General features: G+C 32.3%; 2 protein-coding genes and 1 long non-coding RNA gene across 3 annotated transcripts; all 3 read right to left on the bottom strand.

Moving 5' to 3' along the window:
• Positions 1–18,790: 18,790 nt before the first annotated feature.
• Positions 18,791–25,559, bottom strand: LOC7473170 (succinate dehydrogenase [ubiquinone] flavoprotein subunit 1, mitochondrial). The gene is made up of 16 exons (XM_024605615.2): positions 25,302–25,559; positions 24,749–24,916; positions 23,967–24,054; positions 23,446–23,592; positions 23,238–23,378; positions 22,436–22,521; positions 22,252–22,344; positions 22,100–22,163; positions 21,792–21,935; positions 21,172–21,359; positions 20,624–20,798; positions 20,333–20,503; positions 19,806–19,875; positions 19,601–19,721; positions 19,478–19,515; positions 18,791–19,274 (listed from the first exon to the last, which is right to left on the bottom strand). The coding sequence occupies exons 1-16, from the start codon at positions 25,404–25,406 to the stop codon at positions 19,172–19,174; spliced, it is 1,902 nt and encodes a 633-aa protein (XP_024461383.1). The 5' UTR covers positions 25,407–25,559; the 3' UTR covers positions 18,791–19,171.
• Positions 25,560–33,085: 7,526 nt separating this feature from the next.
• LOC18101214 (cholesterol 22-monohydroxylase CYP90B51) lies at positions 33,086–38,816 on the bottom strand. The gene is made up of 8 exons (XM_006380695.3): positions 38,406–38,816; positions 37,984–38,308; positions 37,739–37,891; positions 37,383–37,634; positions 37,170–37,262; positions 36,982–37,060; positions 36,752–36,858; positions 33,086–33,744 (listed from the first exon to the last, which is right to left on the bottom strand). The coding sequence occupies exons 1-8, from the start codon at positions 38,606–38,608 to the stop codon at positions 33,490–33,492; spliced, it is 1,467 nt and encodes a 488-aa protein (XP_006380757.2). The 5' UTR covers positions 38,609–38,816; the 3' UTR covers positions 33,086–33,489.
• Positions 38,817–55,317: 16,501 nt separating this feature from the next.
• On the bottom strand, positions 55,318–57,778 carry LOC112328193 (uncharacterized). The gene is made up of 3 exons (XR_002982855.2): positions 57,374–57,778; positions 56,125–56,288; positions 55,318–55,912 (listed from the first exon to the last, which is right to left on the bottom strand). It is a non-coding gene; the product is annotated as an uncharacterized LOC112328193 (long non-coding RNA).
• Positions 57,779–58,814: the final 1,036 nt, after the last annotated feature.

Here is a 58,814-nt window from a genome sequence, read left to right on the forward strand (position 1 = left end):
CTATTCTGGAAATTCTTCTTGGAACGTTCTAGTTTCATTTTGGCCAAATATTTTTTTTTATTTTTTTTAATTCATGTTTCTTCTTTAATTTCATCTTCAAAAACTTGGTTTATTGCTTATTGTGGTTTACTTCTTTTTTTTTTGTAGTTATTCCAGTCTCATGATCCATGTCATAGGTTTGAAGAGTTGACTTGATTTTTTTTTTCAATTAACTTTTTTTCTCCACTTTCATAATTCAACATTTGTTGATTATGAGTTAAGCTTTGTCATTTTTCTCAGTTTTTTTCTACAAACTTATCTTAGTCTCATGACCCAAGTCAGAGGTTTCACCAGTTAACCTAAGTATACTTAATTTATTTTATTGTGTCCTATTTTTTAGTTTGATTCTTTCTCAATCTCATCATTCAACAATGAGTTTATTGAGAATTGAGTTTCATAATTTATTTTGATTTGCTTTATTTTGGGTTATTACGGTTTAATGACTCAGATTATGAATTTGAAAGGTTGACCCTAATTAATCCAATATGTTATCGTCCCAATATTTTTTTCTAAAAAATATGTTGTCTTAAATTTTTCCTAGTCAAACTATATTTTTATCAGTCATCCCGGTTGTCTTTGGACCCATCGAGTCGTTCAAATCATATCAGTTTAACTCCCACTTTTTTACTTGTGTTTGAAACTTGATTTTCATAGTTTCAAGTTGATTTGTCTTTGGAGTTTAATTGAAATTATGTTTGTTGAATTAATATTTTGAATTATATGTGTGTGTTAATATTATATGAATAGTACAACTCCAAAAAGACAAACTGAAACACTTTGAAACCAAAACTTACCGTTTCAATTGAAAAAACATAACACCAACCAAAACAATATTAAAAACCTTGAAATAAACTGATGCGAACTTCTTGATCACATGGTCAAATAACCCACAATGAAGATGATACAACTCTCGGAAAGTCAAGAAATTAGGTTTAATAGAAGTGTAACACAATGAAAACTTGTCTTAAGGCACCAACATTAGTGGAATAAGAAACCCCTGCCCAACTAATATCATTTTGCGAACAAGAAGTATAAGGAAAATGCCACAAGATCAATTATATCTTGATAAGTCAAATTTGTTCTTTATCACATCAAAGAAAACGTGTTGCATCACGCAAAACGCAAGTTTATTTAATAGATCTATCATTCTTAAGAATTTCAGCTTACAAAACCTTATATAATAGTTCAACTAATAACCCTAATGAACCTAAAACTTGTGGGCTAATATATACCCACTTATAATGAACTCAAGGCATGTTAATTAAGTCCAAACATAAAAAAATATAATAAATATAACACATAAACTAAAGTTGGTGCACCTGATTAAACAAAATAACTCGAACAAAATTTAAACAATGTCATGAACAAAATTCTCATCCTAAAAATACTAGGATCTTTATTGCCACCTTTAGATATTCAAAATAAGCTAGGAAATTGATTGGTAAAGTTGCCTTCCTTTTAGTTTCCTTGTTTGTCTAGGATAATTAATTGTAACTTTAAAGAATCCTCTTAAAGTATGAAAGCCCTTGCCGCATTCCTTTAACCTTTATTGTATAGTTATGAAACTCCCAAACTAAGCGGTCAAATCCTTATAGAAAAAAGATCATTGCCAAATAGAAATTTTAAAAGTCAAAAGGAAGTAAATAATAAAATTTATACAGCTTATTCTGACCTATATCGCAATGTCTTCCCGAATTCTCACTAACTTGAGATTTAACCCCAATATAAAACAATATTTTAGGAAACTATAGGTAAAGTTTTAGCTCACCCAACGGTCGGATTGAAAATTATGATTGTTACTATAAAACTAGACAGTAGACACAATTACGCTAGAATTCGAATTTTATTGTCCAACCCTTTCTTGGATAATATCATCAACAATAATAAAACACATTGTTTTCTCCTAACTAGTGTCATCATTTGACTTCTCATAATCAACAATAGTAAAACACATTGTTTTCTCCTAATAGAGGTGGGTTATTTTCTTAGCTGGGTCTAAGAGAAGTTGAGTTTTATGAAGGGTTTTTTGGACCCTTAAATTTGGGTTTATAAAAAAAAATCTCATCTCAACAAATCACTTTTAAAAGATACCTACCAAGTTTACAAGTTGAGTACCTATCTTATAAAAACACAGTGGTTTTGTCTTTCTTTTCAATCGAGGGATTATAAATACTCGAAACCTGATCGAGTTGGATATGAATAAAAATTTTATATTAAAGTTCGAGTATAAATAATGTCAAACCTGGATACCTAAAATATAATCAAGTCGAGTATGATTAACAATTTTATATTCAAATTTTGAGTATGAATAATATTAAACTTGGATATCCAAAACTTGATTAGATCGGGTATGAATAACAATCTTAGATTCAGGTTCAAGTATGAATAATGTCAAACTCCATCATTAATATATATTGTCATCCCATACAAAATCCATGTATATACATTTAAAAGGTTATTAAATGCCATAAACTAGAATTGTAATAACTTCTGAGTTTGGGGTGACTTTGTACAAGACTTGATCATTGATATCAAGTTAACTATACCGTACCTTTTTTTTTACTTTTAAGAATAAAAATTCAAAATTTTATTTAAAAAATAAAATATATATTTTTCATGATATAATTTGGCCAAATTCCGAATCAACAAATCATTTAGTGTATGTTTGTTGTTGCTATTGCGTTTGCTTTTAATGGTAGAGCCATGTTGAGAAAATTAGTTACTTCCATGTTTGGGTTGTCCTAGACTTTAAGAGTGTCAATAAGTTTGTTTTCTGTTTACCTAGTCAATAAGAGTTTGTTTTGAACGTTGGATAGTGTGCCTATTTTCATGTTGCTTTCAGTATGTATTAGTCTATTTATAGGCTGATTGTTTATCAATAAAATGAACAAGTTTATCCTCTGCTTTCTTTATATCCTCTGCGTCTTATTGTTACGTGTAAAAACATCCTAGAGGTACTTTGTTTGTATCAGTGGTATCAGAGCAGGGTTAAGTTCCTCAAAAAAAAGTGAAATTGATAGCTTCTGAAAGTTTTGTACAACCTGTCATTCCACGCTTTGATGATCACTATGACCATTGGAGCATGCTCATGGAGAACTTCTTGAGGTCCAAAGAATATTAGACGGTTGTTGTTTCTGGAGTAGCAGAACCAGCAACAGATGTTGTGCTGACCGTGCGCAACAGACAGAGCTTGAAGGGTTGAAGTTAAAGGATCTCAAAGCAAAGAATTATCTCTTCCAAGCTATTGATCGCTCAATTTTGGAAACCATTCTTTGCAAAGACACAACCAAGCATATTTAGGATTCTATGAAAAAGAAGTACCAAGGTACAACAAGGGCTAAGAGGCAGCAGCTTCAAGCACTTTGTTCAGAGTTCAAATTGCTTCGAATGAAGTCAGGAGAATCAATTACAGACTATTTTTCAAGAACGATGGCAATCGTTAACAAGATGCGGATCCATGGTGACAAGACAGAGGATGTTCTCATTGTTGAGAATATTCTTCGATCCGTGACACCAAAATTTAATTTTGTTGTCTGTGCTATAGAAGAAGCTAATGATGTTTGTTTACTGTCAATTGATGAATTACAAAGTTCTTTGTTGATTCATGAACAAAAAATTAACCAGCAGGAAAAAAAAAAGAACAAGCATTGAAGGCCTTATCAGAAAATCACTCTACACCCAGTAGAACTTATAGAGGTCGAGGTAGAGGAAGCAGAAACAACAATGATCGTTGGAACCAACAACAAAATCATCATCATCAGAAGAGTCAATTTCAAGGAAGAGGCAGAGGACGTGGAGGCCATCACCCAACAACTCATAGTTCAAAGTCAGCAAACAAGTCCAATGTTGAGTGTTTCAGATGTCATAGGTATGGCCATTATAAATCAGAATGTCAAACTGATTTGAATAAACACAGTGGAGATCAAACTAACTTTGCAGAAAAGGAAGAAGAGGTGTCTCTTTTGATGGTGTGTCACGTGAAGGAAGAAACTTAACAAAATATGTGGTATTTAGACACTGGTTGCAGCAACCACATGTGTGGAGAGAAGGAGACATTTTCTTCCTTGGATGAATCCTTTCGCAGCTCTGTTAAATTTGGTGACAACTCCAAAATATCTGTTATGGGCAAAGGAAAGGTAACAATTCAAACCAAAGGAAATTCTACCCACATTATCGCTAATGTTCTTTTTGTGCCAAATTTAAAGACCAACTTGCTTAGTGTGGGTCAGTTACAAGAAAAAGGATATGAGATTTTTTATCAAAGATGGAGTATGTCAGATTCAAGATGCAAAGTTGGGCTTAATTGCTCAAGTTAACATGACGGCGAATCATATGTTCCCACTTTATCTCCACAACACAGCTCATTTGTGTTTCTCAGCAAAATTAACAGATGAGTCATGGCTATGGCATTTTCGTTATGGGCATTTGAATTTTGGCGGATTGAAAACACTACAACAAAAGAACATGGTGACAGGGCTTCCTCAAATTACAGCTTCTTCTCAAGTTTGTGAAGAATGTGTTATTAGCAAACAACATCGTAATCAATTCCCACAAGGAAAATCCTGGAGAGCGAAGAAAGCATTGGAACTTGTTCATTCCGATATTTGTGGGCCAATTACACCACATTCCAATGGAGGTAAAAGATATTTAATTACCTTCATTGATGATTATAGTCGGAAGTTATGGGTTTATTTTTTGCAAGAAAAATCTGAAACTTTTGTAGCTTTTAAAAGCTATAAAGCGCTTGTTGAGAAAGAAGTTGGCCACCCAATAAAAGTTCTTCGCACAGATCGCGGTGGAGAATATAACTCACATGAATTTGTAATTTTTTGTGAGAACCATGGAATCAAGAGACAACTTACAGCAGCTTATACGCCCTAACAGAATGGTGTATGCGAGAGGAAGAACCGCACTATTCTGAATATGGTGCGAAGCCTTTTGATAACAAGTGGCATTCAAAAAAGTTTCTGGCCTGAAGCAGTTAATTGGAGCGTCCATATATTGAATAGAAGTCCCACACTTGCTGTCAAAAATATGACACCAGAGGAAGCATGGAGCGGAAGGAAACCTGATGTAAATCATTTTTGGGTTTTTGGGTGTATTGTCTATACCCATATTCCAGATGAGAAGAGGAGGAAGCTAGATAACAAAGGAGAAAAATGCATTTTTCTTGGTGTTAGTGATAAGTCAAAAGCTTATAAATTATACAATCCTAACACCATGAAAATTGTCATCAATCGTGATGTAGTATTTGATGAAAAAGAAACCTGGTCATGGAATCAAAATGTTGTTAAAGAAAGTATTCCAGCAGATTTTGATGATCATGAGAAAGGGCAGCAGCCTATGGAGAATGAGCAAGAAGTGGAAGTCACTCAAAATGTTCCAATTGATCAAAGCCCACTTAGAGCTGATTCACAAAGATCTCAACGTGTTCAAAGAAAAGCCGCATGGATGACTGATTATGTGATAACTGGAGTTGATCAAAGTGATGACCCACTTACACATTTTGCTCTGTTTTCATATTGTGATCCTACCATTTTTGAAGTAGCTGTCAAAGAACCAAAATGGAGAAAGGCTATGGATGCTGAGATTATAGCTATTGAAAGAAATGATACATGGGAGCTGTGTCATCTTCCAAAAGGGCAAAAGACAATTGGTGTAAAATGGGTTTACAAGACAAAGCTGAAAGAGAATGGTGAGGTTGATAAGCACAAGGCATACTTGGTGGCTAAGGGCTATAAGCAAGAGTTTGGTGTTGATTATAAAGAAGTATTTGCTCCGGTTGCAAGGCATGATACAATCAGATTGGTGATTGCTATGGCAGCTCAAAACTCATGGCCTATCTTTCAGTTGGACGTGAAATCAGCTTTCCTCTATGGAGATTTGAAAGAAGAGGTATTTATCGACCAACCTCCTGGTTATGTAAAACTTGGCAATGAGCATAAAGTGTATAAGTTAAAGAAAGCTCTATATGGATTAAAACAAGCTCCAAGAGCTTGGTATAATCGTATAGAAACTTATTTTTTGAAAGAAGGATTTCAAAAATGTCTTTATGAACATACACTTTTTATAAAGATTGAAGATGAAGGAAAAATGCTCATTGTTTGCTTATACGTAGATGATTTAATCTACACTGGAAACAATACAGCCATGTTTGGAAGTTTTAAGAAATCCATGATGGCTGAATTTGAGATGTCTGATCTTGGCATGATGCATTATTTTTTTGGCATTGAAGTGGTGCAGTCTTCTATTGGCATTTTTATTTCCCAAAAGAAGTATGTGCAAAAAATCTTGGATAGGTTTCAGATGACGGATTGTAATCCTGTAAATACTCCATCTGAGTTTGGTATGAAGCTGCACAAAGATAATGGAGGAAAGAAAGTTGATGACACTCTTTACAAACAAATAGTGGGGAGTTTAATGTATTTGACAGCAACAAGACCTGATATAATGCATGTTGTAAGTGTGATTAGCAGGTACATGAAATGTCCTACAGAGATTCATCTCTTGGCTGCAAAAAGAATTTTTCGTTACTTGCAAGGTACTAAGGAGTTTGGGCTGTTCTACAAGAATGGAGAAAAATCAAAGTTGCTTGGCTTTACATATAGTGATTATACATGAGATTCAGATGATCGAAAAAGCACATCTGGGTATATTTTCATGATGGGGACAAGAGTTGTTTCATGGTCATCAAAAAAGCAACCTATTGTGACATTATCATCCACCGAAGCTGAATTTGTTGCCGCAACAACTTGTGCTTGTCAAGCTATTTGGCTAATGAAAATCCTCAAAGAGCTGCATTTCAAGGAGGATGAACCTACTCAGATTTATTGTGACAACAGTTCAACAATAAAGCTTTCAAAAAATCCAGTTTTACATGGTCGAAGCAAACATATAGATGTGAAGTATCATTTCTTGAGGGATCTCACGAATGATGGAGTCATTAATCTTATTTACTGCAGAAGTGAAGACTAGATCACTAATATTCTAACCAAGCCTCTCAAGTTTCCTACATTTCAGAAGCTCAGGAAGTTACGTGGTGTTTGCACTTCAAATGATTCAATTTGAGGGATGGTGCTTCAAATTTTGACTCTTATTAAACTGAATGTTATGTTTGGAACATCAGTTTAAGGGAGGGATTGTTGAGAAAATTAGTAACTTCCATGTTTGGGTTATCCTAGTCTTTAGGAGTGTCAGTAAGTTTGTTTTCTGTTTACCTAGTCAATAGGAGTTTGTTTTGAACGTTGGATAGTGTGCCTATTTTCATGTTGCTTTCAGTTATGTATTAGTCTATTTATAGGCTGATTGTTTATCAATAAAATGAACAAGTTTATCCTTTGCTTTCTCTATATCCTCTACGTCCTACTGTTACGTGTAAAAATATCCTAGAGATACTTTATTTGTATCAAGCCATTATTAAAAAAAAACCGCTGAAAAAACATGAATTTAAATATGAATTTACTGTTTTTTAAAGAATTGTGCCATACAACAAACTCAAAAACAAAAACAAAAACAAAAAACCATAAGCTTAATTAAAAAGAATTTAATCTTAAAAAAAACTAATCTGACAAAAATGTATCTCAAAATTAATTTTTGTACTTCCGCAACCTCAGTTTTTGATGGCATTTGCGCAACTTCTTTCTGTTTACTGGGACTTGGGAATCGCGGTTGTTGTGCTCGTAGGACACTTCCTTCTCGACATGACAACATCAGGTCATCAACGTCCACGTGTACCACTTTTTTTTTTTTCTTCTTAAAAATATTTTCTCTCTCCTTTTCACTCCCGCTCTATTCGGGTACCTTGACTTGGGGCCCACAGCCCACTTGACACGTCGATCGTTATACGGCGGGTCGGTGTCGCCGTCTTAATGACGTCATCTGTTGTGATCTTCTTGGGGAATGTAAAGTATATCTTTGCCGTCCATTTTGGACATCTAGCGTCCTCATTTACCAAAATGGAACCGCGCCACTTACTGTAGCTGAAAACGACGTTACGAGTACAGTACCTTGGCAGGATAATTTAGATAAAGCATCCATCACCTGCATCATTATGCTAACACGTATGCACTTTCTTTGTTTGTTTTAGCTATGATTAATAGTAATTTTTTTAGTTAATTAAAAACAATATCTTATGCCTATAATATTATAGATATCAAATAGTTATTTAATTAATTAATATTAGCCATCTTCAATTTATCAACTTTTAATTTTAAAAATGCCTTCTTTTTTACCAATTTTCTCCATCTTACCGTTTTCTCAATAGTAGCATTCTTTTTTACCAATTTTCTCCATATTATCAGTTTAAATCCCAATTTATTCTATAATTTAGTATATTTTATACTCACTGAAAATACAAATTGTAATTTAAAAAAAAAATCAATAACAAAGTATAATTTCAATCAAATCATAAAATATTAAGAGTAATTATATCAATTTTATTTTTATTACTCTACTTAACCCATGATCTAGAAACTTCCGGCCCAAGTTTCAAGAACTAATGGTTTTAACAGGTAGATAATTATACCGTTGAGGACAATTGCCCGTTTCTTTTTGCGTAGATCGACAGGTGTATCAAGTGGGGTCCCTTTAAGGGTTGTTAAAAGCCTTTCGTTTGGAAGTGGTGAAGAGGTGGATAAGTAAAAGTAGAGATAAAAGATAAAAAGAGAATAGAAAGGGGAAGAAAACTGATCCACGGTGAAGAAAGAGGAGGACTCTCTATTGATAAAAGTGCGCAGAGCTTGCCAATTAAGGACCGTTCTTTCTAGGGCGGTTAGGGGGCCCACGTGGACCCACTGTGGGGCCCTGGTGCCGATGACTAATTAGGAAAAAGCAGCACAAGACAGGGGTCCACCCAAAGGAGGAGCCATCGATCTTGAACCAATGGAAATGATCATAAAAAGCAACGGTGGAGGATACTTTGAGGGAGGGTTGCAAGATGGAAAAAAGTGAAAGCAACCCTAGATGGGTTATGGTTTGGCATGGATCTGTGGTGTATCCACGTCAGGAAGACCCCCGGTCAACTTGCAACGTCTATATTTTATATTTTTACACACACACACGCACCCCGATTCAAGGATGCAACTTTTGAAGTGTGATAAATAACAAAACGTCTTGAATCTTTGAGTGTTCGGTGTTTATTATGATTGGTGATTTTCAAAATTATTTTTTAATTAAAAATATAATTTTTTTTTTCAATGTTTTCATATCATTAACAATATTTTAAAAAATATTAATTTAATATTTTTTTAAGTAAAAATTACTCTGAAAAGCAGAAGTTATCACAGTATCAAACCGGCTAAAAGTTTATTTGTTATTGCGGCGTTAGTGCACTTTTCAAAAAAATTTATTTTCTTGCTTCAAATTAATTTAATTTTCTTGCTTCAAATTAATTTATTGATGTTTTTTTTTTCATTTTGAAGTGTCATGTTAAAAATAAATTTTAAAAATAAAAACAATATTATTTTGATAAATTTCCAAACAAAAAACACTCTAAAAAAATCACTACCATAAAATCAAACACTAAAAGTATTTTTCAAAAATAGTTTTCACTTGAAAATATATAAAAATAATTTTTTTTTTATTTTTTATATTAAAATATTAAAATCATAGGAAAATACTAAAAAAAAAATTAATTTAATATTTTTTTAAAATTAAATATTAAAAAAAAAACATACAGGTACAATTTCAAACACAAGGGTAGGTTTGTTTCTATTGTTAGCAGCCGTGAAGGAAAATGAAAATGAACATGTTGTTTTAACTTCTTTGAAATAGTTAGCCATCCTAAAAGGATTGGCCTTGTATATTTGTCAAACATGACTCTAATTGGCTCAGGCCAGTCATGGAGATAAGGTATCCATCCGATCAAGTTTGACAGTGATGGAATGGAACTATCTTCGATGATAAGCACGTGGCACTCTCGAATTTTCAAAGATCTTAGATTTAAGAATTCTTTTTAATTATATCCTTCGAATCAAGATTTATTTCATGGAAAAAACATGTTTGTCACCCCAAAAAAAATATGTATTAACTATATGGCTTTTATTTTATTTTATTTCATGCTCAACCTAATATTTTATATTGGCTCTACATTTACTACTATCTTGGTTGTTGAATTTTGAACCAAGTAACCCTAAATCTTGACCGATTTGAATCCAAAACGGTGTTTGACAACCATGTTGTGTCTGTTTTCAACTATAATGCATGCAGAGATGCCTTTAATTTTACCTGACAGAAGTTAGTATAAGATATATATATTTTTAATTGCGGAGATTGGGATTTGTTTCATAAAACGTGGCTAACGGAAACATTTTATGCCAAATTCAACGTGCGGTGTATTCACTCTCAGGGTTAATATTTTATTGAAATTGTTCTTACAAAAAATATATAGAATAGAAATGAGATTTTATTTTAGTTTATACAGTGGAGAGTTGAATGATTATAAACTAGTCTAAGTTAAGTAGTATGAGTTTAAGTCATACATGTATGCTCGGCTTGGATCCTAGATCTAGATTTTAAATCCTCGTTTGAGTGTTTTTTTTTTTTTTTGCTGATTTATTTTAGATTTGGATTTCAAGTTTATTATAAAATAATTTCTTGATCCATAAAAAAATATTTTTTACCACTCTATATATGAATATTCAACCTGTGAATAAAAAGCTGAACAATTAATCTTTTTTATTTTTCTAAATAGTTTTTTCAAAGGATAAAAAATCTAGATTTAAAACTAAAAATTATTAAGTTTTTATTTATTTTTGATGATGGGTAATTAAGATAAAATATTAATTTTAATTTTAAAAATCAATATAAATCAGGGTTGAAGCCTCGAAGGGGAGATGTTTCACACTTTTTTTTATGCACAACTCCAATCTCCCTCCCATATGTTTTACCTTATTTTCTCTCATTTCTAAAGATTAAGTTCTTTTACTCCAGGAAAGCTTTTGAGTATATGGTACCTTGGTTCGATAACTTTTAAAATAAATTTACATTTTAAAAGTATAGTTGTTGGAATTCTAAGAATTTTATTGATTTTATTTTTTTATATTAAAAAATGAATAATAAAATTTTAAGGATAAAGAATCTATCATTAACAATTTATCATTAACAATAATATCTTGTTACCTTTTGTGCTTGTGAGTTCCATTGTCAAGTTCTCTACTTCTAGTTTTATATATATATATATATATATAGTCATATTTGTTTACATGAATGCATGGCTAAGTTTTATATATAAATTTGCAACTTTGACTTGTTTAGATACTTTTTTATAAAATATATAATATAAACAATTGTAATTTTTTGTTCAATCTATAGCTCACAACAACAACAATGTATAACGAAAAAAATGCACAATACACTTGTAAGTAATTTGAATAATGATGGTCAAATACTTACAAACAAGACAAGCAATTTACCCTAGGTGATCAAAGGGTAAACTAGTAAATAAAATAAACTAAAAATAATGAAATTAGAAAAAAAAAAACATAAAGTCTGAATTCCAAAAATAGAACAACTTAGGCTGATTTTATGGGTCCTATCACGAGAAAAAAAACCCGAAAATGGATATTCAAAGTGGATTTTAACCTTAAAATTGGACAAGAATCGTATATATATCCTTGCCCCTAATTAATTAGACAAGAGTCGTATATATATTCTCTTATAGTGACTGAAGCCTTCTTCCCAGATTAGACGTTGTTGAACAAAGTGAAGCTTAATTGGATTGTATCATAGCATTATTCAAGATCTTAGTGCAAGGTGTAGAAAAATTATATTTCCAACAAGTAGACAAAATTTCATGTCATAGTCCACCGCTGTTAGTTGTCTGATTAGACAACAAATTGTTGCAGAAGTCTAGTATTCGGCTCCCTTTTTAATTTTAATTTTAATTTTTTTGTGATGCATGTTTTTTAAATTATTTTTTATTTGAAAAAAAATATTAAATTAGTTTTTTATATGATATTAAAAAAAATCAGTTTATTTTTAAATTACAGTTTTCTATCTTTTTTTTTAGTTTAACGTGAGTGTCCGGGTCAGCTTGCGCGTACCTCGACTAATCCAACGGGTCCTGAAGTTAACGATCATGTAAGCCTCCAGTGGCTATCATATGAGCAACCACAGGGCTCGAACCTGAGACCACACAGGAAACAAACCTCTTGATCCCAAATTTTTACCACTAAACCACCACCTAGATAATTAACCGTTTTCCATCTTAATTAACATCTTAATTAATGGAAAGGATGTTGTAGGTTTTGCAAAAGCCTACTCTCTCTTTTGTTGTCAACGGTACTGTGATAATAGTTAAACTGACATTAATATTTCTTTTGCAATAAAATCAGTTTATTTTATTTTTATTCAATTCACTGCAGTTTTTATTCAATTCTTGGCTATTGCCTTAACCACAGGTCTGACTGGCAAAAAATATCATATTTTGCCAAGATTTCAGACTTCAAAAGCGAACGACGTGGCAGTCACAGTAGATATGTATTTGATATTAGGATGTAAATGTTTTTTAAAAATATATTTTTATATTAATTTATTAAAATTATTGAAAAATACTAAAAATAAATTGATTTAATATTTTTTTCAAAGTAAACTTTCATCTTGAAACACACTCCCGAACTTACATAATTAAAAGAAATTAACAATACCATACAAAAAATGGCAAAATTAAGCGCAGCAAGAACTTGAAGATTACTAAATCATCCATGAAAAACCACAAACAAAAACAGTCCCGATAACTACAAAGTCCACGACGTGCATTAGCTTCTTTCCTAGGCGAGTCGTAAGGATTTGGGTCCTCTAGCAATATTGTTAGCTTTAGAGGTGGGGTTTGCCGTGATAGCTTAATGGAAAGATAGGGTTTGGTTCTTATCGTCAAAAAACAAAAAACAAAAATAAAATCAGAAGCCCTATTTCATGAATCAAGCTATTATTGACCCGATCACACGCATGCAATAATTATGTATCATGATTATTTTGGTGACCATAATTAGTTTAATTATCAACTACATTAAAAAAATAAATTAAAAGATATCATGAAAATCCGTGGTTATAGACACGTCTCACTGTTTATTGGAATAGTAATTAAAAAAACTAAAAAGTATGGTAATCATAGACACATCTCATTGGAATAGTAAAATTATATTTTCACCGTTAATAAAAAAACTAACAAAATTTACAATTAGGGTTAGAATTATGTTTTAAAGAGAATACATTGGTTATTGCAAAGTCGATTGGGGATAAATTGGTCGGGACATCTTTTCTTGTTACAGTAAAATGACTATTTTGCTATTTAAAACAAAAAAAATGTTAACCTTTTAGTGAAGGGCTCTTTAGTCTTTTTATTTAAAAATTACACATTTAAATTATGGTCATACCTTCTAGGAGAAAAAAAATGAACATGCAAAAAAAGGCTTCTTCGTCCTTTCTATTTTTTTAAACAGTTAAATGGCAGAATAACTCTTGGAATAAAAAAAAAAGGGGTTGATTTCAAGGTTGTTTTATTCTTTTTATTCTAGTTTTTTTATTATTTTTGGATTTGGTCAGGGCTGTTTGGTAATTTTCAGTAATTAAATACTATTATAATTTTTTGCCACGTGTCAGCGCGTGATGCCCCCTGCGCCATTCGGGCGGCGCGTGCGGAGCCGTCCAGTTAACAAAATCCTCCATCCGTGATGGCTTTGGGAGCGACAAAACGTTCTATTCTTGGTGGTGTGTCGCATGCTCACGAAGGAGGTCCGGTTAGGATGAGGTGGAGTTTTTTCTTTCCCTTCTCTCTTCTTTATCATGCCCTTGAAAAATCTTGCCAACCCTTTTAAAAAAAAAGTACTTTAGATTGTAATTGTATCAATTTTAGCCCTCTTTCTTTAGATTATTATGTTTTTTTTGCTTTCGATGCTTTTTTAGGTTTAACTTTTTTTCAATTTCATCCATATGCATTTTATTTCATTTAATTTTTTTATCCAATTTAGTCTCTCTATTTTTATTGCTCTTTTCATGTGTTTTATATTTTTCTTGATTATTATATTTTTACAATTTTGTCCCATACCATTTTATTGCATTTGATTTTTTTATTCAATTTTGGTCCTCGTTATTTGGATAACTTTTTTTTTCTTATCCTTTTCTTAGTTTATTTTGTTTTTCACTTTAACCCCTAATTTGTTTTCTTTCATTAGTTTATATCATATTTAGTCTGCATTGTTTGGATTTTAAATTATTTTACAGTTTAATATTTTTACCTTGTTGTTTTTTCGTGATTGCCTTCCAACATGGCAATCTTGGCCTCATAACCGGGCTCAATTTAAGTTCAGCTTTTTTTAGGGGTCCTTTATTGAAAATTGATTTTTTTTTCAAATTCATTGTTTGACATTTAGTTATTAGGCCCTTGACTTCATTGTTTGTTCTACTTTTTTTTTTTTGTTGAGTTATTCCTGATCTTATATCTCGAGTAACAGGTTAGTCAAGTTAACCGTAGTTGACTTAAATTTTTTTCCTTAATATTTTTTTTATGAAATTCATTTTTTTTACAACTTCATCCTTTAATGTTAAGTTACTGACCTATGAGCTATGTGATTTTTTTGTTTTTCTTTATATTGGGTTATTTCAAAGTGCATGTTAGTCAAGTTTAACCCGGGTTAGTTTGCATTTTCTTTCTCAATGTTTTTTTTTTATTGAACTCCAGTCTTTTTTGCTAGGTCCTTCTCTTGAAAGTCTATTTCTTTACCGCAATCTCATGCCGTGAATGACGGGTTAGTCGAGTAAACCTAAGTTGACTAACAAAAAATTTCATTGGTTTTTTTATGATTTTTTTTTCAATTTTATCATTTTGTATTAAATTATTTGTCATTGAGCTTTGTTATTTTTTCACTTTTTTTTCTGTTTGGTTATTGTGAGGGCGAGTTGTCAAATTAACTCGAGTTAGCATGCATTTTATTTCTCAATGTATTTTTATTCAACTTTAATCTTTTTTGCTAGATCCTTCTTTTGAAAGTCTTTTTTTTTTTTTTTAATTCAGATCTAGTGCCATGAGTTGGAGGTTAGTCGAGTTAACCTAAATTGAATCATATTTTACTTTAATGCTCTTTAAGATTAAAAAAAACAAAAAAAAAAGAAGAAGAAGCAACTTTGGTTCATGATCATTTTTGTTTTTTCACATTGACTCTTTTTTTTTTGTTATTTTTAGGTGGAGTGAGGGGTTGATTTATCCTTTAACATTTAAATAATATTAAAAAAGTGGTTGAAGTGTGCATTGCACAAGTCAACGCACGGAGGAATGTCGCGGTCTTTAGGCGGGGTATGTAGCGGCGCTGCTGTCAAACGAATGCTTCCAAGGCGGCTTCCAAATCATCTCAGCAACTTCTCCATCCTTGGTCAGTGTATGTCTTGAACATACCTTTGATTTGGCGTTAACAACCCCTTTTTTTTCTTCCTCTCTGTTCTCCTTGTTTTGGCGCCTAGCCCTGCAAATTTTCAAAGCTACCCCTCAATTTGTCTTGCCTTCAGATTTGGTGCATGTTCTTTTGGTTTTTAATTTTTATCCTTAGCCCTTGGTTCTTTTGTAAAGTTTTGATTTTTTTTAATTTCATCTTTAAATCTCAATTTATTGTTTTTTTTTTCCACTTTGGTTCTCATTCTTCTGAATTTTTTTTCTTAACTCTTTTGTGTAATTGTTTTTGGTTTTCAATTTGATCCCTTAATACAAATTTATGGTATATTAATTTTTTCAATTTAGTCCTTATTATTTTGATTTTTTTTGTTCCTTTTGTTAAAATTATTTTTCTTCTCAATTTCAACTTTTAGTCGAAGATTGTGGTTGCCCTCTAATTTATTTTTTATTTTGATTTTATTTCTATTCTTCTAATTGCTATTTTTGGGTTTTTTTTTATGATTGTTTTATTTTTTTCAAATTCATCATTCAATATTTGATTTACCAAGGATTGGTTTTCACGGTTTTTCCATTTATGGTAGTTCCAGTCTAATAACCCATATCATGGGTCTGATAAGTTAACACGGGTCAACATCCTTTTTTTCTTGGTTATTTTCCTTTTGCTTTCATCGTTTGACATTATTTTTTTTAAAAAAAATTGACTCCGTAATTTTCTTCAATTTCTTTTATGTCAGATTATCTCAGTCTCATGACTTGAGCTATAAGTTTTTTATGTTAATCCGGGTTGGTTTGCTTCTTACCATCCAAGTTATATATCTATCATGCTATCTAGGGTTGATTCACGCTAATTTTTTATTTAGTTTTGTGCTTCCAAAAGTGTTTTTTTAAGTTATTATGATTTTTTTTAAAAAAAATTATTTATTTACTATCATTGTCAAAAAAATTATCCTGTAATTAAAATAAATCAACTTATTATACTGTTCAGAGCTATGTCATTGGTTTTTTATTTTTTTTTCAAAACGTACTTATGGTGTCTGGACATTGTTTTTACTATGGAAAAAATATGGACCGGCTACGTAATGCGGGCCCACACCTAGTATATAATATTATCAAATACCCTTTCCCTCGTGGAGGAACTTAAAAAAATGAAAATGCGGCTGAAAATGAAATCAAGACCATTCAAAATACAACAGGCACCATCTAATTCACTGGCACTTTCCTGGATGATATTTGTGTGTGTGTGTGTGTGTGTGTTTGTTTACATAAAATTTAATGATAAAGTTATAAAATCTTATTAACATCTTCTTGTTAGGATTTGTGAAGCTTTTGCTCAATTTGAATTTGGTATTTTGCAAGATAGCTAAATCTTTTTTTTATTATTATTAATGTAGATATTCAAGTCAGTTTATGTATATTTTGATTAATTTCACGGGTCTTGAAATTAACAATCATATAAATCTTTAATTATACTGAAATTTATAAAAGTAAAACTGATAAATTCTATAAACCAAACCTAAAAACTGATTAATTAAACGACAGCCCCTCGTAGTTTGATAGCTAAATCTTGTTCTTATAGTATGATGTCACCATGTGGAAGATAACGAGTTAACCCACTCATCAAGCTGTTACCTTCTTTAATTTGGTCCGTCATGAAAGGCCGGCTGACCTTTTAAGTTTTAACTCTACGTCCAACTTGGACTCCAATGCCTATAGAAAGTCTCTATCAAGGTTAAATTTGTAAGCTTAACACCTACCCTGCTGTTTATTTTTTGTGGTAGCTTCTCCTAATGACGTTATAAATGTCACGAACAGGGCTCACGGGTCCAGTCTTGTCTTTTTTTCTTTTTATTTTTTTTCGAGTAATTGAGGGATGAAGGATTTTGAAGTTTGAACAATAGAGCATGGCCATTGAAGTTTTAATGTTGGTGGTTGTATTTTGAGCAAACAAGAAAGCAAGTGAATTATAGGGGACCGATAATTTACTGTAAACCACTCTTTTTTTTTTTTTTTAGTTTTTGGTGCCGAGTATTGACTTTTAGCTGCTTCTACTACTTGGAAGACAGTAGACAAAGAACGCTAAATAAGATCAGAGGAAAGTGATGGCACAACGTGTACTAAGCAATTTCTCCATCATTTTGATTAGTCACACACTAGGATTTGTTTCTTCTTATTTGTTTTTGATTGCTAAGCTCTTGCAAAACTGTAATCCTTACTAGGATAGTGGGTGCATGTCTTCATTGCAAACAAGAACATGAAGTGACGATCATTTTTAAATAATTCTTTGTAAATGATGACAAATGGTTGTTTTTCAGTCAAATTTGCAATGGATTCATGTTTTGATCCGAAGACTGCTATGGTGGCTTTAATTGTCCTCACCTCAAGACAAGATGGAGAGAGACGTCTATTATTTATTTTTTTGTGGTGGGTGACATTGTTTCTTTGACAAATCAAATAAACTACTCATTACAGCAATTTCTTTACCTTACTTTCAAATTCCATGCTTTTGAAACTAAAAACACAGTCCACTGGTCATCACAACAATAGTCATAATTATTAAACAAGACAATGATGACTTAAATGTAGACCACCCAGTAGTTAGTTGTATACACGATCGGTCTTTACTTGCCCCTCTATCGTGATGTTCTTGTAACGAATTATGATATATCACCAAAAAAAAAAAAAAAAATTGCTATGATAGATTTCGACTTGGACGGTACCTGTTGAAGGCTCTCATTTAATCTTTCTGAAGAAAAAAACTTTACTCTTCTCCCTCTATTGTCTCCAATTCTTTCAAAACCAGCTCCCAGTGATCTATGCTGTTGTTGTAGTTTAGATTCAAAGATGACCACTCATTATTCATAATCCCACCTTGAATCAGAAAGGAGAAAAGGCAGAAGAGATGATTAGCCATGCCAAAAAGAATTTCCCACCGAACAAAGCATCTTCGACCTCAGGAGCCGAAAGCAATAAAAACCTCTAAAACCAGCAACGAACCCTCTTTTTCTCGGGAAGATGAGTAGGGAGGACGGGGTTGCTTCCTCCTTTTGGGTTGGGTCATGGGTGCTATCCTTCGCAGCATGTATCTCTTCCATCCTTTTCCTCAATTATTAGCCACAGCCAGGTTAATATCCATCCTTTCGTTTTTACCCCTTTCCCTACTTCCTAACAAAAAGAGCCTAAAACAAACTTCACATCCCTACACTGCTTCCATGTTGAACGGATTATGGCTTGGCCCAGGGCACAAAAATATAGTAATGATATACGTTGAGGCCTACATATTATCTAACATTTCCTGGTAATAGCATGATGATTGGCGCCGAAGAAAACTAATTGAGATTAAAATAAGGCAGTAAGTACACACCTAACACATGCAACCAATTATTATCTTATTGACAGTTTTAGGAACAAGTATGTGATCAGTACACGCCACCTTAGACCAGTGACTCCATTACAATGTAGAAACCAAGAAGTTGGAAATTGAAGAATTTCAGACAAAATTCCAAGCAACTCATTGCTGGCTGAACTAACAATGAATCAGCATTCACTTACTGCTAAAAATACAAATCCAACTTTGATCGATTAAGATATATGGATGATATCCATCTTGAATTTAGTAGCATTACGGTCAAAGTGATGTACCTAAGATCGATAATTTATTGCAACCGCAGGCTTATTCTCACCATGGAGGTTATCGCATCTCAGCGAAACCTCTCCACATGCCATCCTGGTTCTTTAAAGATCAAATATATATCAATAAACACGAGCCTTTGGTGGGAAGGTCTCAACCTCATCATCCAATGTGTTCATGTGAACTGGCCTGTAATCAAGTCGGACCTTCTCCTTCTCCCAATACCTGCAAATCCAACAAGAACCGTCGTGTTAACATGAATGAATAATGAGTTTGACTTGGATGGAATCACAATCCTCCAAACTAACAGGTTGACTCATCATTTGAATTGCTCCGTTTCAGAATTCAGTTTCTGCTATGATAACAGGAAATCTACATCTTCGATTCAAATAAATAATCTTCTGGTAGAAACAAGATATAAGACTTACCCCAGAGTGTGCTTCATCCATTTCTCATCATCTCTTTTCTGCAAAAGCAAAGCAACTTACTTTTATTGCAAGAAAACTGGAAGCAAAAGAGAAACAATTAACTTAAGAGAGAACTAGACTAACAGTGAAGTCTTCACGGGCATGTGCTCCTCTGCTCTCTTTCCTGGCTTCAGCAGAGTGCATAGTTATACAGGCATTTATCAAAAGGTTTTCCAACTCTACAGTCTCGATCAAGTCAGAGTTCCTGTTAAAAGACATGGTAATTGAAGTTCAAACAACAAAGAAACTGCAAATAATTTGATCATCAACAGCCTCAACTGTAATATACCATATTAAACTCCGATCTTTCACTTTAACATCATGAAAGCTTTCCCATGCTTTATCAATCAAATGACAACCTGCAGAAGTAACAGGGTAGGAATAATAAGCATAGTAAGATAAATATGATCAAAATTAAAATTGCCTCAAAATAATGGCAGTATAATCAAATTGAAGCCAATTGAAAATTTAAAATAGTTTAAAAAATAAAAAAAAATAAAATTAGAACTGTGGGACTGGTATTTGAGTCCTAAGCCCTTCCCTTCAAGTTCATGTAATAATAACTCAATTTTACAATTCATGCAAAAAGGAGAAAAAGAAAGGGACAAGGAAAAGGGAAAAAGATTGGGACAATCAATATCCATTAAATGCAGCTAGAGGATGGTATGCTAGAGACCGTAATGGTTTAATTTAATGTACCAACAAGAGGAAGTAGTGATAGTTCACTTTACTAGATCAACATGCATTCCACAAAACATGACCTGAGAGTTTTGGAATTATAGCAAGACAAAACAGTAGTTCATGTAAATTGAGTACCCTCTTCCAATGTTTCTTGCGTGCGAAACACTGCAGCATTGCTCTGCATTATCCTCTGCATATTTAACCGAATTTGTGAAGTTGGAATTGATCCATTTGAATTTCTTAGTTTATCCAGCCGTGCAATAGTTCTCTCCCCAGCATCCTTTTCCAAAGGTTTCTGTTTCTCCCCTGCAATATGAGATTTGAAGACATCAAATCCTCGAGCCTTTCTTTTTCTTTGTATAGGAAACTAAATCCTAACACCTACCCATCACTAATTCATCTACAGCAATTAAACATTCAACTTGCCTGGTCTATGGATCTCAGCTACTCTATTTGCACAAGCTCGGCCAAACACAACAATGTCAAGAAGAGAATTTGCACCAAGTCGGTTGGCACCATGAACTGAAGCACAGGCTGCCTCACCAGCAGCCATTAGTCCAGGAATAACAGCATCTGGATCATCACCTTTAATGGTTACTACCTGAAGAACATAATGAGCTACAGTTAAGAAAGCAGGATACTGAAAATGAATTGTGTACGAGTGTGATGGAATCGAAAAACAACATTGTCTGATTTAAAAAAATATTATATTTTTGCTGATTTGAAATGTGCTCTTTCATGAACATGTTATACTGAAGCATGATAATTTAACCCTAAAGCACCTGGTTCTAAATATTTTCTCAATTGATTATTTAGCCTTCTGTTGGTTTATGTACACTTTTTTTTTTTTTTGAAAAAGTTTGGTTTATGTACACTTTTTTTTTTTGAAAAAGTTTGGTTTATGTACACATGTTTTATAGCATCTGACTAGTGACAATAGCAAAACCCAAAAGATGCATTTCTTTAGCTCTCACCTCTCCATGGTAATTTGTGGGGATTCCACCCATGTTATAATGCACAGTTGGTAACACTGGGATGGGTTCCTTTGTAACATCCACACCAGCAAAAATGGCAGCAGTTTCAGAAATACCAGGAAGCCTCTCCTTGAGCACATCTGGGGGCAAGTGATTCAAGTGCAGATAGATATGGTCCTTCAAAGGTCCTGTCAAAACAGCATGAAATTCGTTCTATATATTAAACTGAGTATCCATATCAGATAGAGAGCAGGTACTACTTTCAATCCTTGTAGTCTAGTGTAACAGGGCAACCTATGGATATATAGCTTCTCACTCAAACCTAAAAGTAGATATCGGTCCAGGCATAAATAAATGTATTACAACTTTCCATGATTCACAAGAAACAAGCAACTGCGAATATAAACTAGAAAAGAACAAAAATAAACATAAGAAATATTTCTTACTAAAACCTACATTCTAGTCATACAAAAATCTACTGTTCTGAGAATCTGTTCTAGATCAGCTCACAGTTCAAGTCAAATCTTCAGGTACAAGAAAAATAATGATAATAAACATACACATAAAATCTGCTAAATGCATGTCATTAGCAAATATCAGGATCTAGTAATCAAGCATACCTACACCGCGACCTTCCCGAATTTCCATGGTCATGGATCTTGAAACAACATCTCTTGAAGCAAGATCCTTGGCTGTAGGTGCATACCTTTCCATAAATCGCTCACCTTCACTATTCCTAAGGATGCCACCTTCACCACGAGATCCTACGTGACACAGATAAAAAATAGAATCAGGCATTGTTCAGTTTAAAATGAATCAAAATCAGTTTATTTGGAGAAAGTAATCATGCTACATTCATAACATGCAAAAAAAAAGAAGGAAAAAGACATGCAACGCGTTTTCCAAGTGAGCTGAAAAAAGAAGCAACCTTCTGTAATGAGGCACCCAGCCCCATATATGCCTGTAGGATGAAACTGAACAAACTCCAGATCCTGCGGAAGTATACATCAAGAAGAAAATAAATACCTGGATATGAAAACTTCTATATTACTCACTTCAGGTATGAGAATCACAGCTAACCTCAAGTGGAATCCCGGCCCGTGCAACCATTGCATTTCCATCTCCAGTGCATGTATGAGCTGAGGTTGCAGAAAAGTATGTTCTACCGTATCCCTGAGAAAACATACAAGGATACAGGTAAATTGAAGTAAGGCATCTTTTTCAAGTACTTGAAATCCAGCAAGCATTGGCTACAATATAGTACCCCTGTGGCCAGAATTGTTGACGCAGCACGGAATCGATGCAATGTCCCATCTTCCATATTCAATGCAATTACTCCTTGGCAGCTACCTGTTCATCAAACATCAATAAGCAGTCAACTTACAGCATATGCATCCTCCAAGTATAATAACAAGAAAATACACTGTTTATTCTATGTAAAGGCCTAAAAGAAAAAAAATTTAAAAAAAGCAAGAAATTCAATATAGATAATAAAATAAATGCAATGTAATAAAGCTTAAAAGTAAATACAACTAAAAATGAACCAAAAAGGCACCACTTAATGTAACATCTTGAATATGACTTGTACGGCAACAATACAAAATTATCTTGAACAATTATGAGAAACCATCAACTAGCCTAATGGCAGAGATCTGATAAGCTCAGTACCCAAAATCCCTTGAAGCCCATGACGTAAAGATGTTTCAACCAATTAGAGCAACCATGTACAAATGGTTTTAGTCCATGTACATGGAGTTTGGTTAATGGAGGATGATAAGGTCTAAGGGTAATAATGGGAAAAAAAAATAAAAAATTGTATACCAAATCCATTCCCTCTATTATTGATGTTTTCTATGATTTGGAGAGACTTAAAGGTTATCATAAATCCTCCAATCTTTCCTCTCTTTGGAAATAAACCCCAAAACAAGCTTGGAGGGTTTAATCCCTCTCCCTTCCCTTTAAAACCCTCCCAAACATAGTCTGAGATACACTGATTGTTTTATACCACCAAGCACAAACAAGTGAACAATGTTAGAAAAAAATGTAAATGATATTTATAAACATACCGTCATTATTCATTATTAGATCCAGAGCAAAATATTCCACGAAGAATTGTGTATTGTGTTTCATAGCCTGGCCATAGAGAGTATGCAAAAGAGCATGCCCAGTTCTATCAGCAGCACATGCACAACGATATGCCTGCCCACCTGTAAGAATAACCAAATATTAGAAAGCTATTTACATAAAGCACATTACTCTGCAATCTCAAATCACCTTTTCCAAAATCTAGACTTTGACCCCCAAATGCACGCTGATAAATTTTTCCATCTTCTGTTCGAGAAAATGGTAAACCATAGTTCTCAAGTTCAATGACTGCTTTTGGCGCCTCCCTACACATGTATTGTATGGCATCCTGATCACCTGTGCAAATATCATAGAACATTGATGTTCAAAAACAAAATTTAGTCATGAGCATCACAAAATATAGATTGTGATATTTGTGTGATGTTCATAAGCCCCTTAGCCTAAGTCCCAATTTCCCAAAACACAAAGATCTTTCAAAATGAAAAGCGGTACCCTTCAGCAAATATAAGGAATACACATGTAATGCCAGTGGTTTACTGTATCAGATGCCAATTTATCTTTGACTTTGTAAGACGAAGATAAGTATAAAGGCAGAGCAGCCTCATTAAATGTAGGATAATTACTTGCATCACAGTAAAATCTCAACTTTCCAGATTCAATGTAATGCATGCACTACAACAAAAAGTTCCTAGTTCGATCAAGTAACATACCCAACCAGTCACTTCCCTTGACAGTGTCGTACATGTGCCATCTCCAATCATCTTCAGTCATATTTCCCAGAGCGGCATTAATACCACCCTACAGAATTTAGCATTACATAGCATATCAGTAATACATCCATCCAAAAAGAAGCAGACTTCAGATATCAGATAGTGGCATCCCATTTAAGTGCAGTTAATGTTTATACCTACAGTAACTACACCTGATCCAACAGCGAAAACATAATATAAAAAAAGTCATAACAAGCAAAAAAAGAGGTGTTTTCTTATCTGAATCTTAAAGACAGGACCCTAAAGCTCACATGCCCTCATGATCCCCAGTTAAAAATCACACTAAGCACAAAGACAGCACATGCCCTTCTAATCCTCATCCCCCATTCACCCAAACTGCTTCCAAAATATTACCAACGGTTAAAAATATGAACCTCGTATCCTAGTTAAAAATCATACTAAGCACAAAGATAGCACATGCCCTTCTGATCCTCATCCCCCATCCACCCAAACTGCTTCCAAAATATCACCAAGGGTTCAAAATATGAACCTCGTATCAATAGCAAAACCACCCCCAGTGGTTTAGAAGCCCTTATGTCTCTCAGTAAACATTGTATTCTTCCAACCAAGAATGAATTTAGGAAACCAAAAATGTTGATCCAGCCATCTTTCTACACTTAAAGTATGCACAAATCATATAATATCAGCTAGAACATAACTCAACCACAAAATCTCCGATACATCAATATTTATACTCTACCACCTTCAAGCTGACAGCATACCTGAGCCGCAACGGTGTGCGAACGAGTGGGAAAAAGCTTGGTAATGCAAGCCGTGTTGAATCCATGCTCTGAAAGTCCAATAGCAGCTCTCAATCCCGCACCGCCAGCTCCTACCACAACCGCATCATAAGTATGATCCACAACCGTGTACGAGGATCTCCCCCCAGTCTATCAAACAATCCACCACAAACATCATATAATCAAACAAGCAAAAATTTAACCTAGCTTATTACGAAAAATCACAAATGCAAGAAAACAAACAACAAACAATTATCAAGAGCCGTGCTAATTTTGATTTGCAGCTTATATCAGCAAACTAGTAAACTAACTAGCTTTTAAAAAAAACAATAACTCATAAAAAATCGAATTCCTAAACAATTATAGAAAAACCCTCGATAGTAGAATCTAAACGGAAAATGTAACCCTAACATAATACAATCGCATAATATTGAACAAAAATCAACTATTAAAGAAGCTTGAAAATCACAATCAAGTAACAAGTGAGCTATCAAAAACCCTACGATTCAGATGAAAATGAAAAGAAGAGACGTACAGTATCGGTGGAGAAAAATCTGGAAATGTGAGATCTAAAAGAGTCATTAGATGATCTCTTGGTTGAACAAGGAAGGCGAAGGCCACGAGCCACGCACCGCCACATCTCTCTCTTTTCTGTTTTTGTGTTTGTTACCTGTGATGGAGAGTTTGCAGTGAAGGAAAGTTTGTTATAATATTCTCTATCAATCTGAGAAACGGGGAGAGAAGGGGGCGTGTGTTCTATTTTGTTTAATTGCCAAAGGAACAAAAAGAAAACATCGTTGGCATTTTAAGATAGATAATTGTATTTTCTCTTCTCTCAAAAAAAGAAACAACAAATCTAATTTTAGTGTCCGCTTGTCCTGTACTTTATAAAAAAAAATATTTTTTTTATTTTTTTTATTATGATATGTTAATATTAAAAATAAATTTTAAAAATAAAAAATATTATTTTAATATATTTTTAAATAAAAAAATTAAAAAACAATTTCCACTATGTTCTTAAATACCTTTTATTAAGAGACTAAATATTTCATATTTAAAATGTTACTACCATATTTATGATCATTTGAGCTATTAAATTTAAGTAAAATAGTATACAAAATTATTTATTAAATTTAATTTTATATGTATCAAGATATTTATATTATAGCAATCCCAAATATTAAATTAAAAAAAAAGAATAGTAAAAAAATGATTTAATAAATTCAAATATCATGGACTTGGGGCATGGGTGTTGGATCAAAATATTTATTATAACAATCCCAATTGTAAAGTGAAATATAAGAAAATTCAAGACAATTCGAAATTGCTTTCTATTCCTCTTTTTCTTTATTTTAATCCAACTATTACCATTTAGATAGTATTTAAGTACACTAACAAAATAAAATAAAAAGAAATAACATGTTTTTCTATTATTTATATTTTAAAATAATAAAAATTCGATCTCAAGCTATTTTTTATGTCCTTGTCTATCCATTAAACAGTCTTTTTTTCGGAATCTTGTTATTTCAAAGTTTTTGTGCTAAGTCAATCATTCGTGAAGAGTTGGTAGACGTTGATAGACAATAAATGATGCAACGTGGCATGCGTTTGGAGGGTAATCATGGTGATTTAGGAGACCACAAGAACAACTTCAATCGATGGTGACGTGGCGGTTGTTGCGGAGAGGAACCACGTTGGTGCTCTTTTTGGCCACGATCAATTTTTGATGGAGGAGGTAGCCACGTAGCCCAGCAACCTCACCATTAAACACCAAAAAAGTATTGTACTTGTCAAGGGGTTGATCACAAGCGTGGTCCCTCTACTTAGTTAATTTGAGCAATCGAATACCCTACTTCCAATTTAATTGATTGAGTCCTTCTACTTTCAGTTTTGCGATATGAACCCTCCGTCCAATTTTCGAATATAGCAATATCACAGGATAGCGGCTAATATGGTAGATGGTAAGGTTCGTATTCTTTTTTCATTAGTAAACATGTTTTCCTAAGCTCGGTTGGTGTTTTTTTGTTATTATTATTAGTTATAAAAATACAGAGAGGAATTAAAAGAATTTTTACGTGCTTTCCGGTCAATTTTTCAACAAAATTCTAAGGAAAGGGACAAATTAAAAAAAAAATCATATTATTTAGGATGAGATATTAAGTGTTTTTTCTTCCTTGAGTTCAGAGGGTTTTTTTTATATATAATTTATCCTTTATTTTAAGAATGCTTAAAATAAAAGCAATCACAGCGTGAAAAACTCTAGAATAATTGACCTAACCCCACCCTGCCTCCCTCCCCGACACTCGCGCTCACACACACAAATACATAAAATATGTATTAAAAGAATAATTGTTAATTTGTCAAATTTAATTTCTCGTATGAATGTTTTAGGATATTAAATGTGAAATTCAATAATATTTATCATAGTCAGATTAATTTATTTAATATAATTATTATTTTTAATTTAAACATAGCTTTAATTTGAATATTACAGGAGCATGGGTGCCAATATTTTGCTTAGCAACATTAATTTATGATTATAGTTATAGCTAATTATAAAAAGCCTTTTAAGGTTTAATCGCATTTTAACTTTTCCGTTGTACTTTAAAAAATTACAATATATTATACAAAAAATTAAAAGATAAAATTATCTTTATATATAATATATGAGAAGAGATAGACTATATCCACACTTAACATTTTTTTCTCCTTCTCTCTCTAGTCCTAATATATCTCTTCTAAAATTCACAATCTCTCTCTCATAAAACCTAAAAATCTAAACCATAACACTAATAGTTCTCTTCTCTCAAATCCAAACCAAAATTTGAATCCAAATACTCTGATTAAATCCTACCCCATCTAAATTGGATCTTCAATTTTGATTACTTCTAATCATAATTGATAATTTCTCTTTTAGGGTTTCTTAATTTGATATGCTACCAGGTTCTAGTTTATATTTTTTAGGTTCTATCGTGCCTAATTTTTATAATCTCATAAATGGGTTTATAATTTCTGATATCGGTGATTTATTGATATTTAATGCTTAATTTTGTGAGGGAAGTGAATGAGTGTCTAGGACCCTTATATGTTGCATGACAAGAAGATCATTATTTGATTATTGTAGTTGCAGATAAGTCTCTTGTTGACTCTCAATGACGGGTTGACACCAAGTTTAATGTAGTTGAGCTTCTTGAAACTACATGGTCTAAGCATTCAAGTGAGGATGTAATACTACTAGATGAGGATCTAATCAAAACATGTTATGTGGATAGTATAACATATACGTTTAATATTAAGTTAGACTTAAATTTTATTAAGTGATTCTGCATGTAGTTTTCTTATGAGAAGTCACTATTAATAACAAGGTTGCTAGCTTGATTATAGACAATAGTAGCTGCGATAACATAGTTTTCCTTGGAGACAGTGAAGAAGCTTCAATTAACGATTGAAAATTATTCTATGCCATATAAGTTGACATGGTTGAATGGAGATACAAAGGTAATCATTAACAAACACTATTTTTTTTTTTATGGGATAAAAATATTTTAATGATGCTTCGTGTGATATGATGTCTATAGATACATGTTATTATTGTAAAATATAGAAGTTGTGGTCATATATTTTAGATGTATTTAGTTGTTAAAAAAAAAACTAATGCTACGTGTAGTTTTAAAAAAAGAGCTTTGTGAGCTGAGTTAGTAGAATATTTATGTTTGTATTGTGTACATGCGTAGCAGTGTAGGAGCATGACTGAATTGATCGTTTAAAATGCTATACTTCAGGGTTTTTTTTTTTATGAAATAAAATTCAAGTATCGTTTAGTGAAATGATGGGGAAGCATTGACTAAATTGTTAAAGGAAAAAGATTTGGAAATATTATGAAACTTAGGGGATATTATTAAAAAAATTTAGATAGGAACACATAACCCGAAATTTATTATTAAAATGTTTTTAAAAATGCATTCCAACCATAAAAACAAATACTACCGCAAGGAGTGAAGTAAGTATTAACATACTAAGGTCACATTTGTTTTTTGATTTTAAAAATGCTTTTGAAAAAAGTTAAATTTATTTTATTTTTTCTTTTACTTCAAATTAATATTTTTTTTTATGTTTTCAAATCGTTTTGACATGTTAATATCAAAATAATTTTTTAAAAATAAAAAATATTATCTTAATATATTTTCAAATATAAAATATTTTAAAACATAATCGTTAATATATTTTTAAACACTTAAAAAAAAGATAGGAGGTGGTAGTTGAGTTAGATGAAGACCGAGATGGGCACAATGGTAGTATTGACATAAGTAACAATGATAAGAAAAATTAAAATAGTTGGGTGATAACAATAATACATGTTTTTATTTTTATTTTATTTTAAAAGGGATTAAACCATAGTTATCAAACTCAGTTTGGGGGTTGACCCGGCTAAGGTGTCAAGTCCTGGGTTACACGAGTTGACCTGGATCAATCCGAAAAAATCTAAAAACAATATTTGAGATTTTAATATTTTATATGAAAAAATTAATAATCAATCCATATGAATATAGACTATACACATTGTAAATAATGAAGTTTAAAATAATATTTCAAAATGTTTTTTATCTCACATTGAAAAGATACTTTCTTGTTCTTTTAAGTTGAAGTATTTAAATAATTTTTTTTATTCCACATTGAAAAAACATAATTTTGTTTTTGCGAACATAGAGTATATATACTGAAAAGCTTCAAATTTCACATTGAAAAAATAAAACATTATCTTAGTATTTATATAGTGAACTTTGAAATGAATTAGTAACTATTTGAAAAATATAAAAAAAAATGGATCTCTAACTAGAAAAAAAAATATATTTAAAAAAAACAGGTTTTTATTGTGTATTTTCGGATCAACTTGGATCGATCTATTTTCTCTATACCAATTACAAGCCCGGTTTTCAATATACTAACTCACTTAATCAATAGCCCAAAACTTGATCTAGGTCATGAACCGGTGCTCTGTTTTAGTAACTTTTTTGTAATATGTCTAATTTCTCGGTCGACTAAAAGAATGCATTAATTAAATTTGGATTGGATCACGTCGCCAACAGGCAAGAAACCCAATGAAAGCCTAACCACCTATAAATGTAATTGGGCCTACAGAACCTTTTGTCATTTGCTGATGGGCCTAGTGTCTGAACTTCTTTTGTTACTCTCGATTAAGCTCAGTGAAAAGTATAAAAATTTTGCGAATTTGCCTCTCCTGTCCGTCGGCAATTCGCAAAACAAATTAATAATTGGGAATTTTAGCATTCCAAAAACAAAGAAGAAGCAGATAAGGTTTATCAGGTAAAATATAAAGATACAACCGAAAGTTTTTTAGTTTGAAACTTATATGAATTTATATTTAATTTTCATAAAATAAAATTAGAATAAAAAAATTTAAACTTCTAATCATTCGGTTATTAGATTTTTTATACTATATTAAAGAATTATAATTATTTTAATCTAAAATTTTAAATTATTAAATAAAATTTTAAGATATAATTTATAAAAATAAATAATCTTGTAATTCAGGTTGTAATTCAGGTTGCTGTCCAAGAGAGCCCACGTGATAAACCCACGACGTGCAGCTTCTTAAACCATAGGGAGAGGCGACGCAACCACTGGCAGATTCATTAACACAAATCGACAAATCATCGAGAAAGAACAAAACAAAACAACCTTGGAAAATGAAAGGAAACCTAACAAAGAGTTGATTGAGGATCATATAATGGCTAAATCTTCGTGTGATAGTGAAATGACTTCCATTCCTCGTGGAATGATGGTCTTTCTCATATATTATCATTAAATTTTGGTTTTTGGCCTTTTCCTTTTTGTGTTTAATTCGAGAAATCTAACCCATATATATATATATATATATATATATATATATATATATATATATATATTGCAGTTACTCATGGACAGCATCGTGTTAGCACATAATTTTTGTTAGAAGGTTTTGGATCCCTGAGAACTTGGAAGAGAGAATATTAAGTTCTCACAGCCTGTAACACAAGGTGTTTTGTAGCCCGCAGCCTATAGCCCCAAGATTTTTTTTGGTTGGCAGAAATATTCGAACTGCTGATATGCATTAGATTAGATGAGGTTTTAATGATGTTAATACATGCCAGTGAAAAATATTACAGAATTGATGAAACGAATATATCTAACTTAATCATCTTGTCAACCACAAGGATTAATTCAAATATAGCTATTTTGAGAAGAATAAATAATTATACAGGAATCTAAAATTGTTTAGCACATTATTATTTTTGTGTTTAGTTGCGCATTTAATTATTTTTTTATCCACCAATTTAATTGAAGAAATCAGATGAAGTGAACTTTGTACTTGAATTGTTTCTACGCAACCCCACACGGTAACGTTTTGTAAAGAAATTTTATATATCCAATTAGTAGCAATAGTTCAAGGCTTGTGTCACTACCGCAGGCTCATCAAAGCAGAAAAACAGTAACATTTGCTTGGCCATCCGAATAATGTGGTGTTATTTAAGACAAATACTTGATAATTAATGAGCCAAAATAAAGCAATACTTTAGTTTTCTTGAAAAATCGGAATCAGAAAGAAAACATTGAAATTTCTTGTTCAAATACAATGTTTTTTTTTATCTTGAAAACTAATAAATTAGTTTTTCAGTTTTTTTAAATTTGAACTGAGTTTGAAGAACACATTTTAGAAGTTCTCTCCAATTTTTTCAATACAAGTTTTTTATTGTTTTTTAAATGGAAAACAAATATAAACAATACAATCTTTTATATATATAAAATTATTTTTAAAAAATGTAAAGGAATAAAATTATTTAGGACAAATACTTGATAATTAATGAGTGAAAATAAATTCGAAAACCGTGTTTCTTATAAGTTTTACATTTGCAATATCATCAATTATTGATCTAATACGTCACATGTAACTTTCTCCTTCAAGATTGTTATGTCACTCCTTTTATGGCAATCATCTTATTAAAATATCTCTATCGTTTGTATGCATCTCGAAGAAGACTTGTGTTCGTTTCCATCTGACCACTAGTTTCAACAAAAAGGACGACATGACGTTCGCCGATTAATTATTGGGCTTTTAGAATAGGATTTGTGTTTCCTTTTCCATTAATTTTCTTCCACTTTTGTTAGAATAAGATAACATGAAAACATTAGGTCTCGAGTTGCCCCAGTGGCTGGCAAAGAGAAGGAAAAAAAACAAAACAATTAATATTGATTAGCAATGTTCAATGAATAATTAGCTAAGAACATATATGCTAGACTTGACACCTACAAGTGATGTTGCTAGAGTACATAGGAGGCCTCTACAGGGCCGTAAACTGAATTATCAGCAGATCATTGTCTTGTTTACTGGTTAAATAAATTATCAAATAGATGGAAGATGCGCCTCTGTTATGATATATACAAATCTCTACTGAATATCATGTATATTATTGAAGAAATATTTAATATAATTATTTAAAAAAAAAAAAATACAGTACCAACCAACTCATGCAGGCTTTAATATTTGTATAGATTAGGGTATGAATAAAAAAGGAAGAAGAGGCCAGCCTCTTAGCTGGAAAAGAAGGTGATCAGCACTAGTGTTGGGAAACTGAATAATTAGAAAAGAAGGGGTCCTACGCCTGCAAACAATATCGAAGATATGCATGGGACCAATCAAGAAAGGCTAAAGAAACTACTAACAACCAATTTATAACGGGAAATAGGAGAAAAGGGAAACGGGGCAGCCTCCCAAACGACAAAACAGCCTTTGTTTGCCTCAGTTTTCATTCCATTTGTGCTCTGGTGAGATCCAGAAAGTATCACTTTCCTAGAAAGTCACGGGGAAGCTCACAGGAGGCCCTGCGCGCGGTTCCCTGTTGTATTGGTACTCGTAGGGTCCAAAATATGTCACCGGGAAGCATCCTATGTTAACACTTTGTTTTCATGATGAGGCCTCGTGTTTCTCTTATATATATATATATTGTGATTAAGATTGTTGCCTATAAATACTTTCAAAAATAAAATAAAATAAAAATAGTCATGTCTTCCTTATCCTGGAAATCTGCAATATCTTCGTGGTGGGGACTCGTTGAATGGCTATGAATGCTTATTTCTACTATATTTTATCTTATTTTCGGACTTATAGTTTTCTGATAAATTTTATCTTGAAAAAAAATATATCTTGAAAAGACAGGTGACATGTAAAACTTACAGGTTATCTAAAATCTCGACTCCTAGTTGAGATGGGATATTGATATTATGAACATGTAATCCGAGAAAAGTAATATTTATACGTACTGATAGTAATAAAGTGAATTATATTGAAGAAAAAACCATATGACAAGCTATATGAATGAATAATTACTCCTGAGTCCCAACATGGAGGGACCTAGGGTAAAAGTAGGATTTACAATGCGGGGAAGGTAGAGGGTTGTGGTCCTATAATATTATCTTGGGGTGTACACATCGATTTGTTCACAGATATCAGCTGGTATATCATCAAACGCCCAAAGAGACTTACTAAGCCGTTGGAACAATCCAGTGGTGCTCAAAGCTTCACGTACAGAGATCAAGAACTTCGTTTTGTATATATATCCAACATATATATATGCATATGGGAACGCAGAGCTAGGATGAGGAATAGAGTGGTCTCCATTGAAGAATTGATGGCATATATGCATGCTAGCTGCTGCTGTCCTTTATCATGTAACTGTGAGTAGGTGCTTGACTCTTATGGGCAAGCCCTTGGGAAAATCGACAAAAGGAAAGGCAAAGGCTTGATCGGTATCAACCAGTTCCCAGTGGAAGTTGAGGACCAAATGGTGGATGAACACGGCCATTTCTAGTTTTGCCAATTCCGATCCTGCACAAAGTCGCGGTCCTCCCCCAAATGGCATGAAGTAATTACTACTCGTCGTCCCACTCGAACTTGTAGAAGCACCACGAGCATTGTTATGCTGTTGTCATCATCGCCATTGATAACATAAATAAACAAAAAAGCAAGGTAGCTATAATCAACATACAAGCATGAGAAATAATTTTGTCATAAATACCAAAATAAAATAAAATAAAGGGCAAATATTCTCGTCTTCTTAAAGACCAGCACCATTTCAATTTAAGCGCTAATTCAAATACGTACTAATTTCATTTAAGTGTTAAATCATATCTTAATTACATGACAATTCTAATTAATTAATAATTTCCAAGATTGATGTTACTGACACATCCTAACAGTTAAGATTCGGAATTTTATACCAATTTTTTGACAAGTGGATAGAGATTTGAGGACTAATTAATAACGTTTTTACTCAAACTAGATATTTAATCTGTGACAGATACCGACCCTAAAAAACAAGTAGGATTTGACTGCCTCTACCTCCTTATCTGACGAATCAAAGGAGTCCAGATTTACAGAAAAGATATATAATCAAGCTGGGAAAGATTTAATTTGATTAAATCTAATAATCTGAGAAATCAACTCATTATTTATTTAATCTAATTATAACTTGATTTAATTTTAAAAAATACATTAAAATATAAATAAAATTAATTTAAATTAACCCAATCAATCCAAGTTAACTTACTTAATTGTAAATAAAACCAGGTTTAATAACTTATTCACAGTCGAGACGACGGAAGTAGCTTTCGAGAAATCAAAACACATTGAATGGTAAAATGGACATATACGTAGCAAAAGGACAAAACAGTAAAAGACAACGTCGATGGCTCGATGTCAAAAACTAGTCACGGACAATTGTCAATAAATGTTCACAAAGTCACTTCTATGTCGTTAAAATGTTCAGTGCCCAATTTAAACTTCCCTCGATTGAGCAATTATTCAGTAGAGTTCTGGGAAATACTACCTCCTCGAGTCCTTCATATTTATAGTATAATAGCATAAATATATTTTATATTAATAGACTGTCCATTTTGTCTCTTACTCTACATTCCTACTTAATTATTCCATGATTTAATTTAGACTACGTCGTTTGGATAAAAATAGTTTCATGAAAAAAGATAAGATGTGTGTGGATTACAAGGATTCCAGGAGTAATGAATCTGTTTGGTTTTGGGTATGCTATAAAATTAAATATAATAATAGGTTATATATATACTGACGTGCTGGGCTAAAATCATCTGTAAATTACTTGACAATATATTATCATGGTGTTTTAACTAAAACCACATTAAGGATGTCTTTTAAATTTAAGAATTATTTTAGAAAATAAATTCATTATTAAAAAATGTAAATTCTTTCATTGATAAAATAAAATTTTAAAAAACAATATAAGTAAAAAAACGATACAAAGGTTCTTTTTACATATATAAAAATACCAAAATATTATATAATTTAATCAAGATTCACGTGTACTGTATATTTTTTATAATAAGATTTTTTTTAGATCATGGTTTTTTTAAGTGGAATTAGAATTCTTTAATTGGTGGCCTTGATTACAACAGCATTATATGTGAATGGAGACAGAGACAACAGTCTTTTGACAGTGTTTGGGTAATTACCGGTGTTCTGGTCAGATGATGGATGTTGCTTTATAAAATATTTTTTTATTTAAAAATAATATTTTTTTATTATATTAAAAATTTATTTTTTATATTAGTATATTAAAATAATTAAAAAATATAAAAAATTATTTTAAAGAATTTGATTTTTTAAAAATAACAAAACGATGACTCAACTGCTGATCTCTTAATATTTTTTTTTAGTAACACGGTGTAAAGTGTTTTTATAATTAAAATTAATATTTTTTAAAATTTATTTTATTTTTTATATTAATAAATTAAAATAATTAAAAAAAATAACTTTGATAGTATGAAGAAGAAGAAAACATTTATAAAAGCATTTTTAAAACAGAAGCAACTTTCGACTAAAGAACAATCACTCCCTGAAAGCAACGAGATTTTAAAAAATAAAAAATAAAAAAGCATGCAAAGGCAATCAGTGATGCACGTGCACATGAGAGGCCCACATCCACATGCGGCTTTAAAGGCAGAGTGAGACCCATTGTCCTAACAAGCAAAACATCTTGTTTAATGATGGTGACAGTTCATCAGTAGGGTGGTCTCGTGGGGGTTTGACTACGCTCCTTCCTTCTTTTGCTTTCAACGGTTTTGTTGGAATGTTTTCATTGGTTCACATCATCATTCAGTGCTTTATCTACCTATACAATCTTATCTCCATTTCCCTATTTTTTTTCTTTATTTTATTTTATTTTATTTTATTGTTATGGGTTGGGTCCATATTTATTTTCAGTGGCTCCCTAAATTGATTCTTGGGATTTTATTTTTAGAAAATAAATTGCTTTTTCATACTTGTCTGTCCAATATAAAAGTAATATGAAAGAGGTTTACTGACTTTCATATGTATGGTGTTTAAAAATAAAAAATATATTCAGCATGACATAATTTTTTTTATAATACACTTAACATAGTTTTTTTCCTCTCAAAAACTTTGAGCCCTTTAAAAAAAAAATATTTGCGATAAAAACTATATGTGCACGCATATCATAGTCCATTTCTTATTTATCGATAGTGGGTCTTTTTTTAAATAACCCCTCAGTAAAATAATAATAATTCCCCCTCAATAATTTCAAAAGGTTTGCGGTTTTTAACTTTGACCTACTTTATCTTAACCGATCTTATTGATCTAAAATTTAAAAAATTAGTTTCTTAAAAAATCTGTAGTTAATTAACATTTTCCATAGCTTTTGTTGCTATTTTTTAAACTAATTTAAATTAAAGAAAAAACTATTCAAGATCATGTTAAAGAAGCCAGGAACAAACAATTATGATAGGAAATGTTGCTAGTGGACCCTTGTGGAAGAAGACCAAATTGAAAAATCTACGGAACCTTATAATTACTGTGACAGAATTATACGGCGTGATTATAATAATGTCTTAGAAAATAAAAAAGGATGTCTGTCATGGCTTCAAAGCTGTACTACTGACCTGCCATCTCCATGGATTGAAGTGTTGAGGTTGGTCGAAAAGAGTTGAATCTAAATGGACGGCTGAGATCACTGGTAGCACTTTCCATCCACATGGAATGTCGTACCCTTTAAAAGAAAAAAACAGTATTATTAATTACTACTTAAGTAATTAGATAGAGTTGATTAAACTAATTAATATAGTGATATGCCTAAGGTGAGAGGAATCTAATACAACTAGGTTTATCTTACCTTTGTACCGAACATCTTTTAGAGCTTTTCTGTGAAGAAACCTGACTACGTTTCCAAGCCTCAGTGTCTCGCTTATAACCTTCACAAGGTTGTAAAAAAGCATGTATATTGAATTTATTCGTGTTAAAATAAAGAAAAATTCGAAATATTTCTGATAGTAAAAGAGAAGTTAATTAAAAGGAGCTTACGCATTGGGTGAATTCCATTTTTTTGTAATCATCCCAGTTCAATTCCGTCTCTCCTGACCGTTTCTTGGCTCTGGAGATTTGAATATGTTCTTCCTATATTCAATGAGAATAAATATATAAATCCAAAGCATCTACTGTGTATAATAAATGCTGCGAGGTACTGATAGAGTAGGAAGTACAGATTATACTGTGAGGTACTTTTTAGTTGCTTACTTTTAACTGTTGAATAGCACCAGGACAAGCTTGCAAGAAGTAGATGGCTAGAGCTATGGACACAGAAGAAGTTTCGTGGCCAGCAAAGAGCAAGCTTAAGATTAAGTCAAGGATTTGCTCCGTAGAAAGATTTGAATGCTTCAAGACCCATCCAAGAAGATCATCGTCTTCCAAGTTTTCTACTCCACCCTTCGTTTCAGCAATTCTCTCCTCCATCTTTCGCTCTATAAATTTCAAGATGATTGATCGAGACTGCATGTTATAAACAGGACACCCAAAGATGAGATGAAGATACGATAATATCATGACCTTTTTCTTGAATCGTTACCTTTTATGGTTAATTAAAGTAAGATTACCTTCAAGGCTTTTCTATATGGGGTTCCAGGCAAATTTATAGGAGCTGAAACTACTCCTTTCATGAAAGTAACATACTCTTTTTTCAGCTGCTCAGTCTCTGGCTTTCCAGGATCCAAGCTCATGATATGTTTTGCCATCAAATTGAAGGTAAACTGCAATTTCCTTCATATGCTAAGTATTCCTCTCGAATATAGAATTCAGTATTGAAATTCATTTTCTTGGCATTGCAAGTTTGAAGAATTACCTTCTTTGCTTCATCTTGAGCTGAAAATGTACAATTCTCCTTCCAAGAGCTAAGAACAAGCAGGGTTTGCTTCTCCACTTCTTTCAATAGATGAGTTCTTAACCTGGCATGGCTCAAAAAGTTAAGAGATATAATCCTCATGTCTCTATGCATGTCTCCAACAAGAACCAACATGGACCATTTTCCAAGAATTCCACCAATACTTTTTGGATAGCTGCATTCAAATAATCTTCCCTCATTCTGTAGTATAAATCTGTTAAGTCCAGCATCTGCGGATACTATTGTTGGCTCCCCAAACAAATTGGACTTGTAAATCTTTCCATACCTGCATATTATAATCAAGTTTTAAGTGGTATGATTAACAAGATTTCATTTCTTGGTTCTGGCTGTCAATCTTGTTTTCTCGGCAGTCTTAGTCTTACCTTGATATGTGCTGTTCCATGAATTCTCCTATTGAAGTAGCAGAGTAAGGCTTCAGGTAGCCAATGGTTTCTCCAAGAAATGGCCACCCCATGTTGCCTGGTGGGAGATTAAATCTTACTTGCTTTCTTTGCACGAGAATGAAGAGCAAGAGTAGTGATAAAATCGATGGAAGGAGAAAGACAACAAGCTCTGAGTGAGACATGGAGCTTGACTGACTCTATGTCTATCTCTCTCTCACTCACTCTGACTCTCTCCCTCCTCCCCTTTCTCTCCCTGTTGAATTTGCTTAGCTGTTCTAAGCAAAGTGAAATCAGATAGTATATACTTTTGAGGACTTCACCAATATTGTAAGGGCCGTGGAAGTTTAATGTTCTAGAAATCGTTTTGATGGAGCTGCTTGTAATGAAAACATGGAAGCCAAGCCTCCTTTTATAATGTTATTTTATGCTAAAAAAGAAAAAAGAAAAATGGTCATGATGTTGTATTTCCATGCATTTTATCTTAGATTTATTTTACTACACTAGTTTCCTTGTCATTTGCGTTTTCCAATTATATAATTAATATTTTGTATCAATTTGTACTTATTTTCCGACCTTTTCAAACCCATAAAATTAATTTTAATTTCATTAAAATATTTCACAGTATTTTATAACCATGGTTAGAAATTAAAAAGATGCTCTTCACATCATGATGATAAGAAAAAAAAACATATCAATTCTGATAGATAACTTAATTAATCAGATCCTGAGTTTGTTTTCCATAAATCATCAATTCGTGTGCTATAAATCTTAAGACTACTGGAAGTTTACATGGTCATTAACTTCAGGGTCTCAAAAGATTAATCAAGATATACATAAACTGACCCGAACACCCACAATTAAAAAAAACATATCATGTCTCTTTCCTTCGCAAACAAAAAAGAAGAAAACAGGAAAGAAAAAAGCTTTATTTTTTTATTGTAATGCATGGTATCATTTGTTTTAATTCAAAATATTAAAAAGTATTTTGTTGTTTTCGTTTTAGAATAAAGTTAGTTTAAGAAACAAAATAAAAATTGAACAACCAGAAAAGGTTAGAGCTGGATGGGATATAAACCCACACTTAGCTAGGAAGAAGTTTGTTTTCTTTTCCCCAGCAGAGTATTCCTTGTACTTTTCTTTTGAACAACGTAATCTCTGTACTGCAATATCAACGTTATCCCCTTTGAACATTATTTTGTTGTTTTTTTAAAAAAACTACTGAGTACTGACTTGCTTTACTTTGACTCGTAGATGCTCTCGTGTATAATGCTGTCCCTTGTTATTATTTTGTGCTTGTTTTACCCAAAATTATTATATTCTCCACAGCCAGTCCTGGTCGTGGGTTAAAGAAATTTAACTCAGTTTTTTACCGAGTTGAGTTGTAAATTTATTGAAGTTTGATCAAATCAATTTTTACTTAATTAATTTAGATCTAAGATTAATTTATCAAATCCGATGAAATTTAATACCTAAAAGGCATTTTATATATATATACAGAAACAAGTGTCATTAATTTTAGATTTTAAATAAAAGGCTGAAAGAGCACGCATACCTGAGTAGATGAACTTATTCTACCCATGCCTTGTTTTAGCATTTTTTCACCTAATCAGCTGTGCTGCACAAGAGAGAATGGCATATTTTTGTTTACTTATGTTATGGTTATGTTTTTTAAATTCTTATATCTGTTAAGCAACTATCTCAACCCAATAACTTAAGTGAGATCTCATGATATTATTCTCTTCCATGATATAATTTATATTATTCTCTATTAATTTCTTAATTAATAAACGAAGCATTTTGAAAGGTATCATGTAAAATATATATTTTAATCTGAAAAGTTAAGTTGTTTGATGAAATTAAAAAAATATTATTTTATTAACTTTATAGCATATTAAAGGCATTTTCCTTCACCCAAAACAGGCCTGAAATTGCTTTCATTCTTTAAAGAAATAGTAAGCAACTGAAAAGAAGGAAAAGAATTAACCAGGCCTCAATTTGAGTTTTGTACCTTGACTTTGCTGCTGGGAAGAACACATCAAATCTTGCTAAATCACAACATTTACATACTTATAATGTAATGTTTTTTTTTTTTTTTTGCGATTTGATGTGTTCTTCCAGTGCACAAAGATGATAATGTTGCCGCACACTAATTTCTTCGAGTTTCATTTAAGAATAGTGAATTAATTCTGATCGTTGGTATGTAGTGTTACTTCAATTAAACAAGAAATTAAACGATCATTAATGTGGTATTATTTAGAATTCTTTCTTTCTTCTTCATTTTAAAATTTTGGAAAACAAAAATAGAAAAGTTAATCGCAACTATCATTAGAAATTTAAAAAATTATAATTTTTTGATGTTATTAAATTTTATTTCATAGTTCTTATCCTGAATATATTCAAACTAAAACAAAACATCAAATTTAAAGAAGAACTGTATCATTTAACTCAAGTATATAAAAATTAAAAATATTTTTTTAATATTTTTTAGTGTTTTTATATTATTTTAATATACTGATATAAAAAATAAATATTTTAAAAAATAATTGATATTATACTTTCAAACACTTCTTGATCAAAATTTTATTGGGAAAAAAATTGAAACCTCACCAGATAAATTAAGATTAACTCAAAATCTTGTAGTCCAAACCACTTGCAACCCCAAAAGATTGGTGGCAAATGAGGATAGAATCCCATCCATTTTAAATCTTAAATCTTTTGGATGAAACAATAAAACCAAAACTTAACTATCAAGCATGGATTCTTCAGAATTCTTGAAAATGCAGTAAGAAATTTGCGCGCAATGAGATGACATGTCTGAATCGACACAAGAAAATAATTAAAGAATCCGTAAAACAGGATTGAAATTTAGCGAGGGAATCGTAAAATCTGTCAATCTCGAAAAATGACGTTTATGTCGGATCTGCAGGCGGTGGCAGAGTTGTAAGGATGAAGGTCGCTATAGCAGTCATCTGCGAAGGAATACAGAAGCAGAGATACCATTCCATGCAATGCACATTAACTTTTGTTCATGGGACAAACACATGCTTTCAACTAATTGTCTGATGATTATGACCATTAGCTGATAATCATCTCCATTATTGATCACCATTTTCATTTGAGCTGTTCCAATCATGGCGAGATTTAGACTTCAATCCATGGCCCCACTAGTTGAGGAGCACACTTGATTGGAATTTCATGCTTTATTTTGAAATAAAAACTACAGCTAGATGTGGGTTATATTGCCATCAGCCTCCAATCAGAATGACTTTTAAAATAATTATATAATTTTTATTACAAAAGGTTATGTTTCCTAAAAGAATTTCGCAAATTTCTAGTTTTTCACATGTTCTTGTAATGGAGGGTATTTTTTTAAAAAAAATAATATTAACACATCAAAATTTAAAAAAAACTAGAAAAATATTAATTTAATATTTTTCAAATCAAATTAACTTTTAAAATATACCCAAATATAATTTTATATGCAAAAATATACCGTGCTAGCTATAATAATAGACTAACTAGAAAATAAAATTGAAATATCTATATAAGAATCCATCCTTTGTTCATTAATTGATTGTTGACTACTTGTTGGACTTACCTGTTAGAGAAATCTGAATTGAAGATTCTCTTAAACTATACATAGTATTGTATATTAATTTGACATTATTTTTTATTTAAAAACCTAGAGTTATGGACCCATTTTTATATATAAATCTCAATCACTTTTATTAATTCCTTGTCAATATGACTATATGAGATTTTTTTTAACAATTTCCATGTAGTTATTTATAATATTTTACTAAATAATCACTTTATAAAAATACAAAAGAGAGAAAAAAGAAAAACAAGAGAGAAAGCTAAACAGTTACCGCAATTTCCAAATGGGTACTGCCAGATTAAAATGATTGGAAAAATCCTATTAATATTTTATTTCTTTTTTCATTTTTTTTTTGTCCTGGTACGTGCCATGATCATGTTTCCATTACAAATCCACGTGCATTCATTATTGCTCTTCACGTGAAGGACCGTTTCCAACTTTACATGTAGCCTTTTCTTTTTAGAAGGTCACGCAAAACTGGACCCACTAAGTGTGTATGCGCGCGAGTACATCCACTTTTCTTCTAATGGGATCACAAAAACCGTTTCCATTGAAATAACATTTTTTTTTAAATAAATAAATAAAAGTGATAACAACATAAAATAATAAATTATTTATCATCTAAATCAAATAATTAAAATTCATTGATATTTATTGATAGATTCAAAATATATAACATATGTAAATACCTAATTCATAATATAAAATACGAGATCAAACTTGTGAGACATATAAACTTAAAAAATTAGTGAGTTATAAAGCTCTTTTAGACATATAGGATCCAAGCATAGATCACATCCTTCTAACCTCGAGCCCATCATGTGATGTATTTTGTTAAAGTAATTCAAATTAACACAAAAAAAGTACAAACATAAGAGAGAAGGAGACTATAGTTCTTATTAATCTGTTTATTCTAAAATATTTGTTTTAACCTAAATACAAAGATATTATATATAGGCTAAATTAAAAATATTATTCTACTCTTAATAAATAAAACAAGATAAATGTATTTCTTAATATATTTCTCTATTGGATTCGGGTCATTTAGCTCACTTTTTAGAAGTCATGTTAACTCAATAGGCTCATAACATTGGTCTAAAAAATAGGCCGAGAACATTCGTAAAACCCCATCAGACAATATCTATGGATAGAAATACTTGTTAAGACCGCACACCTGTCAGCAACAAACTAACACCAATCATTTTAGCTTTTCTTGACACCAGCATAGTAAAAAAATTTGGCAAAATATCACAATCTATAAAATATTTAAGGAAATAACATAGTTTTCATAAGTCATAAGCCTTATCTGCTACTTGTGAATTACTTGTGAGAACAAAAAAAAGTAGTCAGGTAGTTTTTTCTAGACTTTCAACTCTCCAGCATAAAAAAACTAACACAACATATACATCACAGTTCAGAAACACAAGCTTCAATTAATCTCTTCAACACAATTAAAAAATTCACACATGTCACAATTCATTAAATATAACAATTAACAATCCATAATCAAACAAAATAAAAATTAACATAATATTTTATTAAATTTAAACTAAATTCATAATTCTTAAAACATTAAAACATATAATGTAAATACATCTAAAAATCACTTCAACTCGTGGAAGGGCTTAGAGCGCTCGTGGGTGGGTCTGCACCACCCTAACTTATCCAACTCGAGGACAGACATGTAGCACTCGTGTAGGGGTCAGCACCAAAATCATCTCATCTCGTAAACGGGTTTGGAATGCTTGTGGATGGACCTAACTCCCTAACTGCATGTCCCTGTTCATGATAAACGATCTTGTCTTCCGCTAAGGTTTCTTTGTGATGCTCAACCTCTTTAACTTCCTTAAGTCTAGCACGACATAAATTGAGCGAATTGTTGGTCAGGGCATATGCCATCTTATTGATACTTTCGTGGATAATAGATGCTTTTGTTCGAGCCTCCCATGATAAAAAATGAATCTAATAAATAAAAAATAATAATAAGCACTCATAATCTATAATAAAAGTAACCATCATATAATAAATGTTATATATACAAATGTCTCATTCCTTCATCGCTCAACCAACACCACAATCAATACGTGGTCAAAATATATGCCATACAACTGACTAATCTTATAAAAACCAACGTCAATAATGAATGAGTGAACACTCTCATGAAACTCCATAACGACATCCTAATGAGATTTTATATGATCACCACCTTGAATGTTCAAGTAATTTATTCATAATTTTTTAAATAATTAAATTTGTTTGAAAATTAGTTTTTTTATTTAATCCAAGTCTAGTCAACTGACCTCTCTGTCCTAAATATTTGGAAAAATGTTAGTCCTACATGTATAAAACTGATATGTCATCTCGATCTAAATGCACAACCAAGTTGTCACGTTGGTCCACATTATTAAAAGCATGTGAACCTCTTTTAGTTCGATTATCTCTGCCTCAAGATCATGTAAAGACATATTGTTAGCATTGCTATATAATTAAATAAAAAAATGTAACATATAATAATTTATGTTAATAATTTGAAACAAATACAATTATTAATATGTATTGTCTATTTTGACCGCATATACCATATTTATTTTATAAGTGTCTATATATATATATATATATATATATATATATATATATATATATATATATATATATATATATATATATATATATGGACACTTATAAATATATATACCATCTTGTTATGCAAACAAGCTGCTCTCCTTTAACACTTATTCGTTCTCATCTATCCGAACATCCATATATATTTAGAGTAGTAGATACAAACCATAATGGCATGTCACATAAGGGTCGGGAATAAGAAGTATATATATTTTTGTAAGATTCATTGGTAAAGAAAATATCAATAAATTGCACGTGATTAACATTTCATAAAGTACAACATGTGATAAGAACATGGTTGATATAATTGTCATTTACCATAAATACAAATTGCTTCATTAATGCTAACTGTTTCCTAGACTTCTCTTGAAACACCAGCTATTAAGGGTGTTTTAGCTTGAACTAACCCCCTTTTAAGATCAAATATACTTGCAACATGTGTTCTAGATTTTGTTAAATTAACAAGTAATTTAGTTAGGATAACTAAATGCCATAACACACCACCTAAAAAATTCTCCAATGGTAGCTCTTCGATTAACAAAATATTTATTACATCTATAAAATATAATATGTACTATAACGATTAGAGCCAAGTCATAAACATTATTCAATACATAATTAAAAACTTTTGATAAATTGGTCATCATGTTGCCATAACAATAACCACCACCATATTCATATGAAAATGCTCATTTCACTTTAAGTTCAATTTCTAACCATTCTCTGATCACATCATCTGTCTTAACCAGATCATTATACAATTTATAAAGTTCATGTTTTAAAGTATTTATACTCATCTTATGTAATATATTTTTCAAGGCGTTATTTTTTTAACCTAGTGTTGAAATAACAGATAAAATGGCGCGAATAATATTGATGATATCTAACATGCTCAAAAAATATTTGTGTTATGGAATTTTGAATCACCACATGTCTATATAATATAATACATAACCTAGTGCGATCGTTAATTACATACTAACGAAGCAAGTCTAAAAACCATCTTCAATTATTATTCATTTCTTCTTCAACAATAGCAAAATACAATGAATAAATCTAATTATTTATGTTATAAGCACTTGCAATTAACAACTATACCTTTTACTTACCATATAAGTGAGTGCTTTCAATACTAATCACATGGTAATAATATTTAAATTCATCAATTAAAGCATCAAATACCTAAAATGCTCTTCTAAATAATTATCATCAACCATTTTATTATCTCAATCGATAATCTTTCCTGAATTTGAATCTTTGATATCTAATAGCATTCTAGGCAAGATCTAAAAGAACTCTTTGTGTGTACCAAACAACCTCTCTAGTATTTTCTGCTTAGCCACTCATGCCTTCTAATATAAGACATCATGATCATAATCCTAAATTACAGTAGCTTGAATGTTTACAACACTTATACTTATATCAAGTTTCATAATTTTCAACATCGCCTCAGCAATGAGATCTGATTCAAACTAATGATGGCATTGCAAAACAAGTGGGTTTTGACAAGTGTGCAGCCTTTTAGATTTTGATGTCTCAAATGAATTAAATCTTTGGTGATACCCCCGTGTAAATGCCATTTATATGTTTGTTACTGGATGTACACCAGTTGCAAATAAGTTTTAGTTGAATGCTGGACCGTGTACTAGTGGACTGTGTACTACAATGAATTCTTGATATGCCACCATTTAATTGTAGTGATACAATGAGACTTGTTTTTGAATTTTTGTCCAACCTCCAATTCATCACTCGATAAGCCTAAATGCCTACAAATCAAAGGGCAACCATTACATACATGTTGGCATACACACTCACATGCTAAAATTTAAAAGCGGGAGGTGTCGTGTGTTGGTTTAGAGACTCAACTAACTCATCTTCCTCAACTCTATCAATATGATGATCATCTTTATTGTCACTTGGTTGGATTCTCCATAATAGTATGGAGAAAATTTCGTATCCAACCAAGCTTTCATAATAATAATTTATTGTGCTGACATTTGGTTCCTTTCATTATCATCTAAACTAGAAGAATCGACAACCTGTAATGCCTATGTGGTCTTTTGAGAGTTATTTGACACCTAAGTGAACTCCATACTAGAGAATCTTTCTAGTCCAAATCTACTATTCAAGTATAGTTTTAGAATATTCATCCCATTAACGTTGGCAAACACAAATATTTAATTACACTTCCACCATTACAAATGAGTAGAACAACATAACAAATTAGACTAGCCTCATTTTGCATAATCTTTCATGTGACGGATGGTGGCGGTCGAGATCCAAGAGAAAGATGCTTGTGAGAGGAGGGTCTTCTTCATCGTGGAGAGAGAGAGAGGGGGGGTGTCAAGTGTTACATGTAGGTGTTTCACTGTGGGGGGAGAGGGAGATAAAGGTGGTGCACGATGAATCGTGACGGGAAAGAGAGGCACTGGAGGAGGAAGAGAGAAATGGGGAAAGAAAGGGAAGAAAATGAGGGCTAAGATTTTAATTCGTTTGGAGTCACATATAAGACTTGCAACTCGTGTGTTGTAAATAATGCTTGTAAATTATTAAACGAGGTTATTTTTTAAAATATTTTATGAAATGTTGTATTTTTTTTTTTTTTTTAATGGGCTAAAAACCAAAAAGCTTCCACTCGTTTAGCCTGGGTGCAGTCAAAATGTTTGAATTCAAAAACTCTAGATAAAAGGAGGACAGAAGTAGTTTAACAACGTAGCATTTGCTTATTTTATTTTTCTTTCTCCAACAGAAGACCATTTCCTCGTTGTATTAAGCCGAGCACAGATCTAAAAGCGTACTTACCAGATCTAAGCCACGATATAAAAGGTTCTAAAGAAGGGGACGTGGCCCAATAGCATTATTGTATTTATCATTTTATAGATTTGTACTAGTATAACAACAACTACATTAATCTATCTAATCATCAAAAAACCAAACAAACAAACAAAACAAAAGCCATCACCCGTGCGGGTGGCCAGCACTGCCAATCATTGCTGCCATAAGCCCATACTGGGTATCTTACAAGTGGCAAAATCACACGTGTAGGTGACAAGACGAACGAGAGAAGGGGCTAATTTCTTTTAAAATTCTAATACAAACACCGACACCAGCCATTAATTACTTTAAGCAAGGAGGTTGAAACTTGAAAGTTGGCAATGGAGGCAGGTAGGGCCTTTACAGCCCGGTATGATTAGCCTAGGAGATCTTGCAAGAAACGGCCGAAAGAGTCGAGGAGAAAATATATCAAGCAACGAGACAATGCCCGTTGATTTTACGCATTCATCATTTTATTTTTATGTTTTAAAAATATATTTTTGTTCTTGCTTTAAATTAATATTTTTTTAAAATAAAAATATATTAAAATAATATATTTCTAAATAAAAAACAAACCAGACCATACAAATCCAGTCCAGCATGTTGAACACAAATAACTCTGGTTTGCGTTTTTTCTCCTGTATGGGTGTGGTCATCAAGCCACCACCATGACAACGGCCTGCAGGGATATTGATAACATTCTCGGGCAGAGTTCTCTTTAGTGGGATCGTTTGCTTTAATAATAATAATAATAATAACAACAATAATAATAAAAACATTTTTTATTGTTGAAAAAGCATGTACAAGTCGAGGAGCATCATTTCCATGAAGGAACAAGTCAAAATGATAAGACTTGGGGGCTTTCTTTTGTCCATGTCAGTCTCCTCTAGATTAGCTAGGTGGAGAACTCCAGACAATATGTAAATAATTTCAATTGATTTCCTCAAGTTTTTTCCTCGATCGTTCAAATATTTGCAGCCATTTTCTCCCATCTAAGACATTAAATTTTTCATTAAATAAGAAAGTCAAACTTTTTTTCGAAACCCAACATTATCGCTTACATCATAAGAAGTTTATATTAAAAGAAAGGTTATTTTTTAAAATATTTTTTATTTAAAAATATATAAAAATAATATTTTTTTATTTTTTAAAAATTATTTTTGATATTAATATATCAAAATAATTTAAAAACATTAAAAAATATTAATTAAAAATAAAAAAAATAATTTTTTAAAAAATATTTTTAAAATACAAAAATAAATAGTATCTGAACTTATCTTTAAAATAGATTGAAGAATTGATGAACTTTTGAAACCCAATTGGAAAATAGAAAATAATTTGAAGATTGCCACTTTGCCTGGAATAGCTTCTGGCGTTGGATAAGGTCAGCTATAGCGCCAGTACACATAAACACAATTAATAGCTTCTACTCTTGACATTAAAAACTCAAGTTTTTTTTTTTGAAAATACCACGGCAAGAAAAAACATTTTACATATTAATTCAGCAGAAAAAATTATACTGGTTTAGCTAGTTCTATTAACGTAACCTATTAAAATAATAATAAAATTTAAAAATGTTTTTGATGGGATTAACACAATTTATTTTATTTTATTTGAAGTTATTGCACCATTTTTAATAAAACAATCGAAAAAACTATGCTATATCTCAAAGAAATTACCCAGCTATATTAGTTCATAAAATATTTTTGTTGACTATGCTATTTTAAAAAAAAACTCTAAATACACGGTCCAAGGGTAAATATCTGGTACGTGGTTCCCATGTGCCCAAGTGTCAAATGATTTCTCTGTGACACGTGTACGTAAGAGATTTGCCCAATCAATTTTAATTTTTCTGTAAGAGAGGACATTTCACGCATGCCATGACGACAGGCTGGTGTACGGATAAAGTATAAAGCAGTAAGTATGTGTGTACCATGTGTTCTTACGGTCAATGAACTACAAATTTCTTGAGTTGAATTTTTTATATTTGTTAATTTGGGTGATATAATTAACCTTGCTAAGTATAAACCATGAATAATATAATAACAAAGCAGGGCACACGATCAATATGTAAATATAATTCTCATCAATAAAAAAGGAGCCTAAAAAAAGTTCGTAAAAATAACTGGTAGAGAATAATATAAATCATATCTTGAGACCTTACCTAACAGCTTAAACTTTTGGGTTAAGTTGGTTCTTTGACATGGTATCAGAGCCTTGATGACCAAGCGGTCACGAGTTCGAATCTCACTATCCCCATTTATTTGATAAAAATTAAGCACAAGGTAATATGTGTCTGTGCAAGTTTCAAGCCCAAATGACTTTCACTTGAGGGGTGTGTTAGAGAATAATATAAATTATATCTTGAGACCTCACCTAACAGCTTAAGATTTTGGGTTGAGTTGGTTCTTTGACAATAACTATCATTCCACTTGTTTTTGCATTTTAAAAGCGCTTTTAAAATAATTTAAAATTTTTTTATTTTTTTTCTTTGCTTTAAATAAATATTTTTTAGTATTTTCAAATCATTTTGATATGCTGTTCTTAAAAATAATTTTTTTTCTAAAAAAATTATTTTGATGTATTTTGAAGTGAAAAACCACAACCCAAGCATGTCAATATATATAAAAGAAAAAACAAAAAACTATTATATGGTCATTGAAAATATTTTTAGCTTGTTGCTATTAAGATATATTCGAAGAAAAATCGAGAAGCTTTTGTTGACCTTGGATGCCCGTGTTCCATGCATGCATGCTGACAATGCATTTTGAATAGTTTGTAGGATTTCGGTGAGTGTATATTATTTTATTTAAAAAAAAAACATTTTTTTTTGGGAGTAAATTTTGGAGTAAAAAGACTTTGTATACTATTCTGATTTCCGACTAGTGGATACAACAACCAACAACATAGTACAAATAAATTAATTGTGTTTAATTAATAAATAAAAATCACATTTAATTATTAAAATCTTCTTTTTTCTGTGGAGAAGGGATGTTTGGTGAAGGGTTCCATCTCTCAACATCAAACTCCATCTTGATTGCGCAAACAGAGAGACCTCAATCATTGCCCACGCGCGGGTATAGCAGAAAACGTGGCCGCACGATGCTCAATGATTTTCCAAGGGAAATGATGGCAATCTGGGCTCTACCTGTGAGGAAGGAGGAAAAAAAAACAACGAAGTCACAATCTTTGACCAGTGTCTCTAGCCTTTGTGTGCATGGTCTTTCTCTCCATTTCATTTGGCAGCAGCCAAGTGGATCTTGGAGGGCCTCTCTAAATCATGGTGTTTCTCGTAATAATAACACTCCTTGTCCTTCTCCTGGCTTAACGCAGGGCCATGCTGACATAACAAAGCTAAACATCTTAAGAACAATCAGTTATTGTAATGGTTGGGTCATTAAAGCACTCGAAATGGATCGTTTACTCTCGTAGTAATTCCTTAACTTTAGCTAGTTCATGAGATAAAATAGTATAAATGAAGCAAAAGGTATGTGCAGAGTTGACCCAAATACTTTAGGGTTGAGGTTTATTGCCGTGTAATGCTTAAATGGGACTCAAACTCAAGCTAGCCCTGTCTCTCTTGATTTGCAAGATTAAACAATGTGAAACCTTTATGAATTGTGCGGTAAATTAATGACCAAAGGGATTGCAGGGAGTAATCGCATCTGTCACAGCTGTTCCATCTAGACCAGACGTTGCCTGTATATGCTAGCAGATCGGCATGTATATACACCACTTGTGGTTTTAGATGGAACAGTCAGGACATGCACGTAACGGCTGCTTGCGCCAGTCAGGTGGCCACAGGCGGTGGAAGAACCTCCCTGTAAGCTCATGTCGCGGTGATACAAGTAGCAAGTGAAGCACAACAATGACTGGACGACATTTTCTTGGGAGGTTCAATAATAATAAAAGCAACGTCCATCCTGCTGGTTTGGTGGTGGCTTGAGAATCACGTGGTGCGTGCTACCTTACCTTCTACTGGTCCAAAATGGTAGCTTTTCCTTTAGCAACTCGCAAGAACCAAGGAAACACAGGCCTACAAAATGCGGCAGGCAAGAGAAGTCAAACAAGGGCAGCCCTGCCCAAGGGCAAGCAAATATTCTAGTGTGGCCTTCCAGGACAGTGAACGGTTTACAGAGTGATAAAATACTCTGACGTCTCACTTTCCAGTGTACTAAAAGCTTTCCTGAACATCGAAAGCGAAACATCTAAAGTTTTAACTTTGAACATAAAAGAACGGAACAAATCTGGCCATTTTTATTTGGCTGTGAAAAAACCCAGTAGGGCTCCCTTTCCTTTCGGCTTTCGGCCGTGTCGCATTAAGACAGCAATCACCCACCGACAAATGTTAGTTTAATGCGATGCTGATATTTTCTTGCATCCAGGATTCTGCCAAGACAGAACCATGCATGCAAATCTTCACTTGTATTTGTGTGATTCACATGGATGGCTAGAATCCATCATGCATTGCATCACACAGCATCACTTGCCCTTAGCGCAGCCCCTGCATCCATTGATATTATGCCTAATCAATAATATTTTAGCACAGGAATTAAAGGCTTCATGATGGCACAAGGACAAATGTGAACCTTAAAAAATATTTAAATTTTCCAATTATTTGGACTTAGTGGAAGAGTATTGATTGATTGGCCGAGAATATAGGCCTTTGAGGCAAAAGTGAGAATATATTGCCTTGTCTTATCAGCGAATAAAAGCGAAGCTAGCCTAGCTATTTTGCGGCAAATAAACCTAATTTGGATTGAAAAGATGACTCATAGAACAGTGTTTTCCTGTTCTCTGGATAGATCTCCAATCAACATCTCAAAACTGATAAGAGACTCGATAAAAGATAGAGAGACCCAGGGATTATATAAGATCAGCAGCATGTTTCCCGCAAAATCCTTCATCACCTTTTTCCTGGATTTGGGATTTTATTGCACGCGAATCTTGGATGCAAGTGTCAAAGAGGAAGGTTTAATGATATACGTGTCCTACAAATAATTCCTGAGGGCGTGCGTGGTTCATAGAAGCAGACTAATCCATGATTTTTGGAAAATCTAGACATCAAAACAAAACCCTAGCATGGCCACATTATTGCGCAAGCACAACTCCCTCACTTCCAACCAAATCATGGCCATCATTACCTGCCAAGCACACCTTAATCACTTCTTCTCACCGACTGCAACATTACATTATCTCAAAGCGGGGTGAAAAGGAAAGAAAAATCATCCATGTAATCTATAGTGGAAGAAACTGCGGTTCATGCAAACAGCATGTTTTACAAAGGTACTTTCTGGTTCCACTAACATCAACTTTTTGACAAACAGAACAGATCCCATGCGCCATTAGTATGCAGCAATGAAAGCTGACAGATCCTATCATAATGAGCCACTAGTATGCATAATATATTTATACCATTGACGACTACAATATCCTGCATTCAAAAGGTAGCTCCTCGCTACTTTTTATCCAAAAATGTGAGACCTAACCCACACAGTTGGCAAATAGAAGCACAAAACCTGCCAATTATCCAATCAGAATTATCACATGGTAACTCGAAGTTAAGGTGGAGAGCTAATAGCTAAAAATTCAGAGAGAGCAACTAGTGATGATCCACACTCCACGCTGTCTATTAATCAACCTATGGTTAGAAAAATGAACAAGAGACCCGATGAATCATTGATAGACATTATTGGGATTCAACTAAAAGCACCATACAGGAAAATATCAGAAAATTGAAGTGGTGTGATGAAACAATCATTTATGGACATTGATCATATTCATATGCAGGCCAAGAGAAGACGGTCCCCTGCATTCCTTCGTGAGGCATGTTGGGGCCATATACTCATTAATTAAGAGTAATCATGTCGCCTGTATGCAGCCCATCAACATCACCATTTCATGTTATTCTCCTACTTTCCTCTTCCCTAGCTCATGACAACTGGTATCCTGAGTCATGTTTGAGGAAACAGACCAGAATGGTCCCCTGGGGGACCATGAGAGCATTGGTTTGAAGACCACGAAAACTATACAGGCACAGACACACCTACTTTATTCTTTCAATGCCAATTATGCTTCTTATATTCCATCTAGTTTTTGTTCAATTGATTTAAAACAGAGCAAAAGGAGTTAATATTTATACAATAGCATGTGACAGGATTGAATTGAGACAGTGGTTAATGGTCTAAGCACAAGAAATGTAGCATAATTAATAAAACCGACTCAAACACTAAACACGGCTTTGAAGCAAAAGCATCGACGAGAGCAAAAGGAGTTAATATTTGTACAATATCATGTGACCGGGTTGAATTGAGACAGTGGTTAATGGTCTAAGCACAAAAAATGTAGCATAATTAATAAAACCGATTCAAACAGTAAACACGACTTTGAAGCAAAAGTATCGACAACATTTAAACCCTAATGCTTGGTAAACAATTCGATTTTTTTGGCACAGTAAAAGCATATGAAAACAATCAAAGTACCCAATATTTCACCTGTTCATTAAAAATCAGAAAAGAAAGTACCAAAGTTAATATGCTCCTTCGCACTTGCATTTGATAACAACATAAAACTTTTCAAACTGAATGGTTTCATATTTACTAACATGGTCTAGACATTATCTTCCAAATTATAGAAAAAAAGTAATACCACATGAGCTGTATTCTACAAATTATCCTTATACATATGAATACTCAAAAGTCCCATGAATATATATGAAGGACTCTACTATCACTGCTTTAAAACCTTTAGTTGGGCCTCTAACATTGCACCAAGTATTCCTCAAGTAGCATACTAGAAAAGAAAGGGCTTTTGGGGTAGGGGGAGGTTCTGTCATAGGGGAAGGGAACAGCAAGAACACCAAAAATCCAACATGAAGAAGGATGCGAAAACAGCATCAAGAAGTCGCTTCACAAGATGAATTCTACCTATTATGTTTTTTTATTGGATCCCGTCCTGAGGTTGCAGGTAACATCTGCCAGAGGTTTTTGGACAAATAAACCGCACTAAAACCTCCAATAAAATGGACTCAGAACTGAAACAAGCTCTTGTCTGTAACAATGTGAACCCAGATTAAATTGGTAATAATCAGTTCAAAGTTCTATTTCCTTCCTAATCCAACAATTCCCTCCTTTTGCAATCCATTGACTCAAAAGCAATCAAAAACTTTTGAGTATCATCAACCATTCTTTGAACAATTTCCATCCAGATGCTAAAGTTTCCAGATTCTTATTATTAATTTATCAGTTTCATTCCACAACCTTGACATAAACACCAATATAAAAAAAAAGGGACAATTGTCTCGAGAGGAGGAGAGTACAAGATAGAGGAAATAGGAGGGAAAGACAATTAATAGTGGTCCTAATTGGCTGTTGATAAATAGACCTGCCACAATCTTGAAATGAGCATGAGAGGTGGGGGAGGGGAATTGATGGACAAGTCACATGAGTTGTCGCATAAGATGTCCACAACAGGTATCCAGTGTGCCAAACTCATTATCATAAGGTTCAATCTGATATAAATTAAACACATGGCGTTAATTTAAGATAAAGGTAGGATTGCCCAATATGCCTACCCAAGAACTGACACAAGCTTAGAAAATACCAATCCAGACCCAAACTGAAGAACCAAGTTGCGGTCAGTCCAATTCAGATCAGTTTGGGTCCCAGTACCTGCTTGCACCCATAGCTACGAGTACCCAATGCCAGTTCCTCCCTCCTATTCGTTTGAAAGGCTAGGGATTTGGCTTAAATAATAAAGCAAGGAACAGCCTTGGAGTATTCTAGATTCAAGCTTAATGACAATCTTGAAATGAGCAAGAGAGAGAGAGAGAGGGAGAGAGAGTGAGAGAAAGAGAGAGACAGTCTATTATGCCTTTTTCTATTTCATGTAAATAGCTTATTACAACACAGTAATCTTGACAGCATGCTGTGATAGTTTTTTCGAACAGGACTAAATTTACAATGTAACTACTCAAAAGATTAACAGGTAACTGCTCCTAAACTTTGCTCAGATGTATAGAGTTTCACATTTGTTAAAAAAAGGTGTTATGAAAAATCTCATAGCTTCTGTGTATGGTTATGAAGGATAAACAAAAGAATCATACCATCTATCTGAGAGGGCAGGACAAATCTGGGTTGACCAAGATCAGTGCTCCGAGTTTTATAATTTTTTCCAATAAGCCACAGGAATCAAATGTGAACGATAAGTTCCAATTACAAAGCTCTATGGTTGAAATGCTTCAATGCCATAGCATGTTCACGTGGACAAAGGCAATAACAATCTTCTCTCCCTATTCTGGGCCCTTGAACTTCTCAGATGTACGGGAAGAAAAATTGCAAGACATATTATGAGAAACAAAAGCCAGAAATGTCGGAAATAAAGTGCCTTGTAAGATGATATGACAAGCATGCTTAATGTTAAGGCCCAAAAGATTGCTACAGTGACATCAGCCCTGCATGAAATTAAGGGAAGATTTTACACTTAATGTCAGCAACACACAGTGATATCTAATACACTTAGCAGCTAACAGGAAACCAATAAGGTTGCAATCATAAGTTGTGATGACATATATAATTACAGAAAGTTCCTAAAAATTTTAAGTCCTCTGAATTCGCAGCAGAAACTTGAATGAAGGAGGCTGTAATAAATCAAAAAAATATTTACCCTGAAGAAGAATCTGGTTGCCTCTTACACAGCCAATGATTATCAGGGTTTGTTTCATTTTAATTTCGTTTGGACTGGAGTTGTATGGCTCAACAATTTTTTATCACAGCATGTAACTGGATCAACTTTTGCCTAGTATTTATCTAATGGCTTGCCCCAGAGCCCTGAAACATGGCAAAAAAAAAAAAAAAACTTCAGGGATCATCTAAATTGATGGGATGTGGTCATGGAAAGAAATAATAACTGTGGAAACTTGCGAGATAGAAGATAATAAAACATAAGGACTTCTGTCTTAATTACAAAAGAGTAAAGGAAATAACCAACATCTTGTAATGAAGACTATTCTTCCTTTCCAAGAAACAACACACGCAAGCATCACACAGGAACTCTGAGCCCAAGTAGTTTCAGCCATGCTTTCATTCTTTAAAGAATAGTGCAAAGTCTTGTTCATTTTGAACAACAGTTTGATAACAAAAAATAGACAAGCAGAAAGCATCATACCACGAAAATGTATTATAACTAATTTCATACAATTTTCCTCCCTATGATATCTTCTGTGTGATCTTTGAATCTTTACAGCATGGAGCACGACAATTTCAACTTTTGAAGAGAAGTCAAAAGAATGAAAAATAACAACTTTGGTATCAAGAACACGATTCACTAATTCCATGATTTAGTAACTAAATCAAATACCATTTTTATATAAAAGATTCAAGTCTATTTGGATAGAACACAACCTTCACTCTCCACAAAATCAAAAGAAAAACTAAAAGCTGCTTCAATAAAAGTTGAAGACTTCTCAATTGTCGATTACAACTACATATTGCAAAAGCTTAAAATACAATTATTTCAAAATGCTCGATCTCGATATATATAACCCTGAAAAAGGGTTTTGCACACTTGACATACAATGTCTACAGTCTACACCATTATCAAAGCCTGTTCAGGTCTGTACTTCTCGACGAAATTGTTTCAAAACTAAAACTTGTCTCTATATTCAACTAATACACTGTGTAAATAAATTTCCAAAATTCTCTGTTTCACAATAATAGCAATACTAACTAAGAAACTACAAAGACTACAGTTTCCAATCAGTATTCTCCTAATGAAAAATAATCATAATTTACAAATCCTAATTAATATTCTACTATAAAAACAAACTGGGGCATTAAAAATTAATCAAAAATATAAAAAGCTTAGACAATAATCATAAACATTTGAAAAAAAAAGGCATAAAGAGAGTAAATACCAGGACGAGATGGGGGTTTAGGAGAAAAGATGGTGAGAGAAGAACGCTTGTGTTGGGATCGGATCTGGCACTCCCCCCCTCTCTCTCTCTCAATTGCTCCACCAGTTTCGACCTTGTTATCATCTCTTTTCTTGTTCATCAAAGATTTTCGAGCTGCCAATTCAATTACTGTTTCTTGTTTCGCTTAGCAGATTTGTCAATCTTATAGTTCGAGTAAATTATAACTTAGTCACTATATTTTTAAGCAATAAATAAATTAGTTCCTCTAGTTCAAGCAACCCCATATTTATTTTTTATATTTTCATACCCATTTATAATTTAGCCTCTCACACACTGCATGTTTTGCTTGATTGTCCTTGGACTTGAGCTCTTTGGCTCCGTTCTAGGTTCTGAAATAGTCCACTTTTCATTGGAGTTGGGGTGAGTGGCTGAAGAGGAAAGTGTTTTTATCCTCTTATATTCTGTATCATATTCGGTGATTTATTTGTATTTGATGGACGAAGAGATGATTAAGGATGAAATTATCTCAAACTTCTCACAACAATACCTATCATCTCCTTTAACAAATTCTGACCATCTCATCGAAATATTTTGGACCTTAAAATTTAAATTTCAATAAATTTTCAGTAAAAAAAACAAAAACTCTAAAATTATATGAAATTTAATAACACCAATTTCAAATCTAAAATATTCATCAGTTTAAAAACTCAAAATTAAATCGAATCAAAAATAAAATTTTAAAATTTGAATTATGAATAACAATTTAATATGAATTCAATGAATATCGATCCGATCTGAATAGATGAATATTTTTTAAATTATTATCTTACTTGAAAGATAATGGATAAAATATGGATATTATCAAATTTTATCAAAAACTTAAATTGTCTGAAACTCAACCCAAAATATATATTTTTATTATATATATATATATATTTATAGAACATTTATATTCTTTTAATTCACTATGATACATACATATCTTAATATGAATATAAAACACGTATAATATTTATCATTTTATTATTTAATATATATATATATACATACTTTAAATATATATTAACCCGATGAATATTTTATAAATATCTAAATTTTTTACCTTTTAAATAATAAATAATACATGAATATCAAGAAATCTAACATACGGAAACTGATTATCATCTCTAATTTCAGCATGGTCAATGAACAAAATCACACCAAGTTCGGCTTCTTTTATGACTGGATTCCATTCTTCCGAAAAAATTATCTCTTGTCTCCCAACATTTAGGATTGAAATGCAATAAAAATGAAGTTTTGTACCTTTAATGCAAACACCTAAAATTAGAGAGATCAGAAGAAAAAAGAAAATCTAAGGGGACTAAACCGTACATTTCTGTGCCCTATCAACAATAAGAAAACGCACTGTGGATGAACATTCAATCCACAGTACACCATGTAT

Source organism: Populus trichocarpa, chromosome 7 (assembly GCF_000002775.5).
Source record: "Populus trichocarpa isolate Nisqually-1 chromosome 7, P.trichocarpa_v4.1, whole genome shotgun sequence".
NCBI lineage: Eukaryota > Viridiplantae > Streptophyta > Magnoliopsida > Malpighiales > Salicaceae > Populus > Populus trichocarpa.

What these genes read in the sequence shown, in the direction of transcription:
- LOC7473170 (XM_024605615.2), bottom strand. Translation starts at nt 25,406, where the DNA reads ATGTGGCGGTGCGTGGCTCGTGGCCTTCGCCTTCCTTGTTCAACCAAG. An exon ending in AAGTCTAGATTTTGGAAAAG is followed by an intron (nt 23,379 to 23,445) that starts GTGATTTGAGAT and finishes TTATTCTTACAG; the next exon opens with GTGGGCAGGCATATCGTTGT. An exon ending in ATGCCCGTGAAGACTTCACT is followed by an intron (nt 19,516 to 19,600) that starts GTTAGTCTAGTT and finishes TTGCTTTTGCAG; the next exon opens with AAAAGAGATGATGAGAAATG.
- LOC18101214 (XM_006380695.3), bottom strand. Translation starts at nt 38,608, where the DNA reads ATGTCTCACTCAGAGCTTGTTGTCTTTCTCCTTCCATCGATTTTATCA. An exon ending in ATGGAACAGCACATATCAAG is followed by an intron (nt 38,309 to 38,405) that starts GTAAGACTAAGA and finishes TATAATATGCAG; the next exon opens with GTATGGAAAGATTTACAAGT. An exon ending in GTGCTATTCAACAGTTAAAA is followed by an intron (nt 37,263 to 37,382) that starts GTAAGCAACTAA and finishes CATTGAATATAG; the next exon opens with GAAGAACATATTCAAATCTC.